Raw genomic sequence first — 63,399 nt, forward strand, 5'->3', positions numbered from 1 at the left:
CTTTCCCCATACCTGGGGGATGCTCCCCAGGCCATTTGTGAAGGCCAGCCACACCAGGAGGTGCTCTCCCACTGGCCTGGGATGGTGCCACCTCCCGGGGTGGCTCTGGAGTGTCTCCCCAAACACTGTTCTGGCCCCATTTGCCTGTGACATTGCCCAGAAATGCCTCTTTCAACGTGGAAGAGGTGATGAGAGGCAGCTCTCCAAGTCCTCCCAGTCTCCTTGGGGCCTGAGTACCTGCTGGCCCAAGCAAAGGGTAGAGCAGGCAGTCAACCCAGGGACGGGAGATGTCCAAATGCCTGCCTGGCCCCTTTCCTCCCCACCTCTTTTTTGGGACCTCAGGGTCAGGTGCTGCTGCCCTGTCCTGTGTTTTCACACCATCATTGCTCTGAGGTCTGCTCAGGGCCTCAGAGCTGGCCTCTCTCCTGAAAAAAAGACACGGACATGCCCGAAGATGAGCAGGTGTTCATCTCGCTGGCACGTGGCGGCCAGCCAGGTGTCACCCGTGCACAGAGCAAGGACAGCACACAAAAGGTCCTTCCTGAAAGGGCCTGAGTCAAGAAACAGGCCCCATTTGTGAAGCACAAAAATAATTGTTTACAGTTGTAAAACTATTGGGATTTTTTTTCCCTTCTATTTTCAGGTGAAACCAAACTTCATTTACCTTGCTTAAAGGGGGTGAGGGCAAAAAGCTGCCCCAGAAATCACAACAATTTAAAGCCTGGCAGCCCTGTGGAAATGAGGGAGACAGGAAGAACATCCATGGAGACCAGTGACTGGTCACCCACAGAAGGTGGAATGCTGCTCTTCCATCTAAAATTGCTCGGTTCAAAATAAGAGCACATGCTGAACTTCTAGGTAAAGCTTTGGGCTCATCCCTCAGTGAAAGGAAAGGAGGCAGGAACAGGCCAGTCTGGCTTGATACTTAAAATCACTTAAGAAATAGCATAACTAGAAATAGAGATTACCAGTCCACTCCACCCTAATTTTAACGCCTTAATCCAGCTGCAGGGTGTTTGGCAATGTTCCCAGACAAACAGACCAACATACAGCCAACCTGCCCACCTTCCCAGCCTTCACTTTGCAGACCTGCTGGCAGCATCGGCTGCTGCTCACCAGCACACCCAGAATCACTGGGAAGTGACACATAGTGCAGCCACAACCCTGCTGATATCACTAGAGATTTTAGGGCAGGATAAAGGATGCACTCTCACCCCAAGGCTGGGGATTATGCATATTTAACTCATGTTTTGTTATATGCATTAATATGCAGAGGGGGGAGAACACACATCTTTTTGGAGACCACGCCACTGAACAGACTGAAGTGGGTTATCTTCTTGACACAACTTGTTCATACACCCAAGCTGAATGGTGCAAGTGTCACAAACCTGTGTTTTAACAGAAAGTTTAATAGCTGTGAACTGCAGGATGCTTATTCTCAACAGTATTTTCTTGACAGGTTTTCAAGGATCCTGAGACAGCAGTAATAACTGTAGGTACAAATATTTGTTTGCAGGACACGCTCGCTTTGCCATGTTATTTACCTGTGCTCCCCAAGATAAAAAGTTTATACGTGTATGAGTAAGGCTGGCTTTCCATGGTAAGCAAATATCCACTCATCTCAAGTATTACATTCAGCTGTCACTATTGCTTTAACTCTTAGCTCCATAAGAAATATATCATATGGTAGCAAGGAATTCAAGGGTGAAGGGTTAATTATTTCACTGCAGCTCAGGGATTAACTTCACATTAAAAACATGTGCATTTGTATCCAAGTGACATAATGAAAAATGCGGTGGGAGATGGAAGGTGCACTCGATCAAGCAAGCAAGGATTTATTGAACTAGTTCTTCAAGATCCTAGGAAACCTAACCAAACATTTCTCAGCCAATGCACTGGCTGCTCTCTCGGCTAAACTGATGTGGTGATCCCATGACTGACAAAGCTTTTCATTAGCAGGCAGATGGAGGCTGTGTTTCAGTACTGGATTTTAGGGGGCCTTGGCAGTCATTCTGTAATGGTATGGTGACTAAACTGTGCAAGAGCCCAGAAAAGGACAACTAACACAGGCTAGAAAGAGAAAAAAATGGAAATGCAGAAGTGCTGGTAAAGATCAGCATTAGCTGCCATTTGGGACAGTCCTTATGAACAGTGGCACAGGCTGTGAACAAGCTGGGTTCACACATGCTGTCCTAATGAGTTACTGGTGTGAGAAAATGGTCACCTGTATGAGACAAGGGCTGCTGTCCAGCTTCCTGGAAAAAACACATAGGGCTCATTTTTTCCATCACTGACGTGGCTATGTTCAGGCTGACAGGGAGGATAGTTTAACAGCATTCAGCAGCATCTGCAGGCCAAAGGAGTAACTGGTGCCACCAAAAACAGAACGTGGAGGAGAAGGCAGGAGTTCTGGTACACAGAATACAGCCCGTGGGACTTCTCAAGGAAATACAATTCATAGCTCACCCTTAAGGAAGTGCAGCAGGAGGTTAAATCCCTGCAGGATATCACTTTTACAGCCCATCCAAACCCCATCTCTCCAGCAGCACAGTGTTCTTTACCAGCTGGCTGGAAAGCACTGACAGAAGAGAAAGTACAACCTTCTCCTGTCCACACTTGTGAGTCAGCTCCAGACATACCAATGCTGTATCCACAGAGCTCTTCCTAAAGGAGAGACTCTTGTCTGGGTGGTACTGGTCAAAGCAGATTGTCTTGCATTTTGAGAAGAGCAATAAAAGGGGAGGGGGTCACAGTATTCAGTCCCGCGTGAAACCCTAAGACAAATATGACACCATGTATAATAAGAACAACCTGAAAAGCAGACTGTAAGCAGCTAGAGGAAGAAGGATGCAGTGGCTGAGGTCAAGTAGCCTCAGATTAGGCTACCTGAGCTGTAAGCCAACAGCTAAATCTGAGCAACTTTGTTTTCTAAACTGTCTGTTCTCCACCAAATTGAGTGGAAAGCCCAGCCATTTGGTGGCTTCACTGGTCAGGCCGCTTCTACCAAGGCACCCCTGTGGGGACCAAAGAACCAGAAGTCTTTAACCATGGGTCACAGACCTACTTTCTTATTTTCTTTGAGCAGTTCTAGAGACTTGTTTACTTCTCCTGAAATTTTGCAACCCAGCATTCCTGCACTTGACCTCTCTTCTTTCACTTTGCATGTGTGTCTGTTTCAGTGTAATTTTCCTTGAGTGTGTGATTCAGAATTAATGTGTTTGCAGTATAGTCGAAGAAACTGACGTGTCCTCATGATACTGTAAATGAGCAGCAGCAGTTCCTTTGAGTTCAGAACACCTATAAAGATCTTTATTGGCTTTCTGGGTGGATTGTAAATCATCACAAGCCCAGTGAATGGTGTATTACCTACCTCACTTCTGCAGTGAGTTATTTGAGTGATGAGAATGCAAGAGAGCAACTGTGTGACGTAAGTTCATTCACTTCCCACAAAGCAAACTGGAGCCAAGCTTGTCTGCCCTTGCAATTTGCTGAAATAAGAACATTCCACCTGCAAAACACAAACCTGACCAACAAACTGCCAAAGCCCATTAGGCATGGGTCACTGAGTATGGTGTGGGTGGAAAAGCCTTTCTTGTACTAAAGTCGCAAGCGATGCAGTGCAGGTGGGAGTGAGAACTAGTTACTTGTTAATGATTTATGTACGAGGAAACCAGTTCAGTCTAAATTATCATATATTAACACTACTTGTTAAGGAGACAAATTTATTCTGCAGAGCTAAGCCAAATTCTGCCCGTAGCCTCACTGCACAAACCTCTACCCGTACCAGTCCAGGTTGTGTCTCCAGGACCCAGGGCAACTGGAAGAGAGTGGCATTGCATTAGGGTGGGAGGAGAGCTCGTCTCCTGGGATCCTCCGGGAATGCCTCCAAGCATGCAGCCTATACACCCTTCCATACACCCTCCAAATGTGCTGGATAAAGCATGGCTGGTGCTTGGGGGAACCTGGCAAGGGAGCCATCCCCACTGCCAGAAGCAATGACCTGCGCCAACCTTCAGTGGAGTTGCAGGAGAAAGAAATGCCTCAGATACGTCAAACTCCTGCTACAAATAAAGTAGTATTATGCAAAATGTTAATTTGAGCCTTACCATGCATAAACCCAGCAGGAAATGAAGGTAAAACACTCATGTACCTGCAAGTAGGGGGAAGTTTACAACATAAAAACTGTGAAAGAAAATTAGCCTCTTGAGAAATAGTTGTATTTTGCCTTGAAGTTTTCTCTCCCACTGTATACATGTTACTAGCATTTATGACCAATAGATGTACTGGTATCATTGATCCCCATCCAACTTGCTTTCCAGAGGGGTTACATGATTCTGGCATGAATGCTTGCAATGATCATAGAATCATAGAATGTCCTGAGCTGGAAGGGACCCACAAGGATCATCGAGTTCAACTCCTGTCCCTGCCCAGAACAACCCCAAAATTCACACCATATCTCTGAGGGTGTTGACCAAGTGCTTCTTGAATAGCATCAGTCTTGGTGCTGTGACTGTCTCCCTGGGGAGCCTGTTCCAGTGCTCCACCAGCCTCTGGGTGAAGACCCTGTTCCTAATACCCAGCCTAAACCTTCCCTGGCACATCCTCCTACCATTCCCTCAGGTCCTGTCATCGGTCACCAGAGAGAAGAGATCAGCACCTGCCCCTCCTCCTCCCCTTGTGAGGGAGCTGCAGACCGCAATGAGGTCCGACCTCAGCCTCCTCCAGGCTGAACAAACCAAGTGACTTTAGCCCCTCCTCATACGGTTTCTCCTCTAAACCCTTCACCAACTTCGTGGCCCTGCTCTGGACACTCTCCAGTAGCTTTATATCCTTAATGTACTGTGGCGCCCAAACCTGCACCCAGCACTCGAGGTCAGGCCACACGCAGAGCAGAGCGGGACAATCCCCTCCCTCGACCGGCTGCAGTGCAGGGCTTGAGGCACCCCAGGGCACGGTTGGCCCTCTTGGCTGCCAGGGCACGCTGTTGGCTCATGTCCAGCCTGCCATCAACCAGAACCCCCAGGTCCCTCTCTGCAGAGCTGCTCTCCAGCCTCTCATTCCCCAGCCTGTATGTACATCCAGGGTTGCCGTGCCTCAGGTGCAAAATCTGGCACTTGCACTTGTTAAACTTCATACAGTTGGTGATCTTGTATGATCACCACTAAACCAGGCAATGATCAAAATAAACTCTAATTCACTTATAATTTTTGTTAGCAATATATTTTTTTTATTTTAAAGCTTTAAAATGGTCCCTACTGGTATATTCAATGTAAATTGCTCACAAGTTGTAAAACAGTATGAGAATTAAAAGCTCATTTTCTGCTACAAATGAAGTAACGGTTATAGGTTAAAAAGGCAGGATGAGGGACATTGAAACCATCCATTTTAAATTACAGTTTTCCTCTTCTGAAAGGAATGAAGACTATAAAATATAACAGGTTTATTAATCCAGACAACCTGCAAGTAAAAGTTAGGGAAATGACTGTTTAAGCAGAAGCAGAAGTTCTGTGGGCATCCGTCAAGCTGGCAGTGAGTCATTCTCCCTGCACCTGTACTGGTTGCAGGGGAAATTGTTGGTATAAGGTGGTGCTATATGTGCTATACCCTAAATTGTACTTGTAGACTTCTGGTGTCCAGTGCATCTCATTAGGTGACAGGTTGGCCAGGGAAGTGTGAATTTTTTGAAAACTGATGCTGCATTCAAACAAATGAATGCTGCCCTCCTATTTTTATTGAAGTGACTGCTAGGACTTTTCTGTCTTTCAAAGGGCCGAACAAAGCTAAAACGCTTCATACAGCAAGAGAGAGACTTGGCACACTGAGAGCATTCCTTAGGATTTTTACATTATCTTGGTTTGTCCTTCCCTTGCCTCTGGCCATGCCTGTGTCTTCCTTGGCCCGTCCCTCAGCCAGCCATTGTGTCTGTATCCTGGTAAGGATCAACTGTGCTTAATCCTGGCAGTGGGAGACAGGGATGCTGGAGGTCAAGGACTGAATTCTTCCTTTTCCAGATGTTGTGTGGGATGTCTTCATTCTAGAGCTATTTATAGGCTACACGGGCACTTATCTGTCTAAGGAGATAATCTCCTTTCTAATATTATGGGTTTCTGGTTGATTATTTTTGTCCATAGCAATGACATCACAACCAAAACACTAATGAGCAAGGTCTTTTTTTATTAATTTTCTGGTTCAGTTGTAATTTTATACCTCAATAATTCTCTTTTTTCATCTATGGGAGTGACTTCACACTGGTGTGAACTGAATGCTGTCATTTATACCATTGTAACTTACACCAAATCAGACGAGGTAATTCTAAGTGAGCACAACCCTGGGGAATGGCAGAGGGGTATGCTAGAGCCTGCAACACGTAGTATGAATGGGGTAAGCAACAGCTTGGTTCTGTAATTTTAAATTTTCCATAGATGTAAAAACACTATGAGAAATTTTATACATATTATAAAGTAAATCTCCACTTGGCATCATTAAGAAGTCAATGAAGATATCTCTCCTCCAGCTGAGGACATGTCTCTATGGGTTTTGTGCCTTCCTCACTGGCCAGGGGTTCAGACTTGGGCTGACAGGTGTTTCTGATCGCTGTAGGAGCCTTGGATGCCTGTAGAGCTGCTGCTATTGTTCTGGAAGCAGCCAGTTTTTCTGTCCCCCTTCCCTACTGAGTGGCACCAGATGTCAGAGTCCAAAGGAGTATTTTCAAATTATGAACTATATTCAGGTGTTCTTGGGGATACTGATTTGAATAACAAATCTGTGTAGTCTTGGCAGGCCTTCTGCCTCTTTGTTTGCATTTCATATAATCTACAAAATGAGTTAACTGACAAATTATTTTTTAAAAACAATGATTTCGTATAAATACCGGAGAACTCTGGTGCTGGACTTTTGAACTGTGTTTGCATTATGTGTAGATGGCCAGGAAACACCATATGTTTTGAGGATTTTGTAAAAACTAACTTTTGTAGCTATGATTTCACATGTTGAATACACAACATTTGCATCAAGTTGCTGATGAACAATCTCCAGACTAAGGTCCCAGTCTTGAAAAACACATGCACAAGCATTACGTTAAACACTGCAGAATCTCAAGGAAGTTGACGTAACCCCTTACAGGTTACAGAGATGAACAATTTCTATGAATGATGCATGAGTCGTGACTCTGCAAAGGCTTGGGTGTAGCTTGATGTTTTAACAATACATAGAGTCAAGTGCCTGCATTGGCCTTTGAAGAACAGGGGTGAGGTATCATTCATGGAAATACATCAGTGAATGGCTTGAAATACCCATAGGAAATTTTGAAGTGTTGAAGGATATCTGAGGAAATCTTAAAGTGCCCAAAGATAGTGCCCACAGAGAAAGAGATACTGCAATCATACTACTGTTTATTTACTGGAAACAATCTTTCAGCTCTACTGTAAAAATAATACATATCTGTTTACATTTATACCACTGACACTGAGATTCAAGACTTAAAATAAAACTGGACTAAATCCAGACCTAATGTAAGATGGTTAATGATCACTGACTTCAGCATAGTGGTCATCTCATTGCACTTCCTCGGACTGGGCTAAATACTCTGTTTGTAAACTGGGAAAACCTCATCCAAGGCATGAAGAGCCTAAGAATGTATTGCATAAGCATGTCCTTATCAGGCTTCTTAAAAAGCCTTGAGACTATCAAGCCAGCATGGTATCAATGCAATTCCAGGAGAAAAGTGATTCATCAGGACCTAAAAGAACATCTATCACTTTCAAAATGTGGGGTTCTGGGTTTTTTTTTTAAATCCTCTTCATGAAGCCAGGATTTGCCAGCAGGCTGGGCAACCTCTTCAGCCATTCAGACCTAACACTTTGCTGTAAGGGTGCCTACTGACATTGCAGAGGAAGGTGGGTACAAAAGCAGCAGATGGGCCAACAACAGTGCCTGCATTTCCAGTTAAACACATGAAGAGCTTGTTGTACAGATAGTGGGTGCCAAGGAACCTGGCAGGGAAATAATGGCTCTGCCTTGGCTATGAGAAAAGCAACTGAGGTCAGAGTTGCTGGCCTGGAAGAGGTCAGAGCCTGGAAGAGACACATAGCCTACAACTGATCTCCAAAAAGCAAAGTGAAAACTGTTATGTAGTTCCAGAGGAGAAGTGGAGTTCACTCAGCATGTGCATGACCATAATGAGGGCACTTGTCCAGGACAAGCTCAAAAGGGAGAATGGGTGACTTCTGAGATACAGAAGGGAATTGAAAGAGATTATTTCAGAAGTTTTTATTTGCTGAAGTGTTTTCTAAAGATCCCTTTGCTACCCAGGTACATTCCTCAATTCTTACATCGAGGCTACTGCATCACTATTCACTTGCTGGTGTAAAAGTGCATCTGCCTTGTATCCAAACTCTCCTTCATGTGACATCACCAGTATTGGCTGAGTTACATGGGGGATCAGTTTGGCCAATCGAAACCAGTAGAGGGATCTCAGAAACTTGAACTAAGAACTGGAATAGGTGAGATTTCCACTTCTGATGTGCACACTTACAAACATCAGATGCACTCTGCACTGAAACAGGTGAGGAAAGAGGCAGCTGCAGGAATAGAGACATCCGCGCACAAATACCTCTGGACTATTACACACCCTATGGCACTGACCCTTCAGCACATGTCATATTTGTGGGCAGGCTTTCTGCGGAATCCGTGAAAGTCTAGTTATGACTGTCAGCCTCAGCCTTCATGCACGGCACCTGCTTTGGGGTTGAGCTATTCAGAATTGATTCAAAGACTTAAAACAACAAAAAGTGATGGGTGTAAATCACTTGTCTGCACTCATGTCAGATGAGGAAACAAAATTTGCTTGTGCCATGTTATCTTACAACTCTTTGGCTTCCAAAAGCAGAACCACACTGCCACAACTAGTTTTAGCTTCTGTAAATTCTCCTTGTACACAGATACAGGCACATGAAGAAGATCCTAAGGATACTTTTTATCTTTCTGCTAAAGAGGAGCAGAGACATGCAAATTAACACCAGCTGAGGGCTTTGTCCATCCAGGACAGAGATTTATTTTAACAATATTTCCTGTCAGGATTGAATAACGTTCAGGCATACTTTTATTCCTTTTTTTTTTTCTTTAACATCTTTGTGCTATGAAATTTCCATTGGGTTCTAATATGGCTACATGCTGTGGAAGATACTCAGTAGCATATCTGCGAATAAGCCAGACTGGAGAACTTGAATGACCACAGGCTGTACTGACTCTATGGCTCTGCTTGCTCTAGACAGAATAAAATGAATAGGTAAGTTCTGCTGATGCTGATACCATGTTTATGAGACAGTTGAAGTTGACTCTTCTAATAGTTGAGCCAAAAAGGGTAAATAAGGGTACAAGAGGACAACTTGAAAAGGCGAAAGCTCTGTGTGAATGGCCCTGGACACTACACTCAATGATGGGTGACCAGGTACTCAAGCTTAGTTATTCTCAATAAATTTATCGTTATCATAGGAGCACAAGTTGAAAAGCGATTCTGTGGGATCCAGCAAACTCTTAGGTGAAATAACATTTTGTTGTCTATGTCAAAAAACTCAATCCCCTAAAGACATCTCAAAGTCAAATAAGCCAGATGATAGGACCCATTCAGCTCTACAGCACTGGATCATTCATCTTTTGCCATTCTTCTCCCTCTGGCACCTAACCCAACTAGCATGAATCACTTGGTTCATTTTTCAGAATAGATTTTCCTTCCCAGTCATTGTGATTTGTATCAAAGATTACTGCCACTTCTGCTTTGGTTTACTTTTATTCCCATTATTGCACTGGCAATAGGTGCTCTACAGATATATAGTGAAAGGCAATCTTTCTCCTGAGGACATTTGTTTAAACAGACCTGACAGCCGACAGGCTGGGGAGGCAAAGAGCTTTCCCTCCCCAGCTCGGCCAGCGAACGGCTCTGCCACCCTGAGTGAGGAGCATGTCAGAGCAGGGCAGGAGGGAAGCCACACGTACCCAGGCCAGCACCAGTGCCCTCATTTGGTGCTGGCCAGAATATTGTCTGTTAACCCTATGGTAAAACTTACTGGGTTAGAAAATCCTCTGCAATAGGTTAGAATAAAGAATCATTTTCCGAGCAGACCTGGAATTGTGTCTGCTTTTAGGGAGGCCTGGCCTCAAAGGAGAACATGAGCGTATACAGCAGTTGCAAGTTTGCATTTTTAACTTTCTTGCTGTAAAAACCTGACATGCATAGTCCTTTTTTTATTTGGTGAGAATTGCTGTAATATACGAGCCTGCGACGGTCTATTGGAAACAGACCCCTGACTAGGAAATGGAGAGTTTAGATGTTATAAACTGCTAGTAATTTATTATTTTGAGATTGGCATATATTTTGGCAAAGTTAAAGTTGGCTGGAGTGATAGTGAGTGATGAAAGATGTTATGGCGGTTGAGAAGTGGCTGAATTCCTTTGTTTCCAGACCCTTCACTTTTTTTTTTTTAAGGCACAGAATGTTTATATAGAAAGTGTAATATTGTTTTATGAGTATTTGCTGGACCCTGCTAAAACCAAGCATTCAAGGTTTACTCTTTTAACAAAGTGTTTTGTTATGGAATTCCTCTGGGTTTTGATGTTTCTACATTAGGGTTAAATCATGTTGGTATGTGGGGGCCATGTGAGAACAGCCCAGAACTGAGAAACTGTCTGATGTCTAAGCGGGTGCACTTCCTCTCCAGAAGGTGATGTGATGGCAGGAAGAGAGAGGACTCTTCAACTGGACATGAAGAAGCCATAACATACGGGCACAAAGTGGGGGAGAAGGAAAGGGGCTTTTAAGCACTGGGAAAACTTTCAGCACGTTAAGAGTTTAACATATTTAATGCAAGACCCTGCCTGTCCCTTGTCTGCACTCTGGGCCACCAGAGCCTGCTTGTTTCTCACATCTCACTTCGCACATGAGCACTTTTAGCTCCATGACTATAAACTAGCATTCCTCCTTCCTGGTCATCTCTATTTTCCCCTCCAAGACTGTGGTATACAATGAGCCGTGATACGCTCAGGAAACACATTCTTGTTTCTGGTATTTCTCTGCACATTTCCTCTATGTTTATCTCCTCCAAGTCAGCTACTCACAAAACCCATTGGCTTCCTGCCCTCATCTTGGCTCACTAAATCCTGCAATCAGGCTCCAGCCTTTTTGTTTTTACAATAAAGGACAGCCTGTGTAGAGAGCTCCGAGCTACAGGATCCTAAGATGTTGTAGCAGCATGGAGAAAACTTTAAACTGTTAAGAAATGGAAGCTGCTAAAGCACACTCAACTCAGCATTTCGTTGTTGTAAGCCATTGCATCAGGGTTTCCTCCAAGCTGAATAAGAGCAAAAAGAGCAGTCTCTACTAAAGCTAGGGAAAACAACTCCAGACTAACTCACAAGGCTTATTAGGAACAAGACAGTCCATTTGCTGATTGTGTCATGCAGTTTGTGTTGTGATAACTTTCTGAGTCTATATTTTCCCATTTAATATTCCACTTTAACGAAGACCTCCCATAATGCTTCTACTCTGCTCCAGCATGCTCAATTTTAATCTTCATAAACTTCATTTCCCAGGTAGCATTAAGTACTTCCAGTCCTCAGAAAGATGAAGCAAAGGTTTTCTTTCCTGCCCTAGTGATGCTGGAAAGCAAATGAGCCAATAAGGAGAAAGCAGGGGGAAGAAGCAAAAGAGCTTGCTTCAGAGAAATTTAAGAACAAGGCACATGAACCCTCATCCCTACTAAAATAAAAGACCAAACTGCCAGTGGCTTCAACAAGGTAAGCATTACATCTCCAAACAATACAATTATTTTTATGTTTTTCAAACTCCTCAACATATATATAGCTTTAGCTTAGCACTGTGAGGCCTCAGCTGGAATACTTTTCACAGTTTTGGGCACTGCACTTCAAGATAGATGTGAACCAACTGGAGAGAATCCAGACGAGAGCAACAAGAATGATCAAAGGTCCAGAAAATGTGATGTATGAGGAAAGACCAAAAGAATTGGGTTTGTTTAGACTAGAGAGAAACAGTCTGAGGGGAGACATGACAACAGCTTTCAGACATGTTAAAGACTGCTGCAAAGGGGAAGATAAACTGTTCTCTATTTCTACTGGAAGTAGGCTGAAAAGCAATGGATTTAAATTACAACAGCGGAGATTCAGATTAGCCTTTAGGAGAAACTTTCTGTTGGTTACAGCAGTTATACCTGAGAAGACATTGCCTATGGAAACTGTGGGATCCCATTGTCTGAGGTCTGGGTACTGGTGTAGTGGGTCTGCTTTGCGGCAGAGGCATGAACAATAAGACCAGAACGAGTCCTTTTCAGCTTGTTTCCCCAGTGTTAGGAACGCAGGAGAGAGACTGCATGTGAACAGAACAATTCATTTTCACTGAGAAATTTGGACAGGTCTGAGCTGAGTGGTCCTTGAACAGATTAGCTGCAGCCTTAACTACAGTTAGTATCACTACCTTATAACCACTGAAAACTGTTTGCAACTACCACACTCAGGAAAACAGGGAAAAATAAAGTTCTGCTTCTCATATGCTCTGATGTCCCTGGACACTATTCTGGCAGTGGAGGCCTGTGTCAGAGTCTGGGTGTACATAAACATAACACCCTAAACTTTGTAAAACATACCAACCAGTGATAGATTTCTATGAACTCTGTTATATAGAAAGATTTAATACAGGAAGGAACCCAAACATGTGAGATTTCTTTAGAAAGTAGAAGATTACATAGCACAACATACATTTTGGAATGAATTTGCAATGAATTTTAACTATAAAGTAGAATCAAAGAAAAAACAGGTGAAACTAAGACAAATGCAGGGTGAATTGAAACACAGTGCCTGACTGATAATTCCAGAGTTAATTGGGAATGTAAGTTAGCACTTCTGAGATCCCTTGTTTCAGTAGGTGGCTTTTTGTTTCTGCTTCTGCGTGTTTGTCTGCTTTCCATTTATAATTAAAAAAAAAGGCAAGATTGCAAAAGCCAGCTTTTTCCTCAGTTTCTTTGGTGCTTTTTGCTAAGCAGCCTTGGAGCTACAAAGGTTCACAGTCTTTCAAACATAGACTCATACCCTAGAAGTGTTTACAAGGGAAGGAATAGTCCTTAAAATATATGACCACATAGAGAATCATATGGGATCTGCTGACGATACATCTTCAGATGTCTGCATCCTGGTAGGGACTGTGCATGAAGAGGCCTCCCTCCTCAGACAGGCATAGGTCACCGGGTCTGTGGAAATACTGGTTTGGTTTAGAGCTGCTATACGTACTGGCTTCTGAGGAGAGAGTTCTGCAGAGGAGGAACCGTCTCTTTTATTTTAATGTTTCCAGGGCACAAACTCAAGGTTTAGAAGGAGTACTGTGATACGTATATCCTCAGCCGGATGACAGAGCTTCCCCTGAAGTTGATGACGGTGTTAACAGTGATCATTTCCAAGTCCAACTGAATAGTACGGGGCCCCTTCACGGGACGGGTCATCACCAGAGTAGCGCTGATCGGTCCCGTTTGCTGTGCACAAAACAAGAGGAAACAGGTGAGATTTGAAAAAATGGCTCTTGAAAACTATCATCTCAGGTGAGAGTGCATTATGCCATTGTCTTTGAGCAGCCAAAATTGCACTTTCTGCTGCACTGTTAGAAGCTATTGCAGTTCATGGGAGAGAGTGCTTCATTTCAGCATTTGGCTCCATTTCAGTGTATGAACTGTCACCTTCTAGAGTTTGTAAAGCCTTTGGGAGCCCTGCTCATAAAAGGAGCTATTGAATATAGAAATTTGCTATTGTCCAAATGGAGAAGGGTGAAAACATGGATTTAGGGTATGCACAAGCAGTGACAGCTTTTTAACATTTTTTTTCTGTGTGTGTGAGATATTATTTTCTTTGATGTAAACAGCACTGTTACTTTGAAGCAGTGAACACCAAGAAGGGGTTATGTTAACAAAGCTTGGAGAACAGCTGTTTGTACGTGAACAGGATCAGTGTTTGATGCATAATTATATACGTTAATGTTGCAAGACCTTACCCTCTGAAGAGAACTTTGAATCTGTGAAGACACCTCAGAAAAACCTGTCTTTGAGTAAGTGGAAGCAGACCTTTGAAATATCTGGCCAGAACAGTGGATTATGAGCAGTTAAAAATCAGAGCTGCTGACTTTAAAACCAAGTGCAATTTGTTTCCCAGCAGAAACGCAAAGCCGGACCTGTTTTACCACAAAACGGCCCTTTGCATTACCTCTGCTCAGAGAAGCCTGGCAAAGCTGCGAGGAGTGCCCCGCGGCCCCGCTGCCCCCCAGCGCCCCTTCCCTCCACCCGCCATGCTCCTGCTTCCTGCAGGAAGGAACAGGCACCACCTGCCGCCTGCCAGCCCAACGCGGGGATGAGGCTGCTGCCAGTGGAGGGAAAAGGACAGCTTGTGCGAGTGGAGTCGTGTTTGTGACAAGGGAATGGGGGTGTGAGAGATAAAGAAAAGAAAACTGGCAGACTTAAGCAAGGATGCTGGCCGCTGGAGCCTTAGAGTCTGGTGGATCAGCCGAGAATGAGGGGAAAATGTTGGTGGGATCAGTAATGACTTTGCAACAGGAAAGCTCTTGCAAGATACACATGATCATTCTTGGACCACTTGTCATTTTGGAATTTTGAAACATTTTATTTTTTTTTTAACAGTGAGAATCTGAGGTTCTCGGGAGGAATGCGTATTGGAATCTACCAAAACCCATCACGCTACCGGTTTCTGTGAGGAAGTGTGGGAACCGTCAATAGCCACTGAACATCACTTAAGGTGAATATCAAAGCCAGGTTTTGTCTAGGGTTAAAAATCAACCTTCTGAATGCCACCATCACTGGTGGCTGTGCCTCATTCTCTGCAGACACTTCCCACCACCCCTGTGTGTCAGAGGTGCCATGAAGATGACTGGGGAACAGAGATGTCTTCTGAGGAAAATTCAGATTAAAAAAAAAAAGTAGTTGCATTTTCTCTAACAGTAACTACATAAAATGTGTGCTCAGTGAAAAAAAAACAACATAACAAATGAAAGCAAAGAACCCAGAAAGTCAATTCATGGGATAAAGGGGAGGTGGGGGGGGTGCTTACTTTTTTTGGTTTTGGGGTTTTTCAGTTTCCAGTGAAGAGTTTAATAAAACAAATGAGAAACATCAACTCTTTTAGTGATGATTACTGATTATCCGTCAAATAAAAAAGGGTTTGGCACAATAGTTTCTCTTGAGCGTGGGAGTCTGAGCTATTCGTAGGCATGGGTACAGCCCTGGACTTTCCTGAACCTAATTAAACAAGCGTGTTTGCTTTGGGTAGGTTACCTGCCTGAAAGAGCCAGCAGCCCCTGCAGAACAGAACACTACTCTGCATGTCTGCATGTAAAAATGCCTTGTACTGAAGGTTTAAATGATATTCATTAAAAAACCGACTTCTGCTATCAGAAGGATATTCAGCTAACGAGAAGATATTCCATGTTTTCTCTCAGTAAGCACCAGACTTACCCGCATGTAGAATTCCCTGCCCTCATTCCCTGATTTGATTTGGAAGATGTAATATGCTCCAGGGTAGCGAGTTGTTGCTTGCATCTGAAAAATGTCAGAAGGCACAGACCGTCCGGACACCATATCCATCACTCTGTACAAGATGGTGAATGGCTGATCTCTGCAACCGGCATTTTCAGCTGGGCACATGCAGCGGCTAATTGTCAGAGAGAGGATTGTCAGGGGTTACAAACTGCTGTAATATTTGATTCATTATATGCAAATACAGTTGCATAAATAAATAGATAAACAATGTTGTTGATCAGCTAAAAGAATCAATGACATTTGTAATGAATTTTCTCATTTTTAGTACTCTGTGTTGCTATTCTAGCCTACCTATATCCCTGCCTTCTTTTTCTTGTCTTCTAGGCCAAAATATCTTGGAATCCTTTGTCTCCTTAGATCACTCAAAAACCTGTACTTTCTTTAAAGCAGCGCTACAGGTGTAGAATACCCAGTACATGTTTGTTCTGACAGTAATTTAAACTGAACTGTCCCCAAAATAATGGTAACTATTGGATCATTTCACTGGTGGTGCTACATAAATGTTGTATTCTTTGTTTAACGATCTTTTATATACTACATTAAAATAGACAGTGAGACATCCTGGATCAAACCAAAGCTGTAGCATCAAATGCAGAGCCTTAAGGAAGAGCAGGACAGCAAGCCAAGCGTCCGACAGTTCTACCCACAGCCTCCAATTGTTTGTGACTCAGGAAAGTCTTGAAACAAAGATGTCTTCTGTATATTCATCAACCCTTAATGCATTTCTTATCCACCAGCTTGTCCAGCTTCCCTTTACACCCACATGAATGTTTGGCATCCACAGCCCCTGCAGCTAGAAGCTCCACAGCCCCCTTCACCTCTCTCTGCACTGCCCCTTGCTGACTTCGTCTGAGGCTCACAGCTCTTCTATTGAAAGGAGAGTGGCCAGTCAATCCCTCCTCATCCTCCTCAGCAACTCAGGGTTTCATATGTGAACCTGTTCATGGCTGAAGAGTCCTAACTTAGTTGTTTCACACAAGGAAGCTATTCCATACTTTTGATCATCCTCATTGCTCTTTGTGAACCTTTGTCCAGTTATATTTCTTTTGAGAGGAGGGGAAGGAACCGCACAGTCTTGAAGATATGGGTATACAATGGCATGTGCTCTAAGGATATTCTCCACATATTAACACCTCAAATTCAGATTGCTTTTCTGACCTCTAATGAGTACTACAGACCATGGAACTATCTATAGGAACCCTCAAATCTCAGTTTGGACAGATAATGATCAGATCAATGCCCTTTATTTAATTTGTGAATCTGGGATTGTCTTTTTCCTTTACATTCATCTAAACTGAATTTCATCTGACATTTTTATTGCACAGTCATTGAGGCTCCTTCTGCAATTCTCTTCTGCCCACCCTTTTCTCTACTGTCCTCAGATACTGCTGCAGACTTTGCCCATCTCATGGTTTATCCTCTTCCCCAGGTTGCTACACATGTCGGACAAAGTAGATCCAGCTCAGACCTCTGCAGAACTTTACTGTGAAAGTTGAAAATTTAATACTATACTCTATTTATTTTTTATCTTTCAACCTCTTATTCTTCTGCACCAGGGGCTTCTCTCTTATGGCTGCTTAATTTCAATAATAACCCTATGTGAGGTTCTTTTCAGAAGCCTTTGGAAACCCAAACAGCCCATGTGCCCTAGCCACATGCTGCTGATTTTGTCAGAGAACTCTAACGAAGTTGTGAGGCAGGATGTCCCTTTACAAAAGCCATGTTGGAGAACTTCCTGGAAGAGTTGGGTCTTTTTGCCTATTTTTTCTATAACCTCCATTACTGACACAAATTTCAGACAGTTCATCTGGCACATCCCCCATAAAAAGGCTCCTGGCATTACAAACACCCAATTCGTTCCACAGGAAACACAGATGCAAGGAATTCACTTGGCTTTTATACTGACCACTTCTAGACATATGCCACAAATTAAATGCAGTCACATCTAGACGCAAGCCAAAGCCACCAAACACAAAGCTCAGAGACCAAGAGCTCTGGTGCAAGCTGATCTACAAGGACTCTATGTTGGGCTCTGGGCTCTGGGGAGTTTAGATACAGACGCTTCATATATTTCAAATTCCAGTTTAAGACTCGACCACCTCTGAAGGTAGGTAAACCCAGAACTGGACAAAGAGAATGTGTCCACTCCTCAGCTGCCATAGTTCAGAAAGCATTGTAAAGACATGAATAAATTATAATGGAAAGAAGCTGATTCTTCATCTCTTGCCTTCCTGTAAAATTCATTAGGCTACCAAGCAATCCCAAATAACTGGGTTTAGTGCAAACACTATGGGTGAAATACTTTGTGCTGCAGTATATAGAGATCTGTCTGGAGCTGAAATATTTTGAGCCCCAGGCAAATAACCTACAAAAATGTAGAAGAAACAGGTAATTTTTAGAAATGTGGGATTTATTTTTTTGCTTGCTCAAATAATTTCATATTTAGGCAGTTACAGTGCTAACAGCCCCATCCAGACATACCCAATTTCTGGACAAGACAAATCAGTCTGTGGACTTTTCAGAACTTTTAACCTGTAAGCAGTAGGAAACTTCTTATATCCTGCTATGACTATCATCTAATATTTCAAAGTACGTCCCAGACATAAGCTAGTTAATATTTATGGGAAATACTCATAAACAGGTTGCGTTTGAGCATATATGAAGTCAGTTAGTAATGTAAGTAAATGTCTCTTATGACATTACAAACCTTGCTGTTTTCTCTACTCACTAAGTGTTTTTCCAGTCTAACTTCCCACACATCTGAGTATCATATCATATCCCACCTGGTGACCTGGTAAGGAATTGCAATTTATTATTTTTATAAAGCTTACCAATGGTAAATGCAGCAACAGCATGTATGCATAGCTCTCTAGACACACTGCACGGCTGTGTTGTTAAAATGCAGCTTATTTCGTTCATTCTAGATACACTTCGCATGGATAGAATTGGCTTTTGTGGCTGTGGGTATGTTACTCACTTCTCATTAATCTGGATATAAGGATCCTCGCATCTTACTGGGTCTAAACATTTATATTCTCCTGGGATATTGAAACACGTTTGCTGCAGAGTGCAGGTGAAGTTTCTGGTTTCACATTCATTGATATCTAAAACACAAGAAAGAAGAGAAAGTCTAAAGCAGAGAAATATGTGCAAGACACCACTCTTGCAAACCAGTCTCCATCTAAAGGAATTGCCCCAAAATTCATAACACTTGCATCATGAGAAGCAGCCTTTTGATAACTGGCCCCTCATTTAAGATCAGTTTTTACTCCATGCATTTCTACTTACTGGAGCATTACCATATGCTAAGTGCTGCAAAAATAGAAAAGAAACTGGCTGCTCAAGGTCTCTGACCTTAGAAAATGGGAAAACTAGAGAGACATGTGCAGCATAGAGGAGAGCTTCTGAGGGCTTTCCTGTGTTGCTGATTCCTAATCAGTAAAGTCTTGCTTAAACCAACACAGCAATAGACCTCAGTGGGCCTATTCATGTGATGACATTCTTAACAGAATTACATAATTGTCCCCTACAAGTATTTCACTGTGCAATGCCAAGACCAAGGATCTTGATCCTTGAAAACCCTTTCCAGACACAGGACCTATTTCCTGGTCCCCTTGGGTTTTAATCAGCACAGGAATGTTCTTACCTTGGCAGCTTCTGCTATCATCAAGCAAGTTATAGCCCGAAGGACAGGTACAGTAGTAAGAACCAGGTGCATTCACACATTCATGCTGGCAGAGGAACTCTGAGAAGCTGCATTCGTCCATGTCTGCATTGGTAAAACAAAGTTTAGTGTCTTTGGCTTTACAGTCAAAAGAGCAGTCCCACAGGCCATCCAGACTACGTGCCCATCAACCCAGCTGGAGGTTGGCACCCTCCAGCTCCCTAGAGCTCTGCAGCAACCTGGCAAAATGCTATACAACAAGTTCTTGGTTAAACATTTTTCTCCTAGGGAAACCAAAGCTACTGCTGAACACAATGCATGGGATTTATTTATTTATTTTTCTTTTTAATACCTGTCACCAGTTGGCCATGTTTTCAGTTCTGTTTTACGTCAGAGATAGAGCTACTCCAACAAAAAAGCTGCAACTGTAATTTGAAAGGAGAGACTTGGCAGTAGTTTTCTTTTCTTTTTTATTTTTTCTCTTTTCTGGAGAGCAAACTTCCCTTTCCCAGGGCCACATGGGTCCCAGCAGAACTCCAGCAGCCAGCCCTGGCTGTTTTATGTTTCTTAGCCTCTAGCCAGTTACTTCCAAGACATTCCAGCGAGACTACAGAGCTCATCCCAGCTTGGGTCAGACCTATTGGAAGACCCGGCGATTTACCAGATACCCAGGAAGCTAAGCAGTCTGTCAAATCTCTGACTGAAAGCACAAATTGCACTCTTTTCCCCTTGCACTCATGAGTTGACCAGTCATATTCTGCAGAGCTGTGCTCAAGCGAGAAAGACAAACTTCAGAGCTGTGCATAGAGGCATGGTTGGCAGAGGGGAAAACACATGCAAAGGCGCTAGACTGAAGGAGGCTGCAGTTAATAATTTCCTTATTTCCCAGTTCAGGGGAAGAAAGAAACAAAGGCCAGAGCCCCAGCCAGGAACTCCCAAGTTCTTATTCCCAGCTCTGACATGTTGACTCTCCCAGGCAAATCACTTTTACTCTTCAGACTGAACTTCCCTTTCTTCTAAATTGGGCTCAGTCCACTTTGGTGGCTTTATAGCTGCAACCACATTACCAAAAGGGAGGTGAAAGGAACTCTACACCTATTCTACACCTTCTAGGCCATGGACTAATACAGCGGCTGTTGAAGTACATCTGGATCCTTGGTGTCTCAGAGGAGTGTCCTCCTAACCAGGCATTCCCTTTGCAAGACTCAGCAATGTCTAGTGATTGCTTGTGAAGTGAAAGAAGCTCATCTAGAGAAATTTTACCTGCTTTGACAAGCGTTTTCTTACACAGATTTGTCAGGAAAAGGTTTTCTGCTCTAAATCTGGGTGGTGGAAAGTCCCTTTTGCTGGCTTGACTCTCAGACACGAATGAGGCTCAAGCACCACCTTTCCTGTCACCATTTTTTACTAGCAATGTCTATGTGACATTTCATTGAACTGAACTGGTTCAGTCTCCCAGCTAGCTCACAAGCACATAAAAAGATGCAGGAGTCTAACTTAGAAGCAGAAACTCCATTAGAAAGTAGAAAACTTAAGTTAGGTGTTGCAGCTCTAAATGTTAATTGCATAAGACCCTTTATAGATTTAAGTCTTTGTTCTTTCCTGTATAATGAGGAGGTTTGCAGGGAAGAACAGCTTTGGAAACACTGGTCTATACACATACTGCATATCACATGTCTTCTCTCTCAGAAACAGCATGTTACATCTGTTTACTGTAAATTATAAACCAAGTATTTTCCAGGGTGTTTTTCCTCTCAAGAAATATTGGCGGGATTCTCTAATTTTATCAGGCTGTGGGAACATTAAGCACAGAAATAAGTTTCGCCTTCAATTAAAATAAAGCAATAAAATAAAAACAAAAATGAGAGCAAAAAATACAGTGACATAAGCACAGTTTCTTCTGCTATGTGCTGAACAGATTAGCAATAGCTGTACTAAGAAATCCAATATTTTTTCTGAAGTGTAGCTGGAGCCATACACAGGAAACTGGGGAAGTTTTCAGGCAGAAGTGTGCAGTTGTAAGAGCAAGAGGAAAACATGCATTCAACAGACAAATGGAAAAGTGCTTTATATAAAGGTATTTCTTTAATCATGGAAGAATGTTCCAGGACTATCCTTCCTTTACTTGCTCTAATAAAGCTTCCAGTTCAGCATTACAAAGCATTTTCTTATGTTTTGCTGTTATCTTGGAGCTATTTCTTTAAAACAATTTGCAGCCCTCCTCCATTGTCCTTTTCTGGGTATGTGCTGTGTGCTTTAACTGGAAAGATCATATGAATTGCAGCTATCCTGCTGCTAACCATGGACCAAGGCAAAAATCTTTTAAAAAGCATGTACAAAACAATACACTGGAAAAAGAAAACTTAATAGAATTAAAGAGACCAAAACAATAAATAACTAAAGACAGTTACCACTGCAGTTAACTCCATCAGCTTCCAGTTCATAGCCAGGTTCACAGCGGCAGAGAAAAGAGCCGTAGGTATTGACACAGGTCTGAGTGCAAGGGTTTTCACTTGTACATTCATTCACATCTATGGGAAAACAATGCCCAATGCATCAGTGACTTCCCCCCAAACTCTATTTTCAGTTCATTACTGTAAAGCATTTCAAAGAGATTAGCTGTACAGTCAGAATGATTTGTTCTGAAAAAATATAACCAAGTCAGTATTGTTTATTGGGATTCAGACTGATGCCTGGAAATAGCATGTTGGAAACACAACATGGGTGAAATGAAGCATCTTGGGAATGTCTTCAATCAAAAAAGTAACATGGAAGATGGGGATGAAATATTTATTGCAAATGCTTCTGTCTTTATCCTGCAATTTTAAAACCATTGAACTGATTTTGACAGACCTGAGACAAAATGCAGCAGGATATTCCTGAGGAAGATAATGCAATGAGGAACGGTCCTCATGAAAGCCTATGGCTAAGACAAAACCAATTTCTTTTTCCCTTCTAGGACATTAGGAGCTTCTGGACATCATTAGCACAGACCATTTCCTGTGGCATGTGGAAAGATGCTCCCTGCTTAGCTAGGGAGAGGTTTTATGAAGAGGTTGTGTTGACTTTGATTGAGGTAGCACATCACAGCAAAAGGTGGTCTTATGCTCAGGACCCTAGTTTGGAAATTGGAAGACTCAGACCTAATTCACTTATCTGACAGTTTTCCTGTCTTAGGTGAGTCACACAGCCTCATATTTAAAAGTGCCTATGCTCTTGGTAACTTCAGTGAATCGGGTAACCCTAAATTTTAGGGGGCTTGAGCCTCTGTTCATATTTCTCCTGATACACTGGTCATGTTGCACCTGTACCCCTCCGAGGTACTGTGAAACTACAGAAATATCTCAGGTTGACAAACCTATGAACATTTTCAAAAGCTTGGGAAGTTTAGTTTCAAAAGTTAGGAAGGTTACTTGTATCCTAAAAACTAAGCAAGTTTTGAGGGTGTTGCTGTGTTGGGACTACCGACTTCAGTCATGGTTTACCATACACAGTACCTTGGCATGATCTTCCATCGTCATTAAGGGTAAAGCCTGGGTTGCACGTACAGGAGTAGGAACCGGGCACATTGGCACACAGCTGCTGGCAGTAGCCGTAGCGACATTCATCTATGTCTATAGGTGGGAAAGATGAAAAGAAGAGTGGTCTGCATTTTCACATGCAGGCACAAAGCAGCAAACACACTGAGTCAACGGTACCAACAACACAGAAAGAACCCAGCATACTGGTTACAGATATAACAGCCAAACTTTCAGGTGTTCAGACCCAGAGTTATAGTTAAAATACATCTCTACCCAGAAGAACATAGTAATGTGTTTTTATTCACAACTGAAATCTGTCAGTATATCCTATGAACTGTTTGACATTGCTGTAATCTTCAGCTTAATGTGATGTCATTGGGAAGCCCACAGTCAGTCCCTTTAAGCAGCTATCTCGAAGCACACCCGATTGCTGGCATAGCCTGTCAGCACAAGCACAGCCAACGTCATAGCAAAGTTTTTTAACTCCACGTATACCAAAACTAGTCCCTAGAAAAGCAGTAAGAATTTTTTACTAAATATTTCTATTTTTAGAAAGGATATTCTTTAAAGACTTTTTTCCGAACAGTCACATTCACATTTTATATGAATTTTTGACTGACAAGTTATAGACTCTAAAATGTAAACAGTAAATTTAATGCCAAAATAGCAGTTTGGGCTGAATTGCAACATTAGCAATACATGTAACTGACTGTTATAAGACAAGAAAATGCTGTAAGATACGTACGATGGTAGGTGCTAGATGAATTTTGCCCCTCGACTAAGAACTGGAATGAAACACCTGGAGTAGTTGTCATTTCCAAGGCTTGCATTTCCTTTGGTATCAACTGGCTTTTGATTTACAGAGATTTTTTAATGGCTACTCTCAAAATGTTGAAGTTAAGTTTGTGTGTAGTATCTCCAGTCAGTTTGCCAGAAGGGGCAAAGCAGGAAGGCATGGTTTTTGGTGAAATGACCCCCACCATAGGTTTCAACACACATGAAAATCAAAATAATGGTATTCTCCCTATAGTTCACACGTATACATATATATATATGGATGAATTCCAGCAGTTCATTATTTGTTAGCTAAATTGACTGCTTCCTGTTTTAGTGTTAAATATTAAGAATGTATTGAGAAACTGAATGCTTGAATAACTTCAACATTTACATCATGTGGTAATACCATAAAAACAACAATGTTGTGAATTTGTTGTATAAGTAGCTACATCCTGCAATTCAAGTTTATATTGTTGGCCTCATTGGGGCAGTTTTGCCATAGAAAGTCTCAGGAAACCATTCTGAAAATGTCAAAAGTCTTGGAAAGACTCTCTCTATGTAAAATAACAAGGTCACCAACGCTCAATTTTACCCTTACTAGCCTTTTTCCCGACCGCATTCTAAACAGCAAGATAACCTAAAGGCCAGCATCAGCTATGGTATGTACACCAGCAGTTGGCTTGGCCCAAATCCTGCAAAGAGTGACATGGGTTTTAAGTAAATTAATACCTCATTTCACTGACACAATACATTACTTTAAATACATGCTTTGGCTTTTGCAGGACTGTTACCACAAGAGTGCTACATTTTGAGGATAAGGACTTTTACAGGGCTGCTTCTTGTGAGTGGGTTGTGTGGATGCTCCTGTACTGGCTCTTCCTCTATAAACTTTACTGGGATAATTTTGACAGATAGAAGTGTAGCTTTTTGTAACTGTGGTTTACTAAGAGTGCACCAAAAAAACTTGTCTCTAAAACCCAGTCCAGCCCTCTGATTACAGTAAATGGTCTTTTATTGCTTTATGTCTGCAAAAATCACTTCTCCAAGGCCAATGGAAAGTATGGAAAACAGACATTTTTTGACACTTAGGGAAAAACATAGCAACTCTAAACACAATTTTCTTTTAGCTCTTTGCATTGCCTTGTAATAATCCACCCCATGATTACTTAAAGGGGGATGTTATTGCCTATTTTAAATAGCATAAGCAGATACTTGAATCAGTTCAGCAATGCAGCCCTTTCAGATCTCTGGTATAACCATCAAGCAGTAAAGTACTTTAGATCGATTTCCAAATCCTGAATGCTGCACACAACCCTTTTGCTTGAGCTGTAACTGGGAGAAATTAATGGGTAACCAAACAAGTGATGCAGGGCATCACTTGCCATCCCTCATCCCCAGCCTATCACATATGACTGCACAACCACCAGCACAAGGTTTTTTTGCCCAAGAGAAGAGGAATTATGAGAGATTAAGGAGCAGGGGGCTTGGAGACTTCATATCCTAGGGGAACTACAAGACAGTGACTCCCCAAAGCAGCTATGGCTGCACAGACCCCAGCTTGAGCAAGGCTCAGCTCTGTTCCTGCCAGGTGACTTACACAGCAGCTGTTTACAGTAGTTAAGAAAGCAGCTGTGAGTCAGTCCTTCACTGGAATTGGTACTTGGGAGGAGAAAGTTGGAAAATAACTAGAGAGGCTCCAGGGATGAATGGGCAGGGAAAGCCCGTTCTCCTTCCAGAGGAGGTGTTGTGACAGGACAGCCCAGCTCCGTGGAGCTGGCAGGCAAACAGCCTGTGCCGAGGGGAAAAAAATAATAATAAGCATACTTTAAAAAAAAAAGTTGTATCCTATCTCCTAGGTCCCATCTGTGTATCTAAAATTAACATCTACTTCATTATCCCATGGGCATGTCAAGTGAGGGGAATGGGCTGCAGGAGAGGGGAGCTAGAAGGTTTTCCCATGCTGTTTGTTGAGCGACCTTTTTTTCAACAGGGCTGAGCTAAAAGGATGAACAGTACATTGCTGCAAGGAAAATACTAAAATTGAAATAAGACTGCTTGGAAGCTACTGAAACAGCACCCACTTCAAAGGTAATTTTTTTCTCACACCCAAGCTAAAGCGTTGGTTGAATCTAGGGATTTACCATCCTGTTTCTTGGTGTCAAATACTGATCCCATTGGGTCCACACTGTCATGGTGTGGAAAGGACAGGCCTGTTTGGGAATAAATCTTTTTGTATACATGCCTGTGATTGATTTTAGATGAAAGGGAATCCTTCAGACTGAGAATATGGAAATCCCACGTGTTACATGGATGCTAATCATACGGCATTTATATCTACATTTTTGTTCTGTGAGAAAGTCTCTCTGCCAAGTGTACCGTTGGCCCTTACAAAGATAAAAGACAGTTTCCAAGTAGCTGAAGGTTTAACTGTGTACTTGACAAGGATGCTCAGTGACATTATTTCAGCTATTCACAGGTATGCATACACAGATGCTCAAATGCCATATTGCACAAGGTTTTTACCTAAACACTGGCCTTCTAACAGCCAGTAGCCTTCAGTGCAGGAGCAGGTATAGCCGCCCTCAGTATTTATGCAGATCTGGGTGGGGTTACACTGGTGAGAATCTGAAGCGCACTCATCCACATCTGCAACACAGAAAGAGAGCAAGAAAATATTAGAAATGGCAACAACAAAAGATTGTTCACAGGGACTTGCACTGACAACATATACACTGGCTCCAAAGTGTGGTGGAATAGAAACGATGACCATAACCTGAAGTAGAATTCATAATAATAAATTTCTGAGGGCAGTGAGAACTGAGGGTGCTCATCAAACCTCTCCCTTCTGCAGATGACCCAGTGGCTTCCAGAGCTCCTCAAGAAAGGGATCACATTACCTTGAGCTTTTAATTACTTCCACATTTGCTTTGTCACTGAGCTGCAATTTCTGTGCTACAGGGCAGTGTTCAGCCCTAGGGAAAGGCTGCTAGAAGGGCTATATAACTCCTCTGTGGAGTAAGAGATGAACACAAGTGTGAAAGATGTACAAACACAACTCAGACATATAAAAAAAATTACTTCCTACCCCCACTGATGCAGATTATCTCATTGTAATTTTTCTGACAGAAGGTTCAACAAAAATCAACCTTTACCTGACAAAAAAAACCAAACCAACACAACAACAAAAAAACTGGCCTGGAATCAATTTCCTGACAATAAAACTCTTTCATTTTGTTTTTACCATCCTTACTGTTTTTAATGTATTTAGGTTTTTATTACAAACCCTTAGGATGTTTTTGTTGTGGGCTATTTTTTTCTTTTTCTTTTTTTTTTCCTTTTTTTTTTTTTTTTGTGAAGGAGGTGAATGCATTCCTACATTTACATAAACCAGGACCCTGGAACCTAACAGATTAAAAATGCCTTCAGAGTCAGAAGTTCAGTTTGAATACCTTCTTGCTCAATCTTTTCCCTGATGTTTCTGGCATCAGGTTTGCCTCTAGATGTCAGAAATGGAAATATGAAAAGATAAATTGTGTCATTTTTTCAGCCAAATCAGATTTCTATATTTTATTTATTGATACCTAAACTATTTTTTATCCCAGCATGCTGTGCACTGGCCTTTGCTGAAGTACTATATCATCCAAGCAATGCTACTCCCTTGATCCCCCCCTGATTCTTATGAACCCAGACTTTGTTGGGTCATGACTGAAAGTATCTCACAAACACACTGGGCTGGAGCAGGCAGCAGAGGGCAGGAATTACGTTTCAGTATCTGCCCCTGAGGCACCTAGCACAGCCAGTTGGCTGTAAAATACCAGCAGGCATGAAATAACTGATCCAATCTACCACAGCAGCATATCTAACATATTCAGATATATAAATAAATAAATACATGCATATTAGATATATGGAGAGAATCTACAGTTCGTATCTTGCAAACATCTGTACCAGAGCAATTTATGGTGAGTCAAAGCTGGTAAGATAACAAGAGTGGCACAGTTAGAGGTAATTAACTGTGTCAGAAATCAGTTCCCATGTATTTATTGGCCAGGTGAAGGTTGGCAAAATGGTGGGGGAAGTGGGAAAGGGGTAAGATAACAAGTCTAGACTATGTAGGTACATTGACATATTGTTCAGTTCAGCTATTGCTTCTGCAATTGGGCTAAAAAATCTGGATCCTCCCTTCACACATTGTATTACATATAATTGGTAGCATTTGAACGCAGATTTTATCTAACCATACATTTAATAAGAATGACATTAATGTTTTCTAAATGAAAAAGCTTACTAGTTGTCATGCTTATTGTTTTAGGAGTGGGACCTTGGGATCTGGCCAATTACGCTGTTTCTAGCCTACCCCAAGCTTAAAAAGGAGGTTTTCATTTTCCATGCTCCCTGCTTCCAGTAATATTAGTAGATGAAGCACAGTGGAGACAAAGCGAGGGTCAGGGTCTTACCACCACATATAGCAGCAATACTGTTCGAAGACTATAGATCCTCCACTCTCTGTGGTGCATCTTTCTTGCAGGGGTACAATATGCATCCTTCACCAAAAGCAACAGGTGGCTACGTGATTGGTTTTGTTCCTGAATCATCTTTGTAGTAGTTGCATGAACAGCAGTACAATCTCTCTGGAAAAATAAGGCATTGATCCTCTTTTCTTTGCTATCTACCAAGAAGATTTCTTTGCTTACTCCTAGTCTTCACCTTTTGTGGTGGTATTGGAGACATATTTCCATTTGACTGCAAAATTTTTTACAACAGAGCCTATCTGTGGAGTTCCTGCTGTCCCTAGAAAACCCGGTCAACGTGAAGTTGTCTATGCAGAACACCTGGACTCCGCACATTTTACACTGAATAATACCTCCCTGACTTCATTAATGAAGTTTCATGCAACCAACAGGTATAAACAGCTTTACTGGTAGCATCAAATCCTTTTGTTTGGGCCTGAGCGCACACACCCAGTTCTATATTAGTTGTGTCTGGCTTTCTCTAAGATTGCCCCTTACCATGATGCACCATTAAACTCTGACAGACCCAGCCAATGCAACCAAATCAATTATTTTTGGCAAGCAGCCTTCTCAGTTCAAGCAGGTAGTATAATCCCAGACTGCCTACCAGGTGTTATTTACATTATATGGGATCACTAAGTGAATATTTGCACACTGAGAAAAATGACGGTGCAACAATTGGCTAACCATTAGGTATCCTCCTGAAGAATATCAAAGCTGGGAGGCAGAGGGTGCCTTGCCCAGTCCATTTACACAGTGCAGCATAGAGTGAGAACTGGTGTGGTTGGTAAAGTCGACAGTAGACACTTGACAGGGAAAGGAAAATAAAAACCCCAAATTATTTCCACTAGGGAGAATAAAATTTTGAGATGTTGTTGATAATGGATTCACTAGACTTAAGTGCCTATAGCAACTATATCAAAACACTCCCAGGGCATTTTTGATTGAGCGGAAAATTGCAAGCGGAAACAATCTGACAGCTAGTCAATAATGTGTAAATCATTTCTTATTCTGGTTGCACAGCTTATTTCTGTCCCATCCAAACATAAATCTTAAGTATGTTCATGCCCTGTGAATATCACTTCAAATCTCATTTGTACCACCTCTGCCCTTGTGATGGGTCATACACAAGACTAGAGTAAAACTGTGGTGCTAAATGTACATGATACTAAATTGTCAGTTGTTTTGTAGGCTCAAAGCAGATAAGACAAATTCAGAGAATAAAAAATTGTAAGGACTACTCAATACAAGGATAGAATATGTGGCTAACAAGACCCTGAGATGCAGTTTTCTGAAGCCTGGAAAAATGCCTTTGACCCAGCATAACTTGTGTTGCAGGTCTTCACCATAGAAAGACCTACAGCAATGAGTTGTCTGACCTCCAAAGTAAAGTCTAATCAGCTGGAGAGCAGAAGAGTTACTAAAGTGAAGCAAGCTAGCAAGAAACCCTAGAAACACCACTGCCCCCCATTCAGGGTGTTAATAGATTGTGATATTTGATTATTTCAGCAGCAATACCACAGAAGCATCAGATGGTGTCACCCATCACTGATATCCAAGGATTGTTTTCATTATACTGCACCTGCTTTTTAGCACCTTTCATCGCCAAGATCCTTAGAAAACATTACTTGCATCCCACAAGCAAGTCTAGGTTTTACTCATAGTTAGTGTTATTGAATACCTCTTCTGTGATTTTGGCTGGATTACTCAGTATGTGGCTACAAGAAGAATTGCCATGAGGTGAACTAGGAAGCAGATATAAATTAGATCTGTCCTCGGTAAAAACAAAGGTGCCTAGTAGTTGCTACAAAGGACAAGGAACTAGCATGGTGGCAGTGAGCACACTGTAACTCAGGTGCTGAGAATTTACCCCGTGGGGACTCATCCTTGCCCTTCATCTTCCACTGCCCTGATTTCTATTTGAAAATGTGGATTACAGAATCTCTGCAGTCTGATGTGTTCATAGCCCCAAGCTCTCTAGACCCTGTTGCTTACTAACCAGGGATTTGAAGGGATTTTCCTCTTTCTGAAAAATATATTTCTACTAAAGTTTAAAACTCAGTGCTGGTTCTACAGCACCTCTTCTCTTCTGTTTGCACACCAAGCCTGTTTTCCCTTGCTCCGTGTCGGCTTAAAATCAGGACCTCTCTGTTCAGTATCTAAAACTGTTCAGGGCAGGGCCTGTCCTCTTATATACAGAGCCAGTTCACAATTAGTCCGTTTTCATTTGAAGCCATCCTATCCTAATACAGGTGAAACTATACTACGAAACCCTGCAATATCCAGCACGGTGATAAATACCAGTGCCCCAGGAAATTCAAGACTAAGGAATTAAAGGACTAGCCTGTGACCACTCAACAAGACAGAAGCAAGAACAGGTCACAGACTTTTATGACTTGTAGTCTTTCTGTAGCCCAATACAACCTGCTCCTGTTATGTGAACACTTAAAGATACAACTTTTTCAGAAATATTGTGCAGCCTCTACATTGGCAAATGACATCTTAAGTAAAAGATAAACCACCATTCTGAAACAATTTTGTTCTACTCGGAGACCTCAGAGGCATCAAGGGCTCTTTCAACTAAACCCACAATGTTACTGTTCTACCCCACCAATGGTGCATTGAACCTCAAAGTTTCCAGTAGTTACTGAAACAGAGAAAAAACTATTGACACAGTCAGCAGCAAATTGAAAGATTTATCTAGCTACTACACCTCTTCTTACCCTTACTGTTGCTGTGGAATTACATATGAAAACAAGAGGATGTTAAAGATCGTTATACCTAATCATTTGGAGTAAGTCAAAATTTTCCCAAGAGACTCGTGACTCTGGGTGACTCCTTAGAGGTTCCTGATTTTGAGAGAGCAGCCATTCAGCACTTAAACACATACTAGAGAACCAAGGCAGGGCAGGATGGATCCCTGTTCAAAACTTCTCTTGCCAAGGAGTGCTTGGCCAACGCTGGCCCTGGATGTCTTGGCTCTTGATTATGCTGCTGTGTGCTATCAAATTAGCAGTCATCTATATTCTCTTATCCATCCTTTCCGTTGTTGTGTTCACATTACTGCTCCCACAGCTAGTTCCAAGGGCAGAAGTTAGGGCAGAAGTTTGGGAAGAAGTCCAGACTGAAACTTAGATTTGATCTGAAGTGGGAATAATTAACTTTGTTACTTCCCAACTGAATCCTGAGAGCAACCCCACAGCCCATCCAGACCACTGCTCTCTGCCTCCTAAGAAATACCACCTAGAATGAATACAGGAGCCTCACGGCTTGAGGTCATGAGTTTTAAATACCTTTGGTTTACTGACTGAATAAGAGAATAGGTAGGCAGCATCTCCTTATACATTTGTCAGGAAGCCCTTGCTGCAAGAGTCTGAGCCGGAATACTACAAAATTAACCACACCCCTCTCCCTTAGCACACTGTGTCTGCCTTAAAAATTTATGGCTGTGGTGGATGGGTCTAGCAACCCTGGGGTGTGATGTTCTGTTTACTTGACATTTTGACAGAGGTGAGGTGGCTGGGCTAATGGGGCCTGGGGATTGGAAGGGTGGAGAAAGATGTGTTTTTTTTTTATTTCTGGCTGACTGGCTGCCTTTTGTGGGATGTGATGTGCTGATGCTTTGTTTTTATTGGTACCAATTGTATTTTTAATGGATGGCAGGAAGCCTGGTGAGTGGATAGATATCATTTACAATGTCAAAAAAATAAATGTACTAATTGTGTTTAGCATGCAAATTACTGGATTTGTGTTTTATTATCTGTAAAAGCTAGCAGTAATCTTCATGGATTCTTTAGAATTTAGCCACATCGTAGAATGATGAATGAAATTTTTAGTTCATTGCCCATACATTTTTAAAAGCTGAAATAGTTTAAAAGCCATGCATACAAAAAAACAGGGCAGCATATTAATATAATCAGAAAGAAAACCTAGATGTCAAACTGCAGCATAACAACACATCTCACCAGGGATACTAATTCTATCAGAAGACGTAGTGATGTTTTATACTGACTCATGTCCACAAAGAATGCAGGACTGAGTCCACTCTCATTTGTATAAATAATATCAAAGAAACTGCAGCATAAAAAGAAAAACAATATTCTAATCTGTTGAATTAAGACCAGACGTATTCAATATTGCTCAAACAAAAGAGGCTAAAACTAGGAGACTAGAAATCTCAAGAGAGAATCATAACTGTGGAATCATGCTGTGAGTGTCTACAGGATCCTGAGGATCTGGGTTTGGTCAACTGTTTTCCACATTTGGGATAAAATGCAGATGATCACAAGCTAGTGGATTTACTAACCAAGAAGTGAACAGAACTCTTATATAGAAGTAATTTGCTAGGTATGGTGGGCACATTTGAAAGTGCTTTTCAAGGCAGATGAATGCAAGGTCAAATCAAGAGCAAAAAATATTGGTCATGAAAATAACTCTGGGGTCATTAAAGATAATACTTGAACATGAACTTTTCCTGACACAGTGTTGCTGAAAGGACAAGCATAAACATGAGAACACTGAGTAGACACAGGAAATTGCTCTTACCACTGTATATTGCATTAGTAAAATAATTACTGAAATACATTTCTGGTGTCAACATTTCAAAAAGTGATATTGCAAAGAGATCAGGAAACCTCCAAAGAGTAATTCCAAGTCACAAAAATTTGTGTTAGAGAAAAATAATGCTCTAATAATATATTTAAGAAAATGTTCAAGTTGTATTTGCCAGTGATCTCTATACATCTTCATGGAAACAAAGTTTTTAGCTGGAGATGGTCACTAAAGCTAACAAAAGACAATGGGATGAAATTCAGTGTTTAGGAGACAAATTCAAAATAAAAATAAGGCACAAACTTTAGTACTACTACTGATTACTTTAGGGCCTTATACCTAAGAGTATTTCTTATTTGGAATATGCTGTAGCAAAAAACTGTGCTTGGAACACCAGTTGCTGGGTAAGGTTCTATGGCATGTGTCACAAAAAAATACAGAATATATGGTCAAAGTGCTGCCTTAAAGTCTTCATTGAATGATTTAACATCATTCAACATTTCATTATTTTTATCTATATCCATAACAAACACATCAGAGATTTTCTGCTTACCTTACATCTCTTTTCATTTCCCAGGCCATTAGGAGATCTATCGTGGCCAGTGAAACTACTGAAAATGAGGACAGGAATTTGTAAAGTTCTTCCAAGTAATTTCTCCTTTGCAAAGATTTAAATGTACTCACATGCCACTTTTTATTTATTGTTTGTACTTTTATCAATAAATTAGAATTTTAGTGAGAAATATTGTACCTCTAATGTTTGTAGTAACTGCAGAAAAATTATGGAAAACTTAGAAAATGCTGATAACATTCTTATGCTAGAAGATGTTGAGTCATCAGCCTATGGATGCTGGGCATGACAACCACCTTCCTTTCATGACACGTAGAATGATTGCATCTTCATGAAGCATGACGCAAGATAAAGAGGAAGAATCCAAGATATTACCACAACCTATTGAATCAAAGAACCCAGAGAGGACTAAACTGCAGATTAGGGGAAGTGGATGTTCAGGAAGTAGATTGTTTGGCAAGTCAAATGACTTTAAGAGGTGGAAAACCAGTGGAGAAAGCCAGCGGACAAAAGAATAAGGAGCAGAAGTGCTTAGGAACTGGACCCACATGCTCGCTGGAAGATGAGGTTCAAAAATTGTAAGCAAAGACACTGTTTGCCTTTCTTCTGCTCAGAAGAACAGGACTTTTTGAATAAAAAGGACTTCATGCATTAAAGAATCCAGAAGGAAACACAGTCCTTAAGATCAGCTCATCAGTGCAGACACAATATCAGACTCCTTCAGGAAAAGACTTTCCTAACAAAAAACTATTTTTAAAAGGAAAAAAAGTTACATAAATATATTGATGAGTTTCATTTCGGTACTTATGAGCATGTGGTTATATAACACATGGCAGAGTAAAAGCTTACCAAAGAAGCTCCATCCCAAGGAGCTGATTTGCACCTGCCACTACAGGAACAAGGAAGACTACTGCCTTGTTACGTCCATCCACTGGTGTTGAAAGTGGTGGGATTTGTGACTATGCTTATCTGTCCACAGGCATGATCCATGCTCCGGGTGCTGTGACCATTCCACTCCCTCCATGACAGCTCCTTTCCCTGTTGGCTGGCAAGGTGATAATGCACCTACCAGAGAGCTATCATGGAGGGACATGGACTTACCATCTCTGAGCTAGAACCACATTCTTGAAGACTTTGGCGATTAGAAGGGAAACTTTGCTTGGACTCTATATTCAAGAGGGAAGCCAATGTGGACAGCAGATTTCCAAGACGATATGCTTTTGGCAATGTGCGCTGTTTCGCAGATGGACTGTTACATTTTGTTCTATTTGGAACATATTTAGCATGCATGACTTCCTTTCTTAAGTAACGAATTCTGATAATCGTGCCACAAATTTCTGTGGGTCACAGTAGTAGCTGTGGTTGTGTTTCCTTCTTTTGATCAACCGTTGACAAAAATAGGTAAGTTTTTGCCATCATGATTACATGAGAGCCATTAGCACCACGGGGTTCAACACAGTAAGGGTGAAGATTAATTTAACTGTTGTGGGAGCACAGGCCTTGCAGATCAAAAAAAGTTTGCCACGGGAAGTCGTCTTTGCCCTTCTAGTAGGAGGTGTGGGTGATTTTGGGGCCTTACTTCTTTATTTTATTCTGTCTGTGTTTTAGTCCTGCTGTTGTATCATCACAAGCACAGGAGCTCACCCTGTTCTCGAGATGCAAAGTTCTTCCAGAGACGCTCAACGCTGCTATCTCATTCCAGAATCTCTGTCTGCTCAAACACTGAAGCTCATTCAGTCATTTATAACCCTCAGGGCTCCATTTTTAAATAATACAAATATTGGACGCCTATTTTTTATAGGAATAATTGCAAGCCAGGACTAAACATCCGAGCTCAGTAACATGGGTATCCGTTCCAAGATTACTTGGAACAGACACTTTCCCCAAACTTCTCCCCCATTCCTTATTTGGACACTGAGAAATAATTTCCTCAGTAGTAGATTTTTACTCAGTGAAATCACATGTTTTCTCAAAACTTTTTTTTCTCAAGATAATTATATTTGATAAGAAAAGGGGAGAAATAACAATGCCACATTCCTAAAGTGCAGACTGAAGCCAAATTCAAACTGCTGCTGTGTGGGGTCAGTGGTTTTTTCCAAGGATGACTGACCCTGCTGAGCTTGGACACAATCCAAGACAACTCCTTAAACACCTGTTTAATTGCATAATGCAGTGTCTGAGGACTGGCCATTGATTGCTGAATTAATTTTCTATCTGCATCCTATACCCATTATGTTATTGGTTGATTGCTAAACAAGGATTAAAGTGTTTTTTCACATAGATGGTCAGCCTGGAAGTAGATACTAAATAGTGTGAGGCACAAATCTGTAATGTTGCTCCTTCTGCCTGGTATGAAAATTGCTCAACATGTGTCACAGGTTCTAGATTTCCTGCCAGCTATCTGAGCCTTTCCTTAGCTAGCACACTTTTAACATTTCTCAAAGATGATAAACAACAGCTAAACTGTGAAGGGACTTTGCTCTCTGAGCACAGCTCTAGTCTTGCTTTTGTGACTGAGATTTACAGGACAGCCATGCAGATAAGTGCATAGCAAGGCGACAAAAGGGGCAGCAGTCTCTTCCCCTGCTGCTCAGAACAGACCTGTGTGTGGTTCATACACTTGGCAGCACCTGCATGACCACAGCTCCTCGGTCCCACCAATTACCAGGGCTCCCTGTTGGTACAAGATCACACTGGTTCTGTGGACAGTGTCCTGTGAGAGCTTTTGCACAAATGCACAGCCTGCATGTTAATGATGGGAAAAGAAATGAGACAAACTACTGATTTCAGTTAAGGGCTTTGCTTAAACGTGGAAACTCCATGGACTGGAGCATAACCCTACTCTCTGGAGCTATGATTTCCTGTTGCAGGTTCTGCAAAACTTATGAAATCCATGGTCAATGCATGTGACCTGTGAATCTCAGTTATTTCCCCACTGCACTTACACTATTCCAAGTAGCTGTGGTACAGCAGAACAAGAGTGACCCAAGTACCCCCCTGGAGTGCGGTAGAGATGTGTTAGCATCCCACTGATGACGCTGACCCTGCTGAATTAGGAGGTACCAAGCAGTTGCTGCTCAACATAGTTTTGCCTTCATCAGCAGGAAACATATTTTTCAGCTGAATAAATGGAGCCTTACTCTTGTATTACCTCTTTCTCAAAATTACCTCTTTTGTATGCCCATATGCTACACTGAGATATGGGTGGTGAGAAGAGCCAGTGAGCACTTACTGAAAATACTCCCAGCTGCTGGGAGGTTGTGAGTGGCACTTTCTGTTGCAATGGAAACCAAAAAGATGTGCAGTCAGAGCGAGGAAATGCACACTAAGAAATTAAACCATACTTCTAGCAAAAGGTCCTTACAGTTCTCCCTTTGCTGCATGATATAAAACAGTCTCATGCAAGAACCTCTAGAGAAGGCTTATAAAATATCACAGGGGAGGAGTAGAACCGTTAACACCGAAAAAGTGAATTTTCTATGGCTGAATTGTATATTTCTCTGCAATTCTATGGGATAGTTTAAAAAGGCCCTGTAAATAATAAATATATTAAAAATATAGGAGTTTAAAGCACTATTTATAAAGCTTTTAAACATGTCTGTGAAATCTTATTGGCTTCTCCTCCAATAAATTCTTTCAAAGGCTTTTGTGTTAGGGTAGAGAGCATGAGAGAACTAAAAGAGAACTGCTATTCCCACTTCTGCTCCCCAGGGAGCTTTGAGAAATCACTAGCACAAATAGTCCAGCCAGATGGTTTAGCCAATTGGTGGTCAGTTTACATTTCCTCTAATAAGTGAACTTCTTGACCGTACATTTTAACTGAGTCATTAAGAGCTCCTTTTCCAAGTGTTTTGGCAGGCTAAAGAGATCTGAGACTGTGAAAAGACCACAATAACTAGTAAAGAAGAGAACAGCCCTACTTTTGATATGGCAGAAGAAATTGATCCAAACGGATCCAGAAATTAAAGCCTCAATGAAAACAAAGGGATCCAAATATCCACCTGCAGGATATAACAGAAACTTCTATTGGAAGGGTTGCTTTGGACGTGTGACATGGCAGAAGATTTAACCAGTGCTTAAGCATGTTGTGCAAACAACTGTGGCAGTGAAGTATTGGAGACCAGAAAATACAAGAGAGATTCTAGGTGTGCAATATGTACATATCCCTAAAGAGAATTCAATATGGATTCTCTAGTCACTCTCACAAGATACCTTGAATATACACAAAGCAAGAGGACCCCATGCATGTGTATAAACAAGGGATCTCCTTTATGGGAAACTGCAATAGTAAATATGAGATTCATCACTAATCTCTCACAAAGCTTCAGCAATCATCACCAGCATCTCATTCAGGAATGGTGTGGATTCAAAGCTGCTCAGCTTGAGAATGCAAGGAGGCTCCAGCCAGAGGTGGCAGACCTGTAGATTGCCTCATATCACTTGAACTGTGTGAGTGAAACACACATTGCAATAGTGACTACATTGCTTTTTCTTCCTCCAAGAATCTAAGTCCCTATTCCCAGAGCCTAGCTGATAAAACCAGGGGAAAGAGCCTGGCTGCACCAACAGTGCTTGCAGACCATGGTCTGGACAGTGAGGCAGTTTTATACTTGCTTTAGAGGCTCTGTAGAGCTGACCAGTTATACATGACTCAACATTCACATCACTAGTCCACTCAAGCATAGCCACAAGGACTTCAGGCAGTGGGAGTTAGAAGCCCTTCTTAGGAAGGGAGAGTTTCAGATCTCTGCCCATGCCAGCAACCCTTGCCAGCTGCTCTAGGAGCTGTCGTGATTGACTACAAAGAGAGTGTTATGCTTGGCACTAAGGGCATTGGGGAGCTTATCAGGGGAGAAAATTGTTTTTCATATTTCATCTGAGTTTCAAATCTGTCCATGTGTCAGCATGCTTTATAACAATCTCAAAAGCACCACAAAGCCAAGGTAATTCTTGTATAAATGTTAGGGCTTTTGGGGCTCTTTTGTAAGCAAAGAATGGGTAGTGGACAAAAGCCAGTGGAGAAGAAAAATCTTTGAGACTTATCCTCTGCAAATACTGGCTTCCAGGCTCAGGCAGCTGTGTCCTCATTACTGTTAATAGCAAAGAGCTATGCATGTTGGGCAACATTCCCCTTTGAGTGTATACATAGCAAGCCATCTATTTATTTATTTCTGTGGTGGTGATCACTGGAAAATGCCTATAATCCCTGCTCAAATAACTGGCTTTAACTCAGGTTTGGCATTCACTGGTTTATAATGATTGAGCCACATTTGCTTGCAATGTTCCAAAAATTGCCACCAGCCAACTGGATTGCAAACCTTCCTAGCTAAATAAAAACTGTGTGGATATGGGAGGTTTACTTCGTTCCAATTAGTGTGTGATGTGGACGTCTACTGGCAGTTCTCCTGCTCTTCTTACTCTCAGTTCATGGCTCCTTGGAAAAAGAGATGTTTCATCTCAAAGGGCTTCCTTTTTCCTTTTTCCTTTTTCCTTTTCCCTTTCCCTTCCCTTCCCTTCCCTTCCCTTCCCTTCCCTTCCCTTCCCTTCCCTTCCCTTCCCTTCCCTCTTCCCTCTCTGTTTTAAAGCCCATTCAGTTGCCTTTATTGCATAAATTAAGAAAGAAGTTTTCAAGATTTGTGAAATCCTGAGATAACAATCCCTCAAAGCAGATGTGCTGAGCCTTTAGAGACAGAAAGTTGTGTTTTGTATAGCTCCAGGAACTGCCAGGTTTGAACAGGACCATGACAGGTTCTGGATGTTTGTGAAACTCACTGGCAAGACAAGATGTGAGGCTGAAACTACAGCAAAGAAAATTTCTAATAAAAGTCACCTAACACTTGCAGGAGTCCTGTCCCCTGCCTGTCAATCAATAAATCAATCAAGATAAAGGAAGATCTTCTTCCCCTGTACTGATCCTGGCATAAAACAGATGTGTTGATCTGGATGGCCTTGACTGAATTTGCACTCCGTGAAACTCAAGATTCACTTCACTGAAAAGCTGAGAATGACATCCTTCTCTTCTGATTATTGCTTCTACTTCACTATATCAGCTTCCATTCAACGATCATACAGCACTTTAAAATCAATGCTAAATCTCAGGTCTATGTGACAAAGAGAATATTACTTTCATTTTATGGGAGTCTTAGATCTGTTAAAGGCTAGAAACAGTATCAGACACAGGCTTCTGCACTTCAGGCACTGCAGTCTCAGAACCATTGCACACAAGGTATGTTGGAGTTGACCTCTGGAAGTCATCTGGTCCAAGTCTCCACTCAAAGCAGGGGTAATTCCCTTGCGTTTCTCAGGGCCTTCTCCAGCTGAAGTTTGAAATTCTCCGAGGATACAACCTTTAGCCATAAACTTTATGAATCTCTGTTCCAGTGTTTGGCCACCCTCACAGTGATAAAATTTCTTTTTATATCTAATAAGAATTATCTATATTGCATCTTTTGCCCATTCTTGTCCATGTGCACCTCTGAGATGAATCTGGCTTCATCTTCTCTACACACTCACATCAGACAGTTGAAGACAGCAAGCAATACAATTCCCTCACCAGCCTCACCTTCTTAAGGCAGAGTAAACCCACTTCTCTCAACCTCTCCTTGTACGTTATGTGCCCCCTCCCTCTAACCACCATGGTGGTCCTTTGCCGGATACCTTTCAGTATGTCCATGTCTTTCTTATACCAGGGAACCAGTATAACTGGGAGAACTGGGTGCCTGTGAAGGCAACAGGAAACCACTGCACACTGAACTCTCTCCTGGAGGTAGCTAAGAGAAGTTACTTAGCATGGATGTATATACAGATGAGTTGTAAACCTTGTTATCAGTGTGGTTCATCACAGCTGCAATATTTTGTGAATCTCTGCCTAATTTCTAGAAGCTGTTGAGGTGGGAGAACTATTTCATTGGATGCTGTACAAACACAACTAGAACCAGGACTGCCCTACTCACACATACAGATCTGCACATTTTTGTCCCCAAAGCTTCAAGGTAAGTTTACCTGCTTTGCATCAGAATTCAGAAATTGCTGACTAGTGCTAAAGGCTGAACACGTGGACAGTCATATTACAAACATCACAGGCAGTCCCACCGGCTCTTACAGTACCCATGAGAGCTCAGAAAGACAGATGTTCACATCAAGCATTCCCAAGCCAAAGGGTTCAATTCCAAGTAGCCTCACCTGAAAAAATGTGTTCTGTTTAGGTAATAATAATTTAAAAAGAGTAAATAAATAACAAAAAAGGCAATGTTCCCAAACAGCAGGAACATTTAATGTCTGTGGTTGTTCCTGGAGAAAACTCCTGCTCTTATTCTCCAGAAGGCACATCCCAGTGAATTTTCCATCATGTGGGCCTCCTCTGGTGAAAAGCTAAATTAAATTTTTTCCCCTTTATCACATTACTTTCCTTTATTAGCCTCTTATTAGCACAAGGTCTCTTGTCATACTCAGTCATGGAGGAAAGCAGGTACATTTTAGAAGGCACGATCTCCAGCACAGAAGCATGCCTAGAAAATCCTTAGCATGATTAGCATTTTACCATTTGTAGTCTTTCCAATAATCTCCAGCCAAATACTGCAGACAGTGCTTAATTCAGCGTCTCACATCCCTCCCCAGGTCAGAGGGAATGAACCACAGATGGATCATGTATTTATGAAAAGTTTTCATGTCCCAAGCTTCTAAATGTCAGCTTGAAATTTTGGTGAAGCTGAGTGTGATGGTATTTTGTATTTTGTGATGATGTACATCCATTATCACCTTCACAATGCACATGACCTGCTGGGCCGTTAATGACCATACTGCAAATTGTCATCTGCTAGTTATATTTAGAGGTATTCTCCAGTCTGTGTAGGTCATACCTGTGCCATAGCTCTCTGGGCTCAAATCTACACTCAGGTTTTCAAAACTGGAGATAAAATTTTCACATTTTTCAATTAAAATCATGGGCAGTGTTGGAAGTCTTATGTGTAACCCTGCTAAAAAGTCTTATTTTCTTATGCCACTTTTCATCCATGACTAGTTAAACCTCTTGAAAATGTCAATGAGCCAAATTGTCATGTTGTGAGCCAAAAAAAATTCACTGAATTCACCGAGAATTTTGTCCCAAAATGCAATGTACTACCTGAACAACATAATACAGGTTTTGCAAAACTGCATCTTCAAATAGCACTGATTTAGTGGGAAAGAACACATCCTTTCTAAAGCTGGCATGCTACAGTCTTTTGGGATGACTGTATGAAACCAACGGATAACTGTCAGTGCACAGTTCTGGGCTATTCTGTCACAAAGTCAGCCCTGCTTTTAATTAAAATAATTTCAATCTGCTTCTGAATTAAAGCTCCAGATGCAGTGCTTAGTGATTTGCTGGCAACATGTGTTGTATATATTGCTGCAGCCTGCCGTTGAAATACATGATCATGATACAGGGCTGCTCCAGCCTATGCCTAGTTTGGGATTCCCCACAGAGTTAGCAATAGCAGGAAATCAGCAGCGTGCTATCGCTTTTGGATTACATCTCCTCTCCCTGGCCCAGGAGTAAGGATTGGCAGTCTGGCAAACTGACTCTGCATTGCTCCAAGATTCCTCCTTTGGAAAGGGGATGTCAGGCTACCCATTTGAGCTATCTCAGCTTTGCATTGCTTCACCATAGTGACAGTAACTGTTATTTAATGGGTGGAGGCTCTATGAACTTTTCTCTGCAGTGTTAGATAAAGCAAACAGTTTTCTTTTGTGCCTCTGTGCACACTTGAAGCTGGAAATACATCAAAGGACTGGAAAGTACAGTGACTTAAAGATACCTGATAACATCTATCCCACCCCCAACTTATGCAAGACTTCTTCTTGCTAACAACTGTTCCAGGCAGTTTTTAAATGCTTCTGCTGATACTTTTTCTACTCTTCCTCCACTACAACATACCCAGTGTGTTCTTGTATAACCTGATATGCTGCACTGTTATAAAGGGCTTTACTATGTTCAATCTAAAAGTAATTTTCCTTCATTTCAGCGAATTATACCCTATTCAGGTATAATCATACTTTTGTACCTCCCATCATACAAAACTTCTGCTTCTCTGACATTTACAGTTTCACTTGCGGTCATCTTACCCTAAGCTTTACAATATACTTAACTCTTTTAATCAAAGTCAGCCTCAATAATGCCCCAATTTACTGTTACACTATACTGAGATTTCCATAAACTTATCTATGTTTATCTGGTAGTAAAGTACTTACACTTAATGTCAGTAGGTTGGATCCATTCTCTGCAGAACATATTGAAGGACTATTCCCTCTCTGTTCTGGGATAAGAATTCTTAGGAACACTGCCAGGAACTGCCCCATGCTACACTGCTCTTGACATCCCTGACTTCTACTGTTCATCTTCTATCAGAAGACCATGTGTTAGGTTATCTTTTCATTTTAGTGCTGGGTATCTAGCCCCTTAGTTTCCTGACCACAACTGTAGCTTTTCTATACTTCTGTGTATTAGTGCTTGTACAATCTTCCCAATCAGTGTCACCTATAGATACATTGGAGTGGTACTGCAAAACAAGTTAATGCCTTTGATCCAGCCAGCAGTGTACTGGCTCACCAACTAATGCTCAGGGGACTGGCTGGAAAACAAAAAATTCACTTCACACACAAAAAAATTAGAAGATGGAAACAAGCTCAAAATATTAGAACAAACCAGACATGAAAATTATTTCTGTTTGTTGAAAACCAAAAAAAAACCCAAACCAAACAACATAGTGTCAGATCAAGCAGAAGATCATAGATTCATTAAGATCCTGGAAGTTTATAATGCATTCCTCTCTCCCTCCTCCCAGGCTCTCCCTGCTATCTGAAGGACTTCTTGTATTTTCAGTATCTGAATGCCTCATGAACTCAAACAGATTTATTCTCACCATAGTGGCATGTTATTGATGTAGAGCTGAGCCACAGAAAAGCTAAGGACATTTTCCAGAAGGACTTACGAGTTTGTATATACACACTTGCAGGTACCCAAATGAAGACACCCTGACTTTCAGAAGGTGCTGAATGCCTCTGCCTGAAAACCTAGACCCATCAAGGGTTTTCAGCTGGTTGCTCAGATATTGAGATTTGTCAGATAAGTAGTCAATTCTGAAAGCAATATTGAGCAACGAGGTCTGAGGTCATACAGTCAGCCTGTGGCAAAGACTGCAGGCCAGATCAACAGGCATTTACATGCTAAACTTCCACTGAGGATGAAGCTCAGTGAGAGCAAGGGACCTAACCAAACTCTGGGGTCTTGGGCCTTCATTTCAGCTGTCCTGTCACTTATACTACTGCCCGGTCAGCTGGACCATCCTTCTCCTTACACTGCAGTGTAGCCTCATACTACAGGGCACCTGCAACCATGAGTTAGGGTTGAAAAGAACTAAAAGCGGAGATGTTTTTGCTGGTGTTAAAACTGAAGATGGACTTCAGTGCATCTTGCTGTCCCCAGTGGGCAGCATGTCCCAGCCAAGAGGCAAAATGCTGAAACTACTCCCCTGAACAGGGTTGGTGATGTGTAACTCCCATTCATCTTCTGGTAGCTGTATTTTCTTTGAAAAATTCTCTCATCTCATTGAAGTACTAAAGTGGGAAACCAGTCAATTGGCAGATGAAGGGGTCAAAGCATGTTAAGCTCCACACAACACCAGGCAGCTCTTCTATTTCGGCGTGGCAGCTCTGTCATGGGCCCGCTGTCTTAGGGACAAGACAAAGGAGCAATGCCAGCACATTACCTCTGCCTATAGAGTCTGGCAAAACATACGGTCCATCTGGATGGTTTATATTGGCAAAGGAGCCAATTAATATTTTCTATATATTTTGGCTTAACATCTTGATTGTGACATATAACCATGGCCAATTTCAGGCTGGAACCAGGCAAAAAGAAATAAAGCTGACCCAAAAAATCTAAGGGATAGGCCAAGAAAAACAGTGACTTTTAAGTCATTGAGAACACTGCCATCTCTAGGCACCGTGGGTGCTGCAAATATATGCAAAAATTAACATAGGCCTGAGCTGAGTACTGGTGCTACGAAGGACACTGAAAATAAATAAGCCTTCCAGGTAAGGAGAGACACTCTATCACATACTGAACCCTGCACTTTATGCCACAGGGAGGTAGAGAAGGCATCACTCATGCAACCAATGTCCCTGAGGGCCCCAGCAAAAAACTAGGCATGGACTGTCATCCACAGCCAAAACAGACACCTATATGAAAATGAGAGAAGAACAAGCCACAGAGCCAATGGATTGGGGAAGGGTCTGTCAATCTTCCAGCACCGTTAAGTGACTTAATTTTCTTCTAAGCCCTCTAATTTTCTAGTTGGCGGGACTGCCTTGCATGACAGCTATCCCAGAAAGGAAAGCTCATGAAATCTGCTCCACAGCAGACAAAGCTAATTTGTACATAGTGGCTTTAACTGATCTGGCACTGCTGAAATCCCTGGAAGTAAGACATAATAAAGGCAAGGTGGCCACAAAGCCCCATGTATCAAACTGCTGTTAGCAGTGAGTCTAAGGAATCATTCAGAGATTAACAGCAGGGGTGAGAGCCCTGCCTTGGCCAGCACATACCTGAGGATATGGCAGGCATGATTACTGCTCCTCTGAAGTGAGTCAGATATAACCTCTTGCCACTTAGCTCTTGGTGACAACTGAAGTCTATTTATTATCTGGCTAAGAGCCCAGTGATCAATAACCCCCAATTCAGAGACCAAGCTTAACCGAGGCCATTAAACCAACCAAAACCCAGAGTATCAGTTAAACCTCTTTCCTTGCATACCCTTTCCCTCTGCAGTCTACAAAGCGCAAGGGAGATGGGATTCCTGGGTTCTTGCCACCTTCTGTACCAAAGTAGCATACAATTCCAAGAAAGAGGGAAAACTGAAACACATCATGAAATAGAGAGGTCAAGGTCTAGAGAGATTTTAACCCTCCTGTGTCTGGACTGTGGCCTGCACATCTAACAAGACATGGACATTGTCCCTTCTGTGCTTATGACCCTTCTCTGCATACACAAACTAATGACACATTCTCATTCAGCTGTCCTTCACCATATGCCACTGTGCTTCCCTCCTGGCTCCCAGCCTCAGTACAGAAGAAACCAGAAAACTTTTAGTCACCCCTAATAAGCAGGTACACACACAGACAGAATAAGTTTAGCCCAAGCTAAAGTTGCAAGCAAATTTAAACACTATTAGTGGCCACCGTTTTTAATCATAAGGTGATTTTTCTGACAGCCGTCTATTCTTCCCTCACAACATCTAGGAAATCCTTATCATGGTATCAAGGGTCTGGCAGGAGGAAAATATGTTACCAAACTCCTTGACCATAAGATAGATACTTATGGTCAGTGTCTTAGGCTCAAGACAGGTTAACTTAAACCTAATAAAGTCACTGCAAAAATTTCTGCTCTGAGATCCTAAAATCTTCACAAAGTCAAGGGGGACCATAATCAGAGGTCTAAGAGTTTTTGGTCTCCAGTTGACTATCCAGCTATCTACCCAGTATGACTGTAGTTCAGTCAAGTTCACTTGTGGCTTTTCTGTCATTGTGCTTATTTTATTTTCCCTTCTCGAATCATCACACACAAATATAGTCTGTCAGTGACGTGTGAAAGGCACTGACATGCAGAATGATGGACTTGCACATACAGTTACACTTTGCCATACCCAGGAGCCTGCTGTTTTTCATTCCAGAACACAGAGATGCCAGTTTTCTTAATAACAAGCCAGCCTTCTTGGCTTGCATGTTATATTTCTTGGTTCAGTTTTACTCATTACTTTCTGAGTAGTAGAAGCTTCACAAATAAATGAAGCACTCGCCTGTGCTTTAACCACCAGACTGTACTCCTCCCACACTGCACTTAGCAAGGAATGAAAGAAGGAATAATCCAAGCCACAGAAAGCTCAATTTACCCTGCTACAGACAGATACGTACAGCAACCTTTTCTATCAAGCCAACTTCTCCACCACAAATGGAATCACTTCAGTGAAAAGCAGTATTTCCACCCTCATTCTCCTTGGTAAATTCTGTTGGGGCAGGATACATTTATTGATAGTCAAATTTCTGTAGGAATGACCCTACTGATGGACCCTACTGTAGCGACTAACTGAATCTTGCCTTTCCTCAACTACGGCCCATCCTCCATGTTGGTGCAACGTTTCCTGTGGGAGGAAGGAGCTCTGAGTGTTTTCAGATGTATGTTTTTGCCCATGAATATTTTATAGTCAACTCGTGATTACTTTTATGAAGATTGTTGGGGTTGTGAATAGATCAGGCCATTAGATCAGAAGCACTGGGGCTGGACCCAGCAGAATTACAGTCATGTTTGTCTGGAGCTGTACAATGTGTGTTTATCCAATGGGACAGGGCTATGTTAAGTATGTCTGTACTCTATGATGTTAATCAGCCTTCTTCCATTAGTCCCCAGGCATATAGTATTCTGTCTTAATGACACAGTTTGTATTTTCCATGTCTTTATTTTACCTGGCTTGTCTAGTCTCATTACATTAGATAATCAAAGGTCAGCCATCTTGAATTGTGCTAAAACATGAAATGAGCACAGCATAAGCAGATGCTGTGAAAACTCCAGGATCAAATAATCACTGAAAGCTTCTGCAGCACAGGTATTCCTGAAGTAAATGAGAGATGCTGGTAAAGTTCTGGGACTTCCCCTCTCCTCTGATCTATGCAGAAACATAGCCAAAAGTGCCCAGTGATTTCCGACCAGTTTAGTGCACTAAGTTCCACACCTCACTTTGAGCTTCACTGTTGTAGGATTATTGAACTGGGACTTTTTTTCTCCCTTTTACATATTTTTACATGATAGTTGTCAGGGAATTATCTCAGCATCTATCATCTACTTGTGAAATTAACCTTGGTACAATCCTGAAAATGAATTATTATTTCAATTTACACGAAATGACCTGAAGCCCCAAAATACCCAGCACATTTATCTATGGCAAAGTCAGGAACAGAATGCAAAATCCTCCAACCCAAGCCTCAGCCACCAGCTATTGCTTCTTCCTGAGACGCTTCAGAGGCAACTTTTCTGTTGCTATGGCAGCATGTGGTCTGAATTTTTATTTCCCCATACAAAGCTCAACAGGAAAACCATCTTACAAATAAAGGCTACACATCACGGCCCTTAATTTAATCAGGAGTTGTCGTCAATTACATATCCTTTCAGGAGACTGCCCTCAACCTCTTGCAGAACCTATTCTCATGCAATCTTTCCGGTTTTTCTAGTTAATTTGGACATGAAGGCAGTGCTTCCTTAACAGGGACCATGCATAACCTTCAGGAACTGGCCCTCTGGAGTAGCAAAAGAGATTGTCTCACAGACCAAGAGGAAAAAGGAAAGACGCAGAGCTGAAACAAACAGGGTTAAAAAAGGCCTTGGCAGGAGCGGATTCTGTTTGGTTTTCCTTCACACAATGCCTTCCAGGTCATAATCTCCTTGCTGCTTCTCCCTCCTTTTCTTCCTCCTGTTTCTATATGCCCAGAAATGTCACTATAAAAGTCACTATTAGGAGGCAGCCTGGCTTAGTGGCTAAGCCATTGGATAAGGAATTCTGAGCTCTATGCCCAGCATAACCATGGGCCTGCCACAAGACCTGGGCACCTCCAGTCAGTTCCCTGTATCTTCATTTCCCTCCCCTCTCCTCAGACACGTGCATCTGGTTCCTTTATTTTGCTTGAAAACTCATCTAGGCATAGGCTGTCCTTCATGAGGTTGTACACAGGGCAGGTGAGTACAATTTCAGGCTTGGATGTGAGGTTTAGGTATGCTTACAATATAAATGATAATGATCTAAAACCCATCTGTGCAAAGGTAGTGTTTTGAAGGAGGGAGTTTCTCTCTATGAATGTAGGGCTGGGGACCTGTAGGAGGGGAATGTAGGAGGTTCTGGCAGTCTTTGAGAAATGAGGGAAGCTGAATCAATGACTACTCCATTGATGAGGCTTTAAAGAACAATTCTCTGACACTTGGAAGGAGCATCTTTCCATTTCCCTCTCTTTTCATGCTTCTTCCTTGTAGCTTTTGTTTTAAAATCAGATTATGCTTTTTTTTTTTTTAATTAAATCCTCTGGCCTCTTCTCCTCTTTCTGTCTCTAGTTCATAATCATTTTTCCTTATGCTCATATCTTTCCTAATACCTACTTCTATGTCCTTGCAGTCTGCTTTCTCTGATCCCTCGATTCAACCCTCTTAGATACCTCCCCACCCCCATCCTCACTCCTCACATTGTGCATGTCCGTTAATGGGAGACAAAGCAAAAATAAAAGCCCACCCATTACAGTTCTTTCCACAGTGACCACAAGGATCTGTGTCGGAGGCATGTTTTAAAGATCACTGTAAATCATGAAAGAGCAAGGTGAAGGGAAATTGGAAAGAGCTCTCAGTTTACGAACATATAATACAAGAATATGGGCCCTCGCTCCAGTTTAATCTTGCCAACAGTTACTAGATGAAGTTCCTTGAACAAGTTATTATTATGACTAACCATTCTGTATTTATAGAGAAGTAGTGTTAGAAGACAAACAGTTCAAACAGCGTTCTCGCACTAGATGTTCTTTGCTTTTTCCTGTATGTGGTCTTTTATTCCAGCATTAATTATGGTTATAAATCATTCCCAACCTGCTTTGGAATGCGTTTGCACAGACTTCGTGCTGTTGAAAACACAGCACATTTATACATACAAGACATAAAGCATTCAGCAACTCCAGGGGTAAAAATACTATGTATCAGGAGTCAAACCCACAGAAAAATTGAAAAGTAATAATCATTAAAATATTTCTCTGCCTGTTGCCACAATTGGCTACAGCTACTTCTGCACCATGCAGAGGACACTGGAGTGGGCAAAGTGTTCACTAATGGCTGTCTTTGAGAGGCACTTGTGCCAGGAAAGGTTTTGTTTTCACAAAGGATGAGATCTGGAGGTAAGAGTCTTGTTAAGAGTGAGTGGTGAACAGGATGGGGAAGGACCATGGACAGCTAGCCCCTGTCTGTGACCATCCAGGCCAGAAAGGATGAGGCCACAAAAGCTTGAAAGGGAAAAGAATGGCTTATATTTCTTTTATTGCTGTGTTGGAATATATCAGCCCCCACAAGGGGGAATGTTATTTGAACCTCTGGGGGTGCAGGTTCCTCTGAGAGTCAGGGAACATGGAGCCTTGGCAGGCAGGCCAGATGCCAGGCTGGGACAGAGCAACCCTCTCACAGCCTTCCAAAGTTTCTGCCTGCTGTAGCAAATGGGGGGATTAAATAAAAAAATAAAAGAGCTTGTTAAGTCTTATACGGCTTTCAGACCAAATTTTTATCCTGTTTCACTTTGGAAGTCTCTTGAACAAGCTCAGTGCTTCAAAGCTGAGGCTGCAAATCTCCCAGGGAAGGTTCCTCTGTTTAATAAGCTGTTTTGACTGGAATTCAAAGAGAAAGTAAAGATTTCTGTTGGCCTAGCTATAGAAAATGTGGCCCAGACCTGTAACTCCATATCTGACCAGACAAAAATGTGTACTCTGTTAAAAATTGGGGATTTCTCAGAAACATTGGCATTAGAATAGCTCTGGTTCCCCTGAAGTCAACAGCAAAAAGTCTCATCATCTCTAATGGAAATACCTGTGACTAATTCTATTTGGAAAGAAGGTGCTCAAAGGTGGTGCCAGAACACCAACATAACAAAATTGTAAGTTACATAGTAGCTTAGCTACTGGGCAAAATAACTTACAGTTCACTCTTTTCAACGATTCCACCACAAAATTAACCCTTAAAGGATTTTGAATCCTAAGAGCATGCTGAATGCTAACAAGCAGGGAAACACAGAGCAACTGAAATACTATTAACATGATGCAATGCTTATAATTAACTTATAATAAGGTGGAGCCATGACTCATGCAATTCAGACTTTCTTCAATGACCTGAGTGAAATTGTCGTGGTTTCTGAGTACCCTGTCAAGGTTCCCTGGCACCTCATCTCCCAGGCCTTCAAGCACAAGGCTGCAAATCACCCCTGTTAACTGCACCAGAAGTCCTGGAAACAGGGGATCAGTCCTTCCTACCACCACTGCAGTGAGACATGTACTCATACCGCTTCCCCTGGTGCTCACACTTTCCATCCTAGGGCACACAGATACAGAAATGAATACTGCATCAAGACAGTGAATGTCTCCACAGGATTTCACTCAATGAAAAATGAAGCCTAACCCCAGCAGAGACCCCTTCACTCTGACAGGTCTTGTTTTCTTTAAGTTTTGTTTTTCTTCCTCTAACTCAAATATGATCCATCATCTGTCCAAATTCAAACCTGATGTAGATTTTCAAGAACTGCTTCCATCTAACTGTGGTACTCAAATGGCAGTCAGTCCTTTCCCATCTATTCTTGTTAATGTCTCTATTCACCAAACTTTCTCTCAAAATTAAATTCCCATATTTGAAAGTTACAGTGACAGAAGTGAACAGACCTGACTAAAGAAAGCATCAGTCCTTGCATTTCTGCCAGCACGGATAGGAACATATATGCCCTTTGCAGGCTGGAAAGTCCACTGTTAAAGTTTCCAAAATCCACCTGTTTTCATTAGTATGTTTTGCATGCAGCAGGCAGAGAGAGTAGAATATAGGCTTTCATTTCCCCTTTGATTTCAGCAGTTCTTTTCCACTAGCTGCCCCATTTCCTGATTCATCTACATCAAAGTTAGCAAAATGAAAACGCTCCTGGAAACCTACAAATCAGGAGATAAAATAACTGAGATTGATCAATTTGCTAAAAACAGGACTAGTTGCAGTTTTCAAAGGCCTGGATAGTATACATGCTTATTTTTACAGCAAACTTATCAGTTATCCCAGGATTTCAAAACTCCTCATTAAAAAACCAGCTTTTTAAATTTTCCAGTAGGTATTACTACTAGTGCTGGTTAGAAAATACATTTTTTCCCACGTTGGAACATACTGACAGCAATTATTCAAATACAGAAAAGTGCACTCCAAAGTAGCTGAATTTAAATCTAGACTCTCACAGCTCCCATGAAGCATCATGGTCTCACTAGGGAAGCAAACAAAGTACATAATCTGAAACCAAGTCCTGCCAGAAACTCCAGCCAATAGGGCAAAATCAGCCCAAAAGACAAGTCAGTTTTAGCTCTTGCGTTGTTGTGCAGCAGCATTCAAAAAAGAAATGTTCTGACTTTTTAATGGAGTTCCTTAGTCTACAGACAGGCAAAATTCTCTATTGAAAGCTCATATCTTATGTAGTTTGGGCTTTTTTTCTTGTCAAAGACCAATCCTATTTCAAAAAAGATTTTGATAAAAACCTTCAGAGAATTAGCTACATACAACAACAACAACAACAACAGATAAAAAACCCACTTTACCATTAGGACAACTGAAACACAGAAATAAGTAGTGGTTATAGATTAGCTTTGTGGTAGACCTGTGGGCTCTATCTCCAGCATTTACCATGAGCAGCTGCAAATGATCAGTTTGATCCTGACCTCTTGATTCCAAGTTTGTCATCAAAATAAATATTTTGGCCAGTGGAATTCACTTTAATTTAGTTCAGAATTTTTCTGTCCATTCCTTTGCAACATGACAATCAAAAGCAAGAAAACCAAAGGGATATAATCTAAATCTCCCTCAGATTTGAGTAACACACTATAAAATGGAGTACGTGGAATCAGAATCTAGCAGAAGATGCAAAAGTAGAAAAACTACCAACACAAGAAATTGTTCATAGGGTTTTTTGTTTTTTGTATTGGAGATTGGGGAATATCAAAGTGCTAAGACAATGTCAATGCCTTGCTGTGGCAGCGATTCTTTCCCTGTGTGACTGCACAGTGCCTCGAACAAGGGAGTTCCAGTCTCAGCTGAAGTCTAGAGTCATTAAAGCAATAGTAGCTCTAACAGTTGTGTACCACCCTCTAGATAAGCAGTGTAGGTGCCTCAAAGGGCTCACAGTCTAAGTGAAGAATGCAAAGCGTGGGAGGAAACAACCCTTATTTATACCATTTAAAGGCGAAAGACTGAGGTCCAGAAATCGGAACAAGGTCACATACTGCCGAGAACTGAATCAAGGTTTCCTCAGTCCCCATCTAATGCCTCAGATGGAGGGCCATCTATCACCTCCCTCAAGGACAGAATCATAAATATAAAAGGCATGCCTTTGATGCACTGACAAATCTCCTGCCATCAGATGGTTGTTAATCTCATAAAAGCATTACTTCTTTCATAAAAGTGGGTTTCCTGATTAAATAATAGCAATAAATCATATCTTAGCTTGCATTGAATAATGACTATGTGAAATGTAGAGCTCATATCCTTTAAAAAAAGTAGCTGAACTTCAAAAGACTGGGCTTGAGTGATACAATAATTAAAGGACAACTGCAGGACAATTTTTTCTCCAATGTCGGACAAGTTTTAATATAAATAAAAATATAGAATAAAGTTTTCTGCTACTTACCAGCACACTGATTGTTTTCATCCAGCTGGTAACCAAATCGACAGATCAGAGGTCTTGTAACAGTAGGGTAGTTAGGAACCGGGCCTGGTGCTGGGGGCGGTGGATAAATATTTGAATAAGGATTCAGATATGGTGACCGATACACTGGGTTTGTTCGGGGTACACATAAATAGCCACCATTCTGGTTGACACACACCATATCTCCTCTGCAGGCCTCAGGAATAGTCCGACATTCATCAATATCTGGAAGGAAATTGCAAAAGTTAAATGAGTGATTGCTTCTTAATGGGACCTATCCAAAAACAGTTACATGTTTTTCTCAAGACTTCGCTAAATAAATTTGGTACTCTATTTGAACGGAAAAGCTAATCCTTCCTTGTGGAGCCTTACTTTGAAGTTAGATCATACTAAAACAGAAAACTTCCCATATTTTCAACAGTTCCTGTGTTCTACTAGTTTCACTTCACTATTAGAAGATAGAGGGAGAGGGGAAAACCTGCTTTGTTATTCTATAAATGTTTGGTTTAAACACTGATTTACACATGGCTACAGCATGCTACTGCCCGTTTCTGCTAGAGGGTCTGTCCAAACCACAACATGCAGATCAGGATTTCAAACACTGGTGGTTTGGTTTGCCCAGCTGTGAAACTTGGATCCTGATTTGGAACTCCCAGGCTCCCTCCCACAGAAAAAGTTAGGGATGTTCAGATCTAGGGACGTGGTTCAGGCCTCTTTCTTGCTCCCATTGAGATTGTTGCTGAATTAAATTTAGAAAGATACAAATGGTTTAGCCAAACCGAGCATTTGCTTGGTTCTCAGAGCACAGAAGAAGTAGGTTGCTATAAGAGGGCAAGCAGTCTGCTGCTGTTTTTTCCCTTACAGTTTGAGCGGCTTTAGTGCACGCAGAAGATATTGCCCTGGAGACTGAATGCCACTGATAAAAAGATGCTATAGGGCAAAGTGTGTGTTTCCCTATATTGCCTCAACAATTTATTTGGAGTTTCAACTCTAAGCAGTGATAGACTTTATGTGAGCCTCCAGGTGTAGGCTGCCAGCACAGATAGTAAATAGTCTGGAGGAGAAAGAAGAGGGTAAACAACCCTTGTCATTTGGCAACTAGACTGAGCTGCCGAACTCATCTCAATGCATCACAGCTATTTGAGAAGCACTGACAGCCAATTAATATCTCAACAACATCAAAGATCGGCATATACTTGTGCTATGTAAACACACACACATCTTTTTATATATATAAACACATGAGTGTTTTTGTATATACATATACACAAACACACATACTCATCACACAGCAAGAATTTTTCAACTAAAACAACAGCACAATATTAACTCAATAAAATCAGGATTTCTGAACCCCAATTTAAATGTATTGATTTAATTGAAGTCCTACCTAAGCACTGCCCAGAGGCACGGTCCAGGTCAAACCCATTAGTGCATTGTTGCTAAAATGAGAAAATAAAGGACACTCAGTGACAGTGAAATGAGACTGTTGCAGAGTCAAATGCTCACCTCGATTATTTTGCTTAGTACAATTGTTCAGCAGTATACAGCACACCAAAATAAAGTCCCTTCCCCAAAGGACAGTCAGCAAGGCATGAACCTGAGACCTCAGCACATATGCCAGCCCCTTAACTCAGGTCACCTTCAGGTGATGATAGTGTCAGGCTGTTCATCTCCCCAGGGTAACCAGTATCTAATGTGCAACGGACTCCATACCAGTTGTTAAAAAAGTACATTCTTCCATTCTGGGGTCTTGTTTTTGCCTGAACAGGTAGGCACAGCCAAAAGGTACTAGCTTACTTCTCTAACAGGCTCTAAAATGCCACATATAGACAATTCAGTACATATGTCTTAACATGTTAGCCACCTGACTAAATTGAAGCCATGGTTAAAACGTAACAAGCTTAATAAAAGTGAGGCTTTTACTTTATACCAAACTTTGTGGGTTTTAGAGGATAAATCTTCACATGACACATATTCTAGGCTTGCAAGCTTACTTGTTCCTTCCTGTCCTATGGTGCTGGCCTTTATCAGGGCTGCAACTGGGAGTTGTCAGCACCCCATCAGTGACCCCCAGTAGTTCTAAAACAGTGACAATCCTGGTGTTGATTTTGTCAAAGCCCATTAAAATGATTCCCCTGCTCTCCCTAGCTTTTGACTGGGCCTCCAGATGTTTAGGAGTGGGACAAGCAGTTTTCACAAGCACAAGATCCTGCCAGTTAGCAGATCATACTGAGGAATGTAAGCAAGAGATATCCAGAAAACAGGAACCACTGAAGTAACCAGAGGGCAGAGAGATGGAGTATGTTCAAGGTTCTTCCTTTTGTTTTGTTGTTCTTAAATGGTAAAGACACTTATTTTGGGGCTTTGTGGAACAAATCAGTGAAAGAGTAAAGTACTTGGCTTATGTTTGGAAAAGTAGTACATTGTAGATGGGAAACAAGGGGTGAGATGGGTAAGTCCGTGGAAGCAGGACATTGCAGGAACTAGGGAGGGGACGTGAAATGAAATGCATGGCACTATTTGGACGGCACCTGCCACTTGCACACATGAATACACAAAACCACTAATAGAAGAGTCAAACAGCTATGAAGGAATTCTGCTTTCATTTATTTTGGCATTCCAAGATGCTTTGGCATCATGCTGTGGAAAGCCAAGATATTCTGATGGGAAAACGTAGAGTCAGCCTCAGGTTTTAAAGAATGTGTGTACTCTACTTTTTTGTTCTCTTTTCTGTGCTGTGTTGTATACACTACACCTAGGTTAGCATGAAAAGTTAAGAGAGGTTTTAACAAAATTATTTTCTTTTGGACAGTAAACGACGATTCAGAAATACTGAAACTACTGTAGAACTGGTTTCAACAACTTCCTAGAACTTCATTCTAGAAAAGATTGATTCCAATACTGCTGAACAGTTTTGCTATCTTCAGAAAGAATTTGTTGCTGTCATCTTGGTTTCAAGTTGCTTTTTGCTTGGACTTCAAAATCAATTTACGGTACAAGGTGTTTTTATAAAAATAGAAACGGAAACAATATTTTTAAAATTACAAAAATCTCAAAAATTCTCCAGGGGCATGAAAAACATTTCACATACAGATGTGATATTCACAAAAATATCAATAAGCATGCCATGTGCAGGAAATTTTCGACGTAATAGAAAAGAAACAACTACATTTCAGAGCCTTTTGACAAAGATATTTAGAATCACAGCTCTGGACACTGATTATATCTGGATTATCAACTAGGAATTCAAACTTAACATGCCTTTGGGAACTGTTTTTCCTAATTTAAAGTCCACTTGGAGCCCAAGAACACAAAGAACTAATGCTTCTGCTATTTCAAGAACTGGACTGCTTTACCTCCATCCACCCTCAAAAGCCCTTCCTCTTAAACAAAAATGGTTTCAGGCATAAATTTAAATGAAAACTAGGGTGCAGTCATTCAGGATCACAGTCCAGAATTAACCAGTCTTAAGACAAGATCCTGCCATAGGCAGAAAATACCTACTTATATGAATAAGTTTTCCAAACATGGATGTTCCCCACCAAAGAACTGAGCTGTCCCTGCTCTCATGGGATAGATTTTCTTATTTCCTTTTCTGGAAATAATAATAAGTGTTCCGTTCAGAGATAGGATAGAATCAGGTTTTCAGTGAGGCCCAGGTTTCTACAGGCATATTTTGCTGAGCTGGCAAGGACGAGTCAATAAGCTCAGTCCATGTTCAACTCCAGATTCCTGCTGGCTCCAAGTTCTCCCCTCTAAACCCTTAGACCACACAGCTTCCTTTTCATGTAAACCCCAGACCACAGAGCTTCCTATTCACCTGCTAGCCAGTTAATTCTCATGCCATATATCGCTTCAGTATAAAAAAGTACATAGATCTCTGTGTGCACCTCTCACCTGTGCTTTTCCAGGGCTTGAAAGGCAGACGGCCAGTGTGAAAGCAGTCAGTATCCTGTAACGTGCATAGAAAATAGGCTGAAAACCTTCTGATATCCAGGCTCATTATGTAGAATTAAATACACATGGACAAATTAATTTCTAGTGACACTTCAGTGTACTCCACAGAGATTTGCTAACATGAATTTAGCCTCTGGAGAGGGAGTAATAAAACTATGGGCCCGATTCAGATCTTAGAGTCACTAATTTTACTATGGTTTTATGCAACTGGGATCAGAATCAGATGGAACATGTCTATTAACTAATCTATTTGTTATGACACCCCTTGCAGCAACTGCTTATATGAACATGTGCATAACAGCCAATAAAGTATTTTTGCCCCTCTCTGACACCTTTCTTTTGAAAATATCAAAGTTTTTCTTGCACATTATGCACATTTTACAGATGGGTAAACCAAAGCACAGGCCCTGCTGAACCTCACAGTGCAACGCATTGGCAGGGCTGCAGATATGTCATGCAGGAGGTCCTGAATCCAAGCCAGTTGCTTTAACCGCTAAACCACATTTCATCCCCAGGAGACTATATCTGAGATTAATCCATTTTCTTAGGGCCAGATTCTGTCCCTTTACTCAGTCTTGAGTAATACATTGCTCTGCAAGTAGAAACGCTGTGCCAGGTCATCAGCTACTAGAAGTTGCTATCTTCAATGGAGCCTTCCCCCCTTAGCATCTAGTGGGACCTGCTAGGTCTCTTCACTGCAACTAAAAGAAGATCCCTCGCTAACAGAGCTCTATGGCTGTATTTGGAACTCCTTACCTGTAGCATGAAAATTCTGGTCAATTAAGCTGCCACCCCCAAGTATTTACTTATAGACAGAAAACCAGGAAAGGATAGTAAGAAATTATTTTTTCTATGTACTATGGGTTTCAGTGCTTTGCCACTGCCTTATATAAAATTTCTTCTCAATACAATTAGACCTACATCTTGCTTATCTTGGATTCTAGTTCTGAATGGCCATTGTATACAGTACATTCCCACAAAACCAGTACAGGAAGCAAAGGATATTTTAGGTAGCCTTAGTTCTGCTACCCAAGCGAGCTGCCAACTTTCTCTCTTAGAGTTGTCTCTGATTTCCAGTGCAAACTGAGCTGCTGAAAAAGATCTACAAATGCATCAGACAAAACCACATACAAACAGTGACCAACACATTTGAACAAATTTGTTTTAAATGAGGAGACAGGCAGAAGCTCTGAAAAGTAAACATAAACCCTAAAATGGTTGTTCATAGTGCTGCAGAGCCAGATCATGCTTGTTGGCAGCTTTTGAGTGACAAGGAAAGGCAAATTCTGCACAAACTTTTCCTTAGAGTCAGATGCAAAATATTCAAAATACAATGCTATCGATTTAGGTTTGCACTTCATTTATTGATTTCTCAAATCTTTTTGAAGATATTTTAAAGCATGCACTGGTATAAAGACTGTGTACTCATTTCGCATAAAGCAAGAACAGCACTAGAAGGAAATACAACAGGTTATAGCTGAACATTAACATACCTAGCAACTGGGCTGCACTCCACATTATTGCAGAGCAGGGCACACTAAAAAAATCCCTTATAAAACTGGTCAGACGAAACTCATACGTTTCTAGACGGTCTTTAGTTTCCGTCATTGCAAGATGATATATTCTTTCCGCTTGGTGGGGGGGTGACCTTACTGCCTCGTAAGTGTTCTGCCTGCAACCACCATCTCAACTTGCTCGTTACTTTAGATCCCAAATCCCCTCAAGAATTAAAAGACATGCAGCACAACCTATCAACACTATATTCAGCTGGTCACAGTAGCTTGCCAGGCAGGCAAAATATTTTAAACTAGTAATTAACTTCTGCAACAGTAACTAATTTGCTTCAGATCAATCACTGTAGCCAGTGGGATCGTTTGCTGTTGCAGTTCAGTATGCCTGCAGATGCTGGGGTTCCTAAAGCAGAGAGTATAAGCACAGATCAAGAAGGAACTCATCAGATACACCACAGCTTTAATAACAGACAGATTGTCTTTCCCCACCTCTGACCATTGAGATCCCGTTTCTTTGCAAATGGCTTTTAGCAAGTGGATTGGCATACCGAATCCCTGCCACAGATATTTTCCACAAGTAGGTTTCCCTTCAGCAAGTGAAGACATTTCATGCATGCCACTTACCTTTTTAATCCTTGCATGTCCAAAACCGTTGGGGAAAGGTAGAAAAAAAAAACACAACAGAGTCTGTGCTGATGAATAACTAGAAAGTTTTTCCAAACATTACCCTCTGCTAGCACTCCAGTTCCTCAGTCATTTATAGTCCAAAGAATGAAATAGCAAGTAATGGAGAAGATCGGGAGCCGTCTGTACCTCCTCAGACACTGGAGAGAATACAGAGAAAGCACCTGGTTTTGCTTAGTTCTCTTCTGTAATTCAGCATTAAACCAATTGGAGGAGGAATGTTAAAAATGAACACTTCATTTTCTAAGTATGTTAAACAATGCAAATGGGGGCCTCAGCCTGGGACAGCTGGTTTAGATTACAAAGCTCACCAACTGGCTAGACTCCTCACAACAACTTCGAGGAGCCTGCCAGGATAAAACACTAACAGCTTGAAGGAAAGCCTCTCCCGCTGCAAACTTCACAGTTAAATGTGCCTCAGAGCAGAGAGCACCGTTATTGGACAGAAACCCTTATCAAGGGACTTGAAAAGGGAAGGGGTTGTTTTCCTTGCTCTGAGAACAAAAAAAATAGTCAGGCTTTTTGGAGGCCCTCTAGCCGGTGTCTTGGACGATGAATATGCAACACTTGCTGCTTCGTGCCAATGGCATCCTGATGAAAGGTCTGACCCTCTGGGAGGTGAATAGCTTGAATTAATGATGAACGCAGCTACAGGAACTATATTGCTTGGGGATTATTTGAAAACAGGAATAAACAAATTAAACACTCAGAGGAAAACAAATGGCTTGTCTACAAACACTGGTGCTTTTTAAACTGACCCCACACTTAAGGGAGCAGTTTATTAAATGAAATATTTCTCAGGAAAGACATGTCTTGCAAATCTTCAGTTATGATTGAAGAGGAAGGAAATAAAGTACTTTTTCAGGTGTTTGCAACTTTGCCGCAGGCAGAGCTTTAGTAGGTCAAGCAGAACATTTATGAGATGTGAGAGGCAAGCAATCAGATGCTGTGGAGTTTATGCTAGATCCAAAGATGAATACCAAAATTAAATACAGACATAGATATTAAATTAATACTTTCGATTTCTGTTGAGTCTTCCATTTGAGGAAACCTTTTATTCCTAAGGAATATGAAATGTCCGACAAGATAAAAATCTATCATACTCCTCTCTGTAACAGATTGAGAAACAGAGAAACAGAGTTGTTATAACAGATATTCATACAACTGGCCTCTAAGCATGGCTACCCAGATTGTGATACAACGATTGAGCTGCTTCAGGGTTGCTGAGCACCCACAAGTCGTGTTGGCGCCAATGGGAAGTGCAAGACCTCAGCACCTCACTAACTGGCTGTAATCATCCAAATTACTTTTCAAAAATGGCAGCACCAGATGCTCAGTGCCATTTTTGACAGTTTGTCTCTCAGTGACTTACTTACATCACTTGCATTGCATGGAAAATTAAACACTCTCCTATAATTATTCAGATGCTGTCAATACATTTGCAGATAAACAAGAACAAATTAACTTATTTTAAATAGACTTCCCAAAAGCTTAACAAAAACTCATACGAGGGACTTCTGTGGAAGCTTGCTGGGCATATTGTTAGAGGAAAGTTTTGTCATGGCTCAGAAAACGGGAAAGTGATAGGAAGCAAAGTCTGGGCAAATCTTAACTGTGGCAAAAATTTAACAGTGAGTATTCTCATAATGCTCCAAGTCCAATGTTTCTCAATACACTCAGTGATCTGGAGAGGGAAGAAGTCTAAAAGTAGCCGTGCTTGCTCTATGTTAGGTGTGTGAAGATCTACTGAAACTATGAGAAAAAGCTCTACAGCAAATCAGATGCTCTGAACATCCATCTGTGTGGATGAAGAGCTTCCTTCATATACTTGTTGATGCTTTACTTGCTGACCCACTGAAATTTTCTCACCATCACATAGTAAAATCTTTGTATGTGTGCCAGAATCATTGTATGAGCACAACACCAGCCTGGTCCCAAAGAATTGCCTCAGACTAAGGAGTTTGATTCATCAGCCAACTGGCAGAGGCTCTCCAGTGCTGGAGACAGGAGGTGAATCCAGACCTGACCACCTAAGGGGCTTCTTTAAGAAGGACTACTGTACAGATATTTTGAATTTTTTCCTGTCTCCGTCTTACAGCTGGAGTGGATAAAAACAAAGTCTAAAAAGTGTACCAAACCACAACTTGGGCTAGTTTACAGCACGGTGACTTTTTTTCCCCCTAAATTTTGAAAATTTAAATTAATTTAATGGAAAAAATGAATCATTTTGGAAAATAAATAGGATTTTATGTTACGGCTAAGTGGAATTTCTGCAGCACCTCTCTATAACTACCATCAGCCACAGAATAATAAGATGCAGCCACACTCTTCTCACAACTCTCTTTTCGATATGGAGTTGCATAAAGGAAGATGTTGTGGTACATAAAACTCTTTTGTTGGCCCTAGAAAAACATGGACAATTCCACATATCTTTCAACACCATCTGCTGACACCTTCAGTACTTATGCTTAGGATGGTGGCTGAACTTCAGGCCTAGTAGTACTTTCACTTCAATGGCCTCAACTATCCCCCCATGTTATAAAATCCACTAGTTTATTTAGATTACCTTGACAGTTTTTTTGTCTTCATGAAGAGGTGCAGAACAGTCCACAGTACAAAATGGGGCTCTGTTAAGTGGCTGAGTATGTTCTTACAAGTTTGCTCTGTGCATAGCTGGGGTTGAAACTACAGATCTAATCATGTTTGAGCCTTGGATTTTGAAGACTGTGTAATATATAATCATAAGGGGCACAAGCTATGTCGTGTAACCTTAACTCTACTCCCCTTGGATGAGACGACTGAATGTATGAACTATGCCATGTGCCTGCAGACAGCGCACAACACTCAGTTCACAGGGACCCTCAGCACCAGAGAACATACTCTAACAGCTTCTGAATGCTAGGACAAAAGCTGTATTTAGGTTGGGGAACTCAATAAGAGTTAACTACACTCAGCACTCCTGAAAAAAATGTCAGCTTCACAGAAACAAGTCATCTAATAACTTTTACAACACTTCATCTCCTTTTTTAATTCTATCTGAAATTATACTTACACTTCTCCAGAACCATGTCTGCCAAACTCCCTTAGATGTTCTTGTCATTTTTTAAAGTTCACCCTCTCTGAATATTCTCAAGGATGTTGTCAAACTGCGGAAGCAGAGTCAAATCACACAGATCTGTACGGTGATAGGTGTGTGAGCCCAAAGTCGTTGAAAGTGACAAGTCTTAGATGTGGCTTTTACACAGCCATACAGACCTAAATTCACTAAAGGCCCTTGCCAATAAATGACACTTTAAGGGCCTATGTCCAAGCATTAGATCACCCATTTTGCTCCTACCAAACCTTATGGAACCACATTTTCTACCAGAAAAACACTTCAGAGCACAACTGCTGGGCATTTGCAGGAACAATTGCATTTTGATAGCACCTAAGCTCCATGAGATTCACAAGTTGGGCTTTCACCTCACAATGGAGATTGATCTAAGTGTTCCTGGAGACTGCTAAATAAGCAAGCTTATATCACAAGTTGATATAATACATGACAGGCAGCAATTTGAACTACATACATCTCACCCTAGTGCCACATGAATAGCACTACGCACATGGGAAACTTGGTCTCAAACCCTAATTCTGCCTGAAAAAGGGTAGGACTTGTTTCTTCCACCTCCCAGGACAGAAACCCGATTGCGAGCTCTCAGTGTTTGGGGAGGGTTCCTTATGCTTTTTCAAAGATGGACTACCTTATGCTACCACCTGAGGTCTGCTTCATTCAGTATCTGAATTGTAATTGCTATCTCATAACATGAACAATGCAATAACCTGTTCCAGATGGCTGTGGCCAGAAGCTCAAAAGCAGTGTCCCACACATTTTCCTTTCCTAGCCAAACACAACACAAGCAAGGATTAACGGTGAAAATTAACATAATATGCAATTTTAAAAACATCGCTAGTGCTAGCTAAAACACACTGTGAACAGTCTCTGAGATGTCTTGTCAAGTTGCGTGGATTTGCAGGTCACACTGTTGTTGTTAGGAAGGAGAAAGTGTAACAGTTCCTGTTGTGCTGCTGTCTCCTGGGCTCAGTTGTCTCAGTATGGTACAGTTATTGCCTATGTGAGGTATCCATGGAAAAAAGAGCTAATACAGCATCCCTCCTTCCCTCCTGTATAGGGATGTCACGCATCTGTCTGAAGCATGCATTTCTTTGGGATGACAACACCGCTGATGATACCACTGCTTCCCAAGAACAACAAGCACAGTGCCCCTTTAATGCTGTAGCAGGTGCTCTCAGAGTACCCTGCCAGACAGACAACATCATTTAAAGTTTTTGCTTTGCCTTATCTAACTCTATGTCTTATAGATGTAACTATCTTTACAGGTCTGTGGTCACTCTGATACTGGTTTCTAATAACACATTTTCTTTTAGGAAAAAAAGTAATCCGCAGAAAATCCAGGCACCGCTGGATCCATTCTGAAATGTAGCAACTCTAAACATGGACTGGTATCTGACTCCACTATATTGTTTTGAGAACATATTAATCATCCCATTAAATGAGGAACAGTA

The 63,399-nt window shown here is 41.5% G+C and overlaps 1 protein-coding gene and 1 long non-coding RNA gene across 2 annotated transcripts; one reads left to right on the top strand and one right to left on the bottom strand.

Annotated features, from left to right (window-relative positions):
* Positions 1-11,702: 11,702 nt before the first annotated feature.
* On the top strand, positions 11,703-15,113 carry LOC135315023 (uncharacterized). The gene is made up of 3 exons (XR_010374459.1): positions 11,703-11,790; positions 13,355-13,557; positions 14,685-15,113. It is a non-coding gene; the product is annotated as an uncharacterized LOC135315023 (long non-coding RNA).
* On the bottom strand, positions 12,679-59,439 carry FBLN5 (fibulin 5). Its single transcript, XM_009507425.2, has 11 exons — positions 58,777-59,439; positions 56,582-56,636; positions 54,072-54,123; positions 52,664-52,906; positions 26,085-26,207; positions 22,761-22,877; positions 21,675-21,794; positions 19,246-19,368; positions 18,577-18,703; positions 15,516-15,711; positions 12,679-13,532 (listed from the first exon to the last, which is right to left on the bottom strand). Exons 1-11 carry the CDS (start codon positions 58,791-58,793, stop codon positions 13,371-13,373), a joined length of 1,335 nt encoding a protein of 444 aa, XP_009505720.1. The 5' UTR covers positions 58,794-59,439; the 3' UTR covers positions 12,679-13,370.
* Positions 59,440-63,399: the final 3,960 nt, after the last annotated feature.

The sequence above is a fragment of the Phalacrocorax carbo genome, chromosome 9 (genome assembly GCF_963921805.1).
Source record: "Phalacrocorax carbo chromosome 9, bPhaCar2.1, whole genome shotgun sequence".
NCBI lineage: Eukaryota > Metazoa > Chordata > Aves > Suliformes > Phalacrocoracidae > Phalacrocorax > Phalacrocorax carbo.

Excerpts from the sequence above, each read along its gene's own strand:
- FBLN5 (XM_009507425.2), bottom strand. Across the intron at positions 21,795-22,760 it reads CGATGGAAGATCATGCCAAG|ATGTGAATGAATGTACAAGT; the intron begins GTACTGTGTATG and ends GTTTTCCCATAG. Across the intron at positions 18,704-19,245 it reads TGATAGCAGAAGCTGCCAAG|ATATCAATGAATGTGAAACC; the intron begins GTAAGAACATTC and ends CTTGTGTTTTAG.